Raw genomic sequence first — 72,089 nt, forward strand, 5'->3', positions numbered from 1 at the left:
TCGAACTTAATTCAAACTAGCGGAGCGCTTAATTCGAACTAGGTACACCTCATTCTACGAGGACTAACGCCTAGTTCGAATTAACTAGTTGGAATTAAGGGCTGTGTAGCCACTTAATTCGAACTAGTGGGAGGCTAGCCCTCCCCAGCTTGCCCTGGTGGCCACTCTGGGCACCACCAGGGAAACTCGTCTGCCCCCCTCCTGGCCCCGGAACCCTTAAAGGGCCACGGTCTGGCTACGGTGCCAGTGTCAGGTGCAAGCCTGCCAACACCCAGCCAGCAGACCCTGCACCTGGCACGGTACGAGCCAGCCACACTCTGCCACGCAGCCCTCCACCTCTTCCCGGGACCAGGCTGGCGGCTCCCAGGAGCCTGCCCGGGGCCGCAAGAGGTGGGCGCCCACCTGGTCTAGTGCGGACATCATGGACCTCATCCAAGTTTGGGGGGAGGTCTCCAACGTCCACAACCTCCGCACTAGGCACAGGAAAGTGGCCATCTAGGGCAGGATAGCTGCCAGCCTGGACACCAAACGCCACATAAAAACCCAGGAGCAGGTTTGCATGAAAATCAAGGCGGTCCAGTGAGACCCACGACCCTGAGCCCTGAGCTTAGAACATAAGAACGGCCATACTGGGTCAGACCAAAGGTCCATCTAGCCCAGTAGCCTGTCTGCCGACAGCGCCCAACACTAGGTACCCTGGAGGGGATGGACCGAAGACAATGACCAAGCCATTTGTCTCGTGCCATCCATCTCCAGCCTTCCACAAACAGAGGCCAGGGACACCATTTCTACCCCCTGGCTAATACCACTCCATGGACCCAACCTCCATGACTTTATCTAACTTCTCTTTAAACTCTGTTCTAGTTCTAGCCTTCACAGCCTCCTGTGGCAAGGAGTTTCACAGGTTGACTATTTGCTTTGTGAAGAACTTTCTTTTATTAGTTTGAAGCCTGCTACCCATTAATTTCATTTGGTGTCCTCTAGTCCTTCTATTATGGGAACTAATGAAGAACTTTTCTTTATGCACTCTCTCCGCACTACTCATGATTTTATAGACCTCTATCATATCCTCCCTCAGTCTCCTCTTTTCTAAGCAGAAAAGTCCCAGTCTTTTTAGCCTCTCTTCATATGGGACCTGTTCCAAACCCCTCATCATTTTAGTTGCCTTTTTCTGAACCCTTTCCAAGGCCAAAACATCTCTTTTGAGGTGAGGAGATCACATCTGTACACAGTACTGAAGATATGGCGTACCATAGTTTTATACTTCCCCTCCTCCTTCTTCCCCTGGCTTCCCCCTTCCAGCTCCCTCCTCCCAGGTTTCCCCCTCCCCGAGTTTTGTTAAATAAAGAGAGTTTCTATTTTTGAACACACGTGTCCTTTATTTTGTACATCAGGAAGGGGGGCTAGGGAGGGGTAAGTGGAAGGAGGTGAGGGAGGAATGGGGTACGAGCCCCAGATGGGGAGGACTGGAGTGGCTCTGAAGGCTCCTCGGGGTGGAAGCTCTCCTGCAGCCCCCTGATTGACCCCCCCCCCCCGGATGGCAGCCTGTGGCAAGTGATGTCCGAGTGCTGTGATGTGCCAAGTGTGGACACTCAGGGCACTCCAAGTCAGGACTGCTTTGCTGTCCCTCATTGAGGTAGACAAGCAAGCGGGAAATCCTGAGAACGGTCTGTCCGGGATGGGGGTCGGGTCCCTTTAAGCACAGCACTCGGCTAGCCTGAGACAGCAGCTCCACGCTCTAAGTCCTAACCTGGTGCCCTGCCGGCACTGCTTCCGGCCAGCCTTAATCTCGATTCAGGGTCCACTCAATGTGGACATGCTAGTTCGAATTAGCAAAACGCTAACTAGTTTTTAAGTCTAGATGCACTAGTTCGAATTAGCTTAGTTCGAATGAACTAATTCAAATTAAGTTAGTTAGAATTAGTGCTGTAGTGTAGACATACCCTGTGACATTAGAACCACGTGTGGCGCTGACTGATCTAAATCGGTGTCTGGAGGCAGTGATGGTTTGGATGAAGTCAAATAATCTGAAGTTGAACCCAGATTAGACTGAGGTCCTGTGGATCAGGAGGCCATCTGTTCGGGAATGTGGCATGGCAACTGTTCTAGATGGGGTTACTCTCCCCCCTGAAAGAACAGGTGTGCAACTTGGGAGTTTTTCTGGACCCTTTTTTAACATTTGAAAATCAGATTTCTTCGGTGGCCAGGAGTGCCTTTGGGCAACTTCGTTTGATCCGCCAGCTGCGACCCTTACTCAACAAACATGACTTGGCCACAGTGATCCATGCTCTTGTTACATCCTGACTGGATTATTGTAATGCATTTTATGTGGGGCTCTAAAGAGTCTTCGGAAACTTCAGCTGGGCCATTATGCAGCTGCTTGAGTTTTAACTAACACAAGTTATACGGAGCACATTATGCCCGTACTCTGGCAGCTGCACTGGCTTCCGGTTTGTTTCTGGGCACAATTTAAGGTTTTAGTTATGACCTATAAAGCCTTAAATGAGTTGAGTCCGAGGTATCTGAAGGACTGTCTTCTCCCATATGAACCTGCCCGAGGATTGAGGTCAGCTGAGGAGGCTTTGCTTCGTGTTCCCCCACTTGTAGAGATAAGATTAACATCTACGTGGAACAAGGCATTCTCAGCTTTTGCTCCCAGGCTGTCGAATTCTCTTTCTCGGGATATTCACATGGCACCAATGTTAGCGTTGTTTCGGCATCAGGCTAAAGCCACCCTTTTTATTCGTGCTTTTATTAATGTTTGAGTTTGTATGTGTGTGTTCCTCCTCTCTATCTTTTTTAGCTAGTTATGTCCCTCTGGGGTCTCATATTTTAAATTTATATATATATTTGTATTGTGGGTTTTTTTGTAAGCTGCCTTGAATATTTTAAATAGAAATGCGGGGTAAAAATGTTTAAATAAATAATAAATAAATTGAATACTGAAAGATCAACCTCTGAAGCATTGATCTTCTACCTGGTCTATTAACGCCTGTTCAACACAGACTCTTTTAAAGCTTTCAACTCCTATAGAGGGCAGGGGAATCCAGCTCCCTGCAGCTACAGCTACCTTAACAAAGCTTTGCAACTCCTAACCCACCTCTCTGGTTGCACCTCCTTCATGAGATCTGCACCTTCCCCCCCCCCCCCTTTTCCTGGGCTACAAGTTTCCTTTTAACTATTTCTCTACCTGGAGCTTGCCTGGCAGCTGCTGAGGAGTGGGGCTCCCATAGCCCAGGGTTGCTATAGTCCATGCCCTAGTTCAATGTGGGATCTCTAGATCCTGTCACAATGAACCATATAACAATAGCCACCGCAAACGAAATCATAATACAAGGGTATTTTAAAATAAATGGCAAATGTGAGGGGGGGCGAACATACCATATTATATTTGAGCCAGAAATTGTTTCCAAGAGAAAGAAATTATGCGACCATAGAAAAAGAAGACATAGCCATTAAGTGGGCTATCGATGTGCTGTGCTATTTTCTTCTAGGAAACCATTTCATGCTGGTAATGGATCATGCCCTCCTGAAATGGATACACACCATGAAAGACAATAAACCCCAAATCCTGCGATGGTACCTGAGTCTACAACTTCTACCATTTTGAAGTGGTGCACCATGCGGGAGCGGAGCACCAAAACGTGGACTGTCTCTCATGGATCCTGGAACGAGTAAAGGACATGGGGTCCAGTATGAGGGATAACTTAAGGAGGGAAGAGTGTGACAGGGTGAGGAAACCTGGCACAAACACCCCAAGGGGAGCACAAGCCTCCGCTGTGGTAGAAGACAAACCCACGCAGCAGGGCGTTACTGGGACAGACGACGCGCCATGCGCCAGTGTGTCCGGCGCCATTGATGATGTCATCCACTGGTGCTGTGGGACATCACTGATGTACAATGGCCAAGGGCAAGAATGACGTCATTGGCCAGGGCCACGGGAACATTAAAACGGTGGTCCAGCCTCAGGGGAAGGGGAGGGAACCGAGTGCGGCGGAAGGCGGACGCTGGGCTAAGAGAGCCGGTCACCCGCCTCTCATGCCAGGGAGAGGGACAAAGTCGCACTCCGGGAAGGGGGAGTCTGAGACCATACCAAATGCTGGAGGTAGGAAGTGGCCCAGGAGTGGGCGCCCGTGAGTGGGCGCGTTTAGGGGTAACAACCCCGTCTGCTAAGGCAAGGAGCAAACTTCTCTGCCTCAGGGCCCTGGGCCAGGGCGTGGGAGAGTGGGTGGGCCAGCGCCTCTCTACCTCACCGTTTGTGACAGGGCATTGAATCTTCACCTAAGTGGAATTAGTAACCTGGTTAATTTGTGCAGTAACTCTACTGTGTACTTATAAAACGGGTAAGGGTGATGGGTAAACATAATACATAGGTTGGAACAATGGGCGCCCCTGACTGGTTGCTTTACACTCAGTATGAGTGGGTTTTCCTTTAGTAGGTGGCTATTAGGCATAAGCTCCTCCAGCAGCACTGCTAAACCTGGTCACCCCTCAGAATTTAACAGTGATCACAAGAACTCACCCCCCCCCCCACGCGCACACACACATTAATGAAGAAGGGTCTGGCATATTTTAATGAGCACAAGTATTCTGTATCTTATTTGTGGATTTTTTATGGATCCCAAGATCTGCACATGGGGAAAGTGGAGTTAGGTGAGCAGGACTTGGAGGACATACAGGGCATGTCTACACTAGGAAATTATTTCAAAATAGCATATCCACATTACAGGTAAGTCTCGAAATTAGTCCAAGGCAGGCACCCTTAATGTGGACATGCTACTTCGACTTAGAGCCTCAGGAAGCACTGGGGAGTAATTACTTTGAATGACTTGGGGGTGTAGCTATTTCGAAATAACAGCAGTGAAGCATCCACACTACAGATATTTTGAAATAACTATTTCAAAATAAGCGTATTGCTCATGGAAAGCAGGAGTTATTATTTTGAAATAATCTGCCCCTTATTTTGAAATAACGGGCTTGGTAGTGTGGATGCTCTGCTTGTTATTTCAAAATAAGGGGATTTATTTCAAAATAACTCCCTAGTATGGACCAAGGGACATTGTCCTCTCTCCTGTCTCTGGTATGCAGAAATAAATGTAATGAAAAGCGTTTATAGCATCATAAGAAAATCACATTTACTACCACTACCTAGAAATTAGATCATTTGATGACCTTACTGTAATGCAGGGGTCGGCAACCTATGGCTCATGAGCCAAATATGGCTCACTAGGGAGCCAGATATGCCTCTTTTGGAACTTGAGCCCAGCTCCCCTTTGCTTCCCCCACAGCAAAGAGTCTGTGCTGGTGCTACAGCCTTGTGGTCCCCTGCAAGATTAGAATGCCATTGCCGGCTTCCTGAGGGGGAGAGAAGGGAGAAAGCCAGAAACAGAGTGCAGAAACAGCTTCATGCTGCTGCTCCTCTCCCCTCCCCCAGCCGGGGGAGCAGAAGTGCATTGATGCACTTCCTGGAGGCTTTCCCCGCTGTTCCAATAGCAGAGGGGAAACCCTCCAGTGCCTGGGAGGGTGTGTGGTGTACAACAAGTAAATGCTCCCTCCCAGACCCTCATGCCTAGACACTGCCCTTCCTGCTCCCCCAAGACTCCCTCTCCCGCCAAGACGCCACACCCCTAGCCTGCTCCTGAACTCTCCCCGCTGCTAGACACCTTACTCCCAGCCTGCTCCTGTCCCCTTCCCTCTGGCCAGTTACTTACCCCTAAGCTCCTACTTCCTCCCCCATGGCCAGACATCCACCCGCACCCTGCTTCTGCACCCTACCCCTGACCAGACACTTATCCCTAGCCTGCTCCTGCCCCCTCTCCCCGGCCAGAGACCCTGCCCAGCTTGTTCCTGTGCCCTCCCCCTGGCCAGACACTCTACTCAGTCATCTTCAGCATCCTATCCACCACCCAGACCTTGCACTCTTATCCTCTTCCAGATCCTGCACCCCCATCCCTTTCCCACTCACTGGCAGCCCTGTCCTGCACACTTACTCTAATTTTTTGCTCCACTCCAAAGCCTGGGGGGTCCACAAATTCCACTAACCCTGAAACCCCAGAAGAGTAAATCTGGCCTGAGTATCCCAGAAATGTAAACCTCAGTCCCTCCTGCCTCTCCCCCCACCAAGGGCAGTGAGGTGTTTCAGTTGTAGGTCACATCAGTGAGGGTTGGGGGGTTTTGGATGGTGTTTTTTTTCTGTGGGTCAGTGGCCTGTGACCCAAAAAAGTTTCCCCACTCCTGCCATAAATAAAGACAATGTTGAAACCTTTTGTGTTGGACATAAAATTTTACTTTCTTTAAAAATGAAGCATGGACAGCAAGCCCTTAATTGAGGCCCAGCCTCATAACAGTCCTGCACCCCACACCAACTCTGAGCCTATCATACCCCAACATTCTCAAACTCCTGCACCCTCACATCCCAGCCCCCTGCCATAACACTCCTGCACCTCCCACATCCCCCACCCGTGTTCTGAGCCCATCATACTCCCAAATCCCTTGCCCTGAGCCCCTTATACAGCCCAACCCAGTCTCCTGCACTCACACATCACCAATCCCCCTCCATAAGACTGACAGAAGACACCCTGAATGTGTGCATGAAGCTGGATTTACCCAGTAATGATGAGAACTTCAAAGAAATGTGCAAAAAAAAATGCAGCAGCAGAAGTCCCATTAAATAAAGTCTGTGACTACAATGTTTCATTTATGCTATTATTAATCATTATATGAATTATCAATAATATTAATTTGTATATTTTCAGTCATGCAAATGGGCATTCTTATACGACTCTTTGTTGACCACTTGTTCTGAATTTTGATGTAGTTTGGCTCTTTGGTTTGAAAAGGTTGCTGACCCCTGCTCTAATGGACTGACCTGTCAGATCTGTCACTAATACACAGAAGAATTTAGGCATACACTTGCTATGAGTGTGGATAGTAGATAAGCATGAAAATTTCATGTTCACCTGTGAGAAAACAGAGCCCAAATATTGATTTTACAAACATTGTTTTCAAGAAATGGTCTTAATACAAACTAACCTGTTCCATGAGGAAAATGTATCTAGTAGACCTAAACCAGATCCCCACACTGATTATATTCATTTGTATTATGGAGAAGTAGCACATGTTTTGGCTTTGGGACAGTGCTAGAACATAAGAAAAGGGAAAATGTGGGGTTAGGAAAAATCCCCACAGCCAAACAACCAAAATTATAGAACAAATCCATTTAGGAAATGCACTACAACTGAAAATGCACTAACATGCTTTATCAGATTCAGTTCAACTCACAGTGAGAAGCAGAAAATTCCATAGGCCAAATAAGCCATTTTCAGGTGTCTGACAAGAGTTGTAGAGAATTATAGTTGTTCCCTGCAAGTTGATAGACTGTCTACTTAAATTTCAACAAAAGCAAAAGCTACAAAGGAAGGAAATTCATACCGCATCTCAGCCTCAGCTAAAGTGCATCTTATTATATATTTATGAAACAGGAATTAATGTGCTACTGGAGCTTAGCAATGTACAGACAGAATGCTGAAGTTCTGAGACTAAAGAGTAGTTTTCTTGGTGTTGCAAGTTTATTTAGCTATGATATTCTAAAACATTTTTATTAATAAGGTGCAAAGCATGGACTCGGACAATCATCAATTGTGGTAGGTGGACAAAACTTTTTTGAATTCTGATCTGGGTGAAAGATGGAGAAACGTGATGCAGAGATTTACCTCAATATTAGTGGGCTCAGAATCAGACCCTCTATCACAGGAACAGGCAACCAGAACCTTGAGAACTGCATTCAATTCACCAGATCATTTTATTTGGCCCACCACAGGCCAGCTTGGGGTACGTCTAGTCTGCAAACTTCTTTTGAAAGGAGCTTTTTCAGAAGAGATCTTCCGAAAAAACTTCTTCTGAAAGAGAGCATCCGTATAGCAAAAGCACATCGGAAAAGTTATCTGCTTTTTCGACAGATAGCGTCCACACTGAATGGATGCTATCTCACATTTAAGCTGTGATTACTATGGATGGAATGGCTATCAGGGCACTTGTGTTTTTTCCTCTTTCTTTTCTTTTCTTTTCTTTTCTTTTCTTTTCTTTTCTTTTCTTTTCTTTTCTTTTCTTTTCTTTTCTTTTCTTTTCTTTTCAAAAAATTCCCTCTTCCCTGTCCAAACATGCCTTTTTCCAAAAGAGTTCTTTCGGAAAAGTCATTCTTCCTCGTAGAATAAGGTTTAGCAATGTCAAAAAAAACCCTGTATTCTTCGATTTTCTTTCGAAAAAATGCAATAGTAGTGTGGCCGTGACGGGTTTTTCTGGAAAAATGACTGATGCACCCTTTGGGAAGGTGACCCAGTGGCTCCACAGCCAAGAAGGCAGCAGGGTGTTATGAGAGACCCTACCACCTGTGTGATACTATAAGACTCAATGGGCCAGAGAAGGGAGCTGAGCTGAGTACTATGGGATAGGCACTGCCATTGCAGGGTGAGTGTGGGGTAGGTTCACTCACTAATGCCCATTCTTGGCCTCCTATCTCTTGAGTGAAGTATCTGTCCCCACCTCACATCACGCACCTAACCCATGAAAAGGTTTAATGTGGGTTCTCTGTCCCTCTACTACACTCAAGTCTGATTTGCGCTGGTCCCTAAATTAGAAATAATATTTGTATTACAGTTACATTTAGAGACCGCCAGTGGAATCAGGGTTCAATTATCCTAAGTCCTGTACAAACACAATACAAGAGCTACCCAAAGAACTTTGAATCTAATTAGACAAGACAGAAAAAGAAAGTGTTATTATCCTCATTTTGTAGATGGCAGAACTGAGGCACCGAGATTAAATTACTCTCCTGAGGTCACACTGCAAATTTATGGAAGCGCTGATCTGTACCCAGATCTTCCATGTCTCCATCAACTGCTTTACCCAGAAGACCATCCACCTTCTCTAATGTTATATCATTCGAAAAATTATGAACATGATTTTTCAACATTCAGGGGGCAATTTGTAGTTTTGCCAGTCTCTTTCCTGAAGTTGTATTTTCATCTGGATTCAAGAAAAAACATGCATGTTGAGCATTTATATCATGGAAACATTAGATGCCTAAAGATAGGTGGGTTTGTTGTGTTTCTTGGAGCAAGGATTGTTTTGCTTGTTTTGCCTTGGAAAGTACATATAAAATAATTATTTTTCATATAGTTTTAGAATTCAAATAACTGCATTTGAATCAGAAAAAATGACTTTAAGCTAAGCTTTTGAGAAAAAGGGTACTCATGCTAAATATCAGGAATGTCAAAAGAAGAAAAAATTAAGCAATTGCAACAGGTACAGATCTAAGGCAGAGAACTACATCAGGCTGCAGAATCTTAGATCAAATACTGCTGCTTTTCCTTTCACCCTTTGGGGTCGTTTCTCTGATAAATAATTCACAGACTGCAGTGCAAAGTAGTTTGCATACTGACAAGATTAAAAAGAATGCTTTGTCTGGGTTAAATTTACAATCTGAAACCTTCCTTTAAAATGTCAGGAAGGTAATTAATTTAAGATGGTTTGCCAAGCAGAATTGCAGACCCTGTCAGAATAATTTCATTTCTTAAGGGTGAAGGGGATGTTGCATTTATCTTTGTGGAATCTCTGGTTTATTTTCTTCTTTTTCCCCCCCATTTCCATTTATTACTTGTTTCACACAGTCTTACTGAACTAAAAATTAACACAGCAATTTTCTTTGTGAAAGTTGTGAAGGTAAAGCAAACAGAGGCTGCAAATTACACTGAATCCCAGGGAATGGCGTACAAGTCAGACCTTTTGACTTGAACAGAAGACAAGTATTTTCCATGGAGAGAGCTCTCCCCTGCCTGAACGTTCAGACAAGCATTTTGAGTAGCAGCGGGAAATGCATAAATTCAACAGCATGAAGATTCTCTTCTGGCATAGCAAAACATCCTGTCCCACATATGCACAGTAGCATGCTTTCTTATGAATGAATGCCTAAATGCATGACAATCAGCAGGATTTTTACATCTGCTCTTCAAGCCAGGTTTACTGGTGTAAAATTTTATTATAAATTCTGTCACCTCAGTTGATCCCTGCAGGCAGTGTGAGGAGATTAAACAATGCATCACCATCATTTGGATGCTTACTTCCAAGTTTGGATAGGAAGCCGGGAGTGGAAAAGGAAAGAAAAAATTGCCAAAAAAAGAAAAAAGTATAATTAACTTTCCTTGGTGCATGAACTTTCTCCTGAAAGTAGATTTTTGACTTTGTATACCAGTGGCTAATTTGAGTGTCATTCCAAGTGATGCTAATCAAGAAGAAATAATGTGATCTCTAATTTTCTTTGAGAGAGAGAGGTCACCCAAAGCTTGGCATCATTTAAATTGAGAGAAAAAAGTAAATCAAAAAATGTATTAAATTCTAAATATAAATCCCAAGATGTATGTCTCAATTTTTATGCAAATCCAAATTAAAGAAATGCTAAATGGTATGGGTTACTTAGCAGTTCTCCAGCCTCAGTGTTTCTGAACCCAGCAAATACTTAATTATACTTAATACTTAATTATTTATGCAGCTACAATTCAAACAGTTATTTTCCACTTTTCAATTTTTTTCATGACTGTTATATTCCAAATTCATGGAGCACTTTTTTGCATTATAAATGCATGGGATACAGAAATCAGTTCAGAAGAAATAGGTATTACCTTGATCCTATAATCAAAACTCTAATTTAACAAAAAGGTATGAAATTCTTCCCACATACTCCCCAGAATTTCCATTAGAGCAAGAAGTTTATCTGGAACGCAGAAGTTCTATAAGGTCTCAAACTTCCCTTGTCTCTCCCTGAAAGTTTACTGCTAGCTTGGTGGGGCTACACAGACTCAGAACCAATACACTAATCAATAAACAATTAAATGCATGAGGGTCAAATTTGTCTCACTTTATCACACATGACTAAGCCTTATTCACACAACCTCATCAGTGAGAATGCTCATGTGAGTAAGGATTTGCAGGAGAGGATCTTAAAATCTTCCATGCAAGTTTATTATTTCATGTGATGTTAACTTTTTCTATCTTGCACCCCAGTTAATCCTGCAATGTTCCATCTAGCTGTTAGTTTCCAGAGACTCACTAGGCTTCCAGGCTGTAACCAAAATCAGTTTTATTTGAGTAGTTGCTTGGAAAGTGCAGCCATTTTCTCTGGTCAGACACTGTCCATATGGGAAATGAAAGGATGGAGTTGAACTCAAAGCAGGAACACGATGTTGCCTAGATGTTTTATTTGATTTCAGCAGAGTGAAAACAAAAATATTAAGATCAGTTTATTATGTCCACACTTATGTGATTCTCTAGAATCTGGCTATAAATAGAACCTGAAAAGTATGTCTTGAAAATGGAGAGGAGAAGCCTTATTGGCCAGATATTAGCTGGTGCAAATCACCATCGCTTCATTTAAGTTAACAGAACTATGCCTAATTATCTAAATTTTCAGTACATATTTAGACCTGAGTACTGTCGTGTATTGGGTTGTTGTAGATATACATCCTGTTGTTGTTATAGTAACAGAGTTAGGCCATTGGGGTCATCCCAGCTGGTTTGGACTGGGTTCTAGTTAGTTCTGTGTTATGGAATAAATGGAAGCTTTGCAGCTGCTTCAAGCTCTCTATGTTTCAAGCAATTTCTTTCTAAACTCTGTATCTGCAAACAACATAACAAGTGCAAAGCACCACCCTACTTCTCTTCACTGTCTACTTCTTTTAACCTGTCTGTTGAGATAGCAAATATCTTCTCCATGTTTCTTTTCTTCTTGAACATGTCAATTTTTGTGACGGTAAAAGATTATTTATATAGCTTGCAACACTTTTTAAAGGTATACTTCACTTTCTGTGTTCTTAAGGAATAAAATGTTATTGATTGATATAAGTAGGGCCCTACCAAATTCACAGTCCATTTTGGTCGATTTCACAATCCTAGGATTTTTTAAATTGTACATTTTGTGGTTAAAATGTGCATTTCACAGTGTTGTAACTGGGTGGGGGATGCAGACTCAAAAGAGGGTTATGGGTCAAAGCTATTATAGGAATGTTGTGGTATTTCTATCCTTACTTGTGCACTGCTGCCTTCAGACCTGATGGCTGGAGTGCAGTTGCTGGCTGGGCACCCAGCTCTGAAGGCATCGCTGCCTCCAACAACAGTGCAGAAGTAAGGATGTAGCAATACCGTATCATGCCACCCTTACTTCTGCACTGCTGCTGGGCTCCCGGCCTGCAGCCACCATACTCCACCCACTCAGCTGTGTGAAATCTGGTCTCCTCTAGAACCGTCAGATTTCAATGGGAGAGAACAGATTTCATGGGGAACATCAGATTGCTCTGTCTGCGATGTGTTTCTTATGGCTATGAATTTGGTAGGGCCCTAACTATATAGGCTATGTCTAGACTGCAAGCCTCTTTCGAAAGAGGCTTTTCTGAAAGATACTTTCGAAAAAGCTTCTTTCGAAAAAGAGCATCTAGACTACAATCAGTACTTTTGAAAAAGCAAGCTGCTTTTTCGAAAGAGAGCACCCAGGCAGTCTGGATGCTCTCTTTTGAAAAAGCACAGTTTGCATTACAGAGTGATTTCGAAAAAAGGCGTTATTCCTCGTGAAATGAGGAGTACAGCCGTTGAAAGAAAAGCCGCGTTCTTTTGATTTAATTTCAAAAGAACGCGGCTGTAGACTAGACGCAGATAAATTTTTTTTAAAAAAAGGCTACTTTTTTTAAAAAACCCTGCAGTCTAGACACAGCCTATGAGAGAAGTATTTAAAGTATTTGAGTAGCCCTATGTCAATGATGTATCTTAACTTCCTATAAGCACTTTGAGCACTTTTGGACCAAATTCACCAAAACATTTAGCTACATGCTTTAATTCAAGTATGTGAGTAGTTCTGTTGACTTCAGTAGATCTATTCACATATTGAAAGCTAATCATAAATGTAAGTGCCTTGCTAAATCAGGGTTTAAATTTCTTAAAAGAATTACCATTTTCCATAGAAGTTCTTGTGGTTCTTATACCACAGTGTGAACCATTGATCCAATGTCAGATTATCATTACTGAGAATTCCAAAAAGGATGGACAAATATATATATATATACACAATATAATGGAAGGAAAATACTCATTAGAGATAATATGAGTATCTAAAGCATGGGTTCCCAAACTGGCGTGAGGGGGGGTGCGAGGTGACACAGCTCCGCTATTTTGTGGGGGGAGGGGTGTGAGGATTTTTCAAAAATCAAAAAGGGGTCGTGATGCTGAAAAGTTTAGGAACCCCTGATCTAAGGCCATGTCTTAATTCCGGGGAAGATCGACACTGCTTTGATCAATCTTCTAGAGTTCGAGTTAGCAAGTCTAGTTAAGACCTACTAAATTAAACTCAGAGGTCTCCCCTGTCGGTGGCTGGTAAAAGTTCCCCTCAGTCTCCCGCTGTGGGGATGGTGGGGAAGTTCGAATCAAGGTACTTCGACTTCAGCTACATAATTAATGTAGCTGTAGTTGCATATCTTGATTCAACCTTCCCTTTAGTTTAGACCTGGCCTAATATTCCCTCATCCACCATCAGCCATACTCAAAGATATCCATATTTAGGCTAAAATGATTTAGATCATCTTTTAATCTTTATCACAATACAATAAACATCCTATTTTAAGAAACTGCATGAATAATCCTGGGGGGTGGGGGGGAAGACATGCAAGCAGTAAAATTTAACACAAATAAACACAAGAACTTACATTGTATTAAAATTTGTAATAGAAAAATGAAAGCAATCTCTCTCAATTTACAGATCAGAAAAGAAATCATTTTATTTGTGGGATGATCATGGTGACAGGATAGACCAGGGTTAGCAAAATACAGCTTGGGGACTCGATCCAGCCTGCCAGGCCACTGGATCCAGCTTGCAGACCACCCTGCCAGGACTCTCAGGCACACAGCTGCCATGATTTAAAGTGCAGTCCCTATGTTTCTCTGTTCTGCAGGGAGCAGGGAAGCTTTGTGTGATCTCCCAGCCCACAGCCTAATCCTCAGCTCCTATTGGCCAGAAACAACCGGCCAATAAGAACTGACCTCAGCCAATTTCTCAGCTTCTATTGGCTGAAAACAGCCAGCCAATTGGAGCTGAGAGATTGGCCTGGGAGACAGGGGCAGTTCAAGCCTCTTCCCCTCCCTTCCCCTCCCCCCCCCCCCCCCCCCCCCCCGGAGTTGAGAACCATGTGGGGAGAGCAGCCTGTATTTTCAAGCTGTCTGGGGCTGCAGCAGGAAGGGAGTCTCGCCTGCCTTGGGATGCTGCAGGGCTGCTGGCCAGGAGACACTTAGGTAAACTCCTCCCAGCCTGCCTCTGGCACTGTAGCCCTTCCTGCATCCCAACTCCCTCCCACAGGTCACCATCCAAACCCTCTGCACCCTCCTCCCCAGCTCACAGCTCCCTCCTAGAGCCTGTACTCCACCCTACATCCCTCCCCCAGGCCAGAATCGTCTCCTGCCCCCAGATACCTTCTCAGACCCCACACCATCTCCTACAACCCAGTCCCTTACCCTGTGCACCCTTCTGCACCCAACCTCCATCTTACACCCGGCACCTCCTCCACAGAAATGTGTGGCCCTTGACCACTTTCCAAAATCTTATTGCCCCACCAAAAACTATTGCCCACCCTGGGTTAAACTCATCTATTAACAACTGATGGTAACTAGTCCAGAAGATAAATATACTTAGTGGAAATGCAAATTGCATATATTGGCCTATTAGTATGTCTTATGAATAACATGAACATACAAGTGTTACCCTGTAATTACTGTTTACAGAACAGTTAGCATTCCTGTGTGAAAGCAACTAAATTATTTGCTATGTCAAAACATCAAAAATAAAATAAAAACAGCATGTCACATGAGTGAAAAGGTAGATAGCGTGTGAATGTTAATAGGCTGTCAGTTATTCTGGGTAAAATATGAACAGGTGCTTTTATGACATCAATAAAAGTACAGCTCCTGAGAGGATCAGAGCCTAAGAAACTATAACAGACAATATGTGCATTAATACTATATTTTCTGCAAATTTGACTTTTTTTTACCTTAATGTGACTTTTCAGGCTACTTCAATCTGTTATTTACAATATTGTTTTCAGTACTTTTGCTATGCTGCATAGCTTTCTTACTGTATAATTAGTTTATTTACAATACACCCTTGACAAAAATACCTCATAAGACACACATTTTTCACAATAGCATAAAACTCTGTATACAAAGGAAACCTCTCCAACTGGTGTTCATGGTGCTGAACAGTTCATAGTAAAGGTACTACTGTAGATATAAATCATTTTAAAGTATCTTTGGTTTTTGTGAAAGACAAGAAGTTGACAGGCTTAAAAACTGAACCCTGCATGGGAGGAATGTGAACTGCTGGTTTTAGGAAACTGCCCCTCCAGCTCTATCCCTTCTGCACACAAAAGCCCCACCAGAGTCTAGAGCCTTCCACAGTGGCTGCCAGCCGACAGCCCAGGCTAGAACCTCCAGTCCCTCAGACCCAGGAGGGTGGACAGCATAGCCCCAGCTAAATAACATCACTGACTGTGTGTGCGCGCGCGTGTGTGTTAGGCAATTAAGACCTATCTGTGCTCATTTGGGGCTTGATGCAACTTTGACTTCAATGGGAGATGGATTAGATCCAATGGCCCAAACTTGCAGCTCTTACTCAGGCAAAATTCCCATTACATTTAGTAGAGAATTTTTCAGGATTGGGATTAGGTCTTCTGTCCATGAGAATATTACATTTTTAGTGCTATTATAGTGGTTTAAGTGATGCAGACAATTGCCGCCTATGAAGCGTACTGAAATTGCTAAATGATGTCAAAGAAGCTATTGAACAACTGCCAGGTAGTAATAATGGCTCTGTGTCACTTCCAACCCATGCCAGAATATGGACTAGTAACTTGGAGGAAAAACGCTTCCCATAAACGCTGAGGTAAATATAGAAATCCAAATTGATTTTAGTTCTGTTCCTTGGTCATTCAGATTTGGAGGAAATCTGCATTCCCCCAAAGTGTCTATTTGGTATCTTAATGCTAATAACATCAGAGCTAAAGTAAAAGACACAGAGAAACTAACTGCTAATCAGCTTTTAGGTCTTTTTTCATTTGCTGGGGTGCTTGTGTGGAAATATTCATAATTCATAAAAGGGACCATCAGAAAGTATTTTCCAGAATTGTCACAAAATTCTGTCATCTCCTGCAGTGATGAAAAAGAACGGTATTGAGAATATGATTAGGTACATTGGAATCTAAGGAAAGCATCAGCGACTGCTCCATCTCTCTTCATGTCCTTGCAATGTAGCAGCTAGAGAAAAGGTAAATTCTGACAGCTCATTTCACAGAGAGTTTTTTTTCCCAAGCAGGATATATTTTCACTACTAGGGATATCAAATTCTTGACCTTTGCTTCGTTTCTCCCTTTTCCCTTTGATTTAAAAGATTAGAAACACTGTAAAAAATACAATCTTCTCAAATGCCTTGACAAATACATTGGGGAAAAATCACATATAGAAGACTAAAAGTATTCTGCTTAGCACATAAATAGACAATGCACTGAGATGGATATTATTTGGAAACCTCTAGCCCCTCACAATTTCATCTCTTTAGGGGAGGAGAGGACCTTGTGGCCACGTCTATACTACAAAGAAAGTCGGAAAAAGATAAGCAAATTGTAAACTGCAATTTGCATATCTTTTTATGCTTTTCTTCCGAAAGAGGCTTTTCTGACATTTGGCCCATCTACATGGGGCCAAATATCAGGGGAAAAACCCTCTTTCGGAATATCTCTTCTTCCTCATAGAACGAGGTTTACAGGGATGCTGAAAAAATGTGACTGCTTTTCCGAAATGTTTTTGGAAAAGCAGACACATTCCTTGGATGCGGCAGAGCTTTTCTGGGATACCTCAGAGGTATCCCGGAAAAGCTTTGCAGTGTATACGTAGCCATAGGGTAAAGAGAAATGAAATGAGTAAAAGTAGATGATGTAGTCATGTGCAAAATTGCACTCAGATTAACATCTTTTCTCATAGTTAATTTGTTATTATTACCACAACTGCATTAGTATCTACTGTTCTAATAGGCTAACAAAGAAAGTTCTAACTTTATTTAGACAACAGCTGGTGACAACTGTCTACCCCTAAACCAGAATATTACTGAATAAATAAAACAGCTTTCTGATTGTACCTGTGAATTTTAACATTTTAGCTGGACATTTTTGAGGGTCACAAGATAATTAAGTTTCATGATATCACTATATATGGGTGCATCATGTAATTTTGCTTTGGCAATGGCACGAGTACAGGTTCTTTTTAAATGAGATGATGACAGACTATTCACAATTCATTTTGCACTTGATTTCTAGAGACAACAGATTCTGGAAGGCTGGCATGAATGATCACACTTGTAGATTCGCCTGTTACCCACATTTTTCTTTCTTTTATTGGCCATCATGTCAAATATATTTGCATGCAGTGGTTAAAGGAAGCCAAAAAAAGGAATTGTGCTTCCACAAATCAGGCAGAGGCAAGGGAGTGATGCTGGCTCCTGAACTCCCTCACTGTTTGTATGCATAGTATGTTCAGTTTTGTTAGAATTTCTATCTTCTCTTTTTCTCTTCATTTTCCGTCTCTATTTGGTTTCTCTCTCACTCATGCCCCCCCCCCCCCCCCCCCGCATGGTTAATGATCATCCTATTTTCACTGGATTTCTTTTTCTCTCTGCTCCTTTCTTTGTTTTTTTGTTGTTGGTTTATTTTTTTTGTTTTGTTTTAGGGGTGGGTTTTTTGGACCGTCTCCCCTGTGTTGAATGTGAACCCAACAGCATTTGAGTCTCAATCTAGCTTTTCAATCTGCAATATTTGAATGAACTCGGACAAAGCTAAGTGGGTTCTCCAAGCGCTTTGGTCCTCATTCTACAAGTCCTTCTCCTCACTCCCAGGGATTTTAAAGAGCATGTAAAATCAAGCCTTTCACTTATATCACATTTTCCCAGTACTCAGCCTGTTACATCTCAACCCCCATTTTTGTGGCTGATGAGTGATACAAGAAAAAAAAAAGCCTGGTCTTTGTTTAGATGTGCCTGACCAGTCTGGCTTCCATCGCCACAAAAGTCCTCCTTGAAGTGAACCAGCACAATTCGGCTGTGAAAGAGTTGGCTGGTTTTGGTGCTACCTGCCCTGGAAATGTGAATCCCCTGCACAGTCTGTCCCAACTGTGTCAGTGCATGGGGCAGGTGGGAAGGGAGCAGGGTCTGAGACAAGGAAGGGGCAGAATTAGCTGATTCACCATTTCTTGGCCTATCCAGTCATTCCTCTGCAGCAGGAACACAAGGGCGCTAGAGAAAAGTCCTCAGCATTGATGTGAAATAACTCCCACTGAGAAGCTCCTTAGCCACTTCATGGATTCCTTCCTTCCCCTTGAGAGAAATACCCAATGCACAGCTCATTACTCATACAGTGTGCTTGGGTTTAGCCTTTCAGGAGGAAATCCCTATATGCCTTTTGTAGGACCTGATGAATTCATGGACAGAATTCAGTAGCATCTCCCTTTCACTATCTGATCAAAAGAACTGCCTAACCTAAATAAATAAGCATGAAAACTCAGTGTATAAAAATAAGTTTTTGAAACAGCTTTTACATCAAAACCAAATGCTTGTGTCTTTCAGCATGCGTGTGAGAAGACATGCTCTGCTTTGCACCCTTAAATTGTTAGAACTGTTTCTTGTAATCTGCAAGGTGCTTCTGTAAATTGTATCTCTGTGGTATCTCAGTGACCTCTCCTTTATTAAAAAACGTATTTCTTAGTATTTGTAAACATTTGATTCAAAATGATCATTAGCTCATTTCTGAACGATACATCCCCTATTAATAGAAAAGGAAGAGCCAGCAGCAGGACTAGAGAAAAAGCAGGAAAAGCTTTTTTCTTTCACAAATAAGGAGATCCTTTAAAGATATTTACTGTGGTTCACAATACATGGACAAAAATCTGCATTGCAAGAGTCTAAAGAAACATCAGCAGTGGTACTGCCTTGCAGTAAAATCAAGGTCAAAAGACAGTCAACAGCAAATGTAATAAAACTGAGCAGGTTTTACCCTGTTGAAGAAAAATCCATGTGAAGGAAAAAATGCTGGAAACTCCTCAAGGTTCACCTCATGAAGGCTTCTCCACATTTTCCCCTCAAGTCGTAATGATTTCTTGTTTCTCTCACAGAGAGTGTGACAGAGCCCAGACAGAGGGCCAGGATTATCAAGGAAATTAAGAGGTGGGTTTAGTGGAAAGAACAGGTTCAGCCACCAATCTGATTTGTGACCCTGGGCAAGTCAATTCATATCAGTGTGCCTCTGTATCCCTGTCATTAGCTCTTCAGGACAGGGCCTATATATTTTTACAGAGCTTAGTACATTGAGGCCACAATCTTGTCTGGGCTTAGAGGCCCTATCTCTACACAAATGAACATAATAACCACAAGCTTCATCCACAAGGATCCCCCAGAAACCAAAGAGGCATCAAGCTCATCCATATAGCACACTGGGCCACCTTCCAAAGAGAAGTCTGACACCTGAGAGAGGTGTGTAACTTTAGGCTCTTCAAATGAGCCAGAGAGCCTGGGGAGAGCAGAGAATTCCTACCTATATTTCTCACTGGAAAGCCACTGGGTACTGAGTGTAGCTGATGCTCACTTCCTCGGACCTCTTGATTCCCAACTATGATGTATGCCTGGGAAGGAACATCTGCAACGTTGGGAGGGGAGGCATGACAGACAGCTGCTTTTTTCCCTTGCATATCTCCTGCTCTGTCTTCACACTATGCTTCTCTGTGACAATATGAAGGGAGTATTGGGCCTACTAACAATAAGGATAATGATGATGATGATGAACTGAATGCATTAAAAATGCTTGCTCAATCTTAGATATTGCATTACAAGAAAAGTGTGCAGTTCATAGTATAATATAGCTAACATTCTGAATTAACATTCATTTATTGTACTGTGGCTTAAGGAGCCAAAAGACAGTACTGTATCATCGTCCTATTTATTCACAGAGAATTTCCTGCCACCCAGAGATGCAATTATCACGGGTGAGAACCTGAATTTTCTCTGAGATCGCCTGTCTTCATAATTCAAAAGCACTGGCTGCAGCAGCTCAGAGTACACCAGCTTTAATGAGCTAGCATGCCAGCAGTTCTGAAAGAGACCTATTACTCAGAGAAAGAGACGTATAACTAACATACTGTTTGTGGTTTGCTAAACCCCAAAGAGAGTTGCTGTTATAAGGGCACCGACAATTATATAAAAAGCAGCATGTGAGTTACAGTTTCACTTGTTACCCAGCTTTTTCTGTCCGTTATTAGTTATCATATTGGCTGCATGTTAAATATTGCTGCCCTTCATTCTCAAGCAGTAACATAACATTAAATAAATATTGGAAATATCCACATGGCACAGCCATTTCCCAGAATGTTTTTGCTGCTCAGCAAATAATTTCACCTGCTGAGGGAACTCAGGACAGCAGCTATGCAATCTCATCTGGTTACTAAATCAGTGTAAACATAGCTGTATTTAGTCTGGATCAGTGGATGGTTTCATGTTCATAAAAGCAGGAATGTGCAGCTTATGGTCTTTAATAGGAATGTAATATTAAGACTAACAGAGTGGCACAAATCTCAGAATTCCGTCCATTGGCTCTGCATTTTTCTCATTTTAGATGAGATAGTACTCAAGAGGGAGTGAAAAGGCTCCTTTCCTGACAAATGTTGTAGTGCAGCTCTAATGTATTGTCTTTTTATATGAACATTTTGCAGATGTCAATAGTATGTATTGTTAGCTGATCTTCACACACATATCACTAACCCCCCTTTTGATTTCAAATTATGCAATGCAAAAGGTAAAGACTTCAAGATGCTTTACTCTTGCTAACCCCAGTGTGAGTCTGGCAGTCATTTTGGATTTCTGCTCTATTTTTTAATTATTTCTCTACACTCACACACAGATTCACACAAAGCAAGATGACAGCAATCCTGCTGCAGTAGCACCCGCACGCTCCTCTGAAATATGCAGTAGGTGGCACTGTAGCACTTCCAAACAATAAATACGATATGTGTGTGCTCTATTGGGCTTTGGTTGATGAAGGCAAAGAATAAAAGCAACAGCCGCCATGTAGGCTTGCCCTCCAGCCACCAATTTAACTAAGTTGGTAGCTTACTACTTTATTTCATAGTTGTGCTCCAAATGGATCTTTCCTGGACCTCGCAAAAGCACAATCTGTTTCAAAAATGAGATTCTATTCACTGTCTGCTATTTCTCAGCACAGTTATGATTTTTGGCTTTACACGTTTCACAGTATAAACACTGAGCTAAGTGGAAAGAACTTTAAAGGGAAATTCATTGTAAAAAAACCTGGGTCCTTATGGCACAATTGGAACACAATCATCTCTGGCACAATTAAAACACCATCCCAACTCAAAGTGTACTCAGGACCTGACGATGTTTTAACCATACCCCCAAACATCACCAAAGTCTTGAGTAGACAAGGATTTTACTACAGTTTGGGGGTATGGTTAAAACATGGCAAAGGTGTTCTCTATGTTCCACACACTTCAGGCATGTCTACATTAGGAAAATATTTCAAAATTAGTAAAATTGAAAAAATAATTCCCAAAATAATATAATTGAAATAATGTGTCCCCACTATGGCCAAGCATTGAAATTAGTCAAAATTATTTTGAAATGCACGTCCACACTGATTGGAGCCTGCCTCAGACTTAGAGCCCCCAGAAGCACCAGGAGGGTAGACACTTCCTGTGGCTGCTTGGTCAGGCAAGCTGTGACGTGCTTTCAGGGGCTCCTTTTTACGGCCGCATCTCACATGCTACTCCTCCACTGCCTCCCCCCTAGCAGGCCACAAATGGGATGCAGTGTGCTCTGGTTGCCCCAGAGTAGCTGCAAAGCAGGGCCAAGCTCACAGGCCTTGTGCTGCACCTAATGGTGCAGTTCATCCAAACTGCTTGCGTGCTGCTCAGGCAGGACAAGAACCAGCCAGGACTGCAGACCCTGCTTACCCATGTCCCGGTGCCTCTGCTGCTGCATGTGCCCCTCAGTCTCCTGGACACCATGGAACATCGCTTCTGTCTGAGAGAGACCTGTTCAAACTGTTCTGTAGCAATGGGATGACCATCAGTGGCTGCAGAACTTCCACATGCGGAAGGCCACCTTCCTTGAGCTCTGCAAGTGGCAACCCCAGCCCTCAGGTGACAGGACACCCAACTAAGACCCGCCATACCCATGCAGAAGCCCATCACCATCACCCTGTGGAAGCTCACCACACTGGACAGCTACTGTTCTGTTGGGAACCAGTTCAGCATGGGGAAATCCACCATCAGGGCCATCCTCCTACAGGTAGCCATGTCATAAACCAGGTCCAGCTACAGAGAATCGTCACTCTGGGCAATGTGGACAGCATCATGGAGGGCCATAGACGGCACTCACATCCCCATCCTTGCCCCAGACCACCATGCCTTGGACTACATAAACAGGAAGGGGTATCTCTCCATGGTGCTGCATGCCCTCATGGACTGGGACTTCAGCTGATTGTAGACAAAAGTGATCTGATGGAAAGAAAAAGCAGACTTCTTGGACTCAATAATATCCATTCAGGTAGTAGGGAAGAATAATTACCTCCACTGAATTATAGAATTACATGGTGAAATTCTGTGACCTGTGTTATGCAGTATGTCAGATAGGTTGATCATAGAGTTCCCTTTTGACCTAAATGTCTACAAATCTTATACATTTCTATATAAATGGGAGTTGGCATCCTTTCTTCTATGAGAGACTGTGGGAATTGCAGCCTATGATGTAGATGGTTTACAATGTCTCCTATGCCTGAATAGTTCAATCTGAAATTTGCATGATCTTTGGCAGCTATTGTAAGTGTATGTATCTTGGTTTGGAACTGCTTGCGTCCAATGCAATCGCTAGTTCTTTTCATGGACTTTAATAATGGCACCATTTGTTAAGATCATTAGTCATGATCAATTCCATATTCTGTCATATCTCTTTGCATTTGTCTTATAGCAAAGTTTAGGAATCTCGTTAATCCTGATCCCTCTGATAGCTCCCTGTATAGTGTGCTGTTGGGTATGCATCCATCTTCCTACCTACTCACAAGGTCCAGCCAGTGCTCATCTTTGCTTGAGCAGAGCAGCTAACCTTGTTAAATTTGCACTTTGGAAAACTTCTGCATTGATTATATTACCATTGAGTGTTGAGCATGCAGGTGGAAATTATATAATCTCTTCTGCCGATGAGCATAAGTTGTCCATGTTTCCCTACCAGACATGAGAGTGTTGAGGACACAAGCTTGGTACACGAGCATTTTGGTCTCAATGGTAAGCTTTCAGTTGATCCATGCTCTTGTAGTTAGTTCACTAAAGGTGGTGGTAGCCTGTCCAATGAGAACATTTGGTTCTTCATCCAGTGAGAGGTTGATGGTGACCACCATCATTTAGATAAATAGAATGTGCCCATTTTATTCATTTCAATGGTATTTGAAAACCTGGTTGAGCAAATCAAGAAGTCTACTCCCGATGCTTCCACCAAATAATGTTGGTTTTGTCACAGAATGAAAATTGGCTATAGGTTCAAAATAAGAGTTCCATGAATATATGTCTGAGTGATGTTTTTGCTTGTACAGGTTGAACATCTTTGGACAGGGACTTTCTGGTACCTGGCAGGGAGCCCCAGCAGGGAGCAGCTGGCCCTGGAGCCCCAAAGGCTGGGAGCAAAAGAATCCCAGTAGTCCCAGAGCAGACCTGGGGCTATGGAGTCCCAGTGGCCCCAAGGCTATCTGCAAATCTCCAGTACTTCAAGGCAGCTGAGCCCCAGTAGGCCCAGGGCAGTGAAGCCTGGCAGCCCTGGGGCTGGCCACGGAGTCCCAGCAGTCCCAGAGCAGGCTACAGATCCCTGACAGCCCTGGTACAGCTGAGCTGCAACATCTCCACAGTTTCGGAGTCTGACATCCCCCGTGTTCCAGAGCCCTGATGGCTGAGGGGCTGGCTGCTGAACCCCACTGGCCTTGAGGCTGTCTACGGAGCCCTGCAACCCTGGGACTGGCTATGGAACCTGGAGCCTGATGGCCCAAGGGGCCAACCTCCTCTGGTCTGACAAACTCCCTTCTTTGGGAGCTGTCAGATTCCTAAGATGCTGGACTAGGGAAGCCCAACCTGAACAAATCTCTGGAAAAAGAGAATGCATGAGGGTACAAAAATGGTCAGTCAACATTTGTTTTCTAGTTTATGTAATGTTTGTGAATAGGTAATTTTCCCCCTCAGATTTTATCCTCATTCCCTCAGCTCTATACAAAAAAACCAACAACCACCACCAAACCTACAAAACTATCACTATAAACTGCCTTTGAAAGCCAGCAAACCCTAAATAAAAGCAAGAAATTGCAAAAACTTCAAAAAATAAATCAGTCCAAAACTGACAAGGGGGAAGAGGGGAAACAACTAAGTAAAAGATGCCATGCTTCAGATGCAAAAGCCTGGAACAGAACAAGCAGGAATCCCAGGAAACAGTAGTTATCTATCCACAGATGACTGGTCTCTGTAGGTACATCTATACAGCAGCATTATTTCAGAATAACTGACATTATACTGAAATAACATAGTGCACATCTACACTACAAGCCTTTATTTTGAAATAATAACAAGCTGGAGGACTTCTTACTCCAAGGAGTAAAGGAAGTCAGAGGAAGAGTGCTCTGACTCAGACTTCCTGCTATGTAGACAGCTTCAAAAGCCGAAATAAGCTATTTCGATGTAAGCTATGCAATTGATGTAGTTAAGTTGTGTAGCTTAATTTGACTTTAGCCCTGCTATGTAGACGTGCCCTGTGAGTTGGAGTGTGACTATTGATGTGGTAGAAAAAATCAATAAAGCATGGTGAGAGACTTCTGTTTGGAGAAATGCATGGGGTTTCAAGTTCTATGTTGTCAAAACCAATGGATTGATCTTTATGAAAAAGGAAAGGCATAAAGGAATGTAACCTATATGTTTATGAAGAACACATAGGTATAGATAAAAGGCTTAAATTCCTAGGAGTTTGATCCTAAATTACTTTGTAAAGATCATATAGACAATGCTAAAGACAAACTTACAGGAGAGATTAATTTGCTAAAAAGTCCTGCTGAGACTAGTTAAGGGGGTGGATAAGAAAACACTGCTTAATCAGACCAGGTATTGTCAAGCTATGACTGTCAAGCTTTTGATCAGCATCAAAATCAGAAAAACAAAACAAAACAAAAGATTTGATACAAACTCAGACACTATGAATTGTGTGTGTTACATTTATTATAACACCTATATAGATTGTATAGATAGTCTTTAGTGAAATGTCAGTTACGAATGAACCTACTGGGTCTAATTTTCTGGGCCAAAGTTGATGGGAATTATAATAGCGGAATCATCAAATAAATATATGAATATTGTTGGGAATTTGATAGGCAAACTATAATGCATGCTATTAAAACTATATGTGGCATTCAGATTAAAGTGTGGATGAAGAAGTTGCAAAACAAGGATTAATTTGGAACTGGGGTATACACCCAGAAGCAGGGGTCATTTATTGTATTCAATCTGACGTACAATGGTTAAAAAAGGGGTGCTTCACTGAATTTTTATTTCCAATAGCAGAGTTAGCACAGATGGGGTTAGATGTAGCATTAGCTTGTATCCCAGTGCATATCAGGATAACAGGAAATGAAATGGCAGACAACACAGCTAAAAATGCTGTAAGAAATGGAAAGATTGACATAGAAATACCCTTGAGTAAACAGGAATTCAAAAGCCTAGAACAGAACAATTTAAAAGAGGAATGGCAAAAAAGCCCTGGACTATCAAACAAAGGAAAAGAAGATTTTTTTTCAGTTGTGCCCTAGACTTGAGGACAATGACATACTTCAGGGCCTGGATAGGGAAAATTAAATGATTTTGTTCAAAGTCTGAACTAGCCATTGTGGCTTACAAATCTTTTTTAAAATAAAGAGATGCAAAGATAGACTGTGTGCACTGTGTAAAGTATAAGAAACAATTGATGGCATCTGATAAAGAAAGGGAAAAGCTTTCTGAGGAACGCAAACATCTTAGGGTATGTCTACACTGCAACACTATTTTGAAATAACTAGCGCTATTTTGAACTAACTTTGCTTGCATCTACACAGCAGACAATTATTTCAGAACAGTGTCAAAATACTGTCAAGCTGGAGGACTTCTTACTCTGGCTTCTATAACCCTCATTGTAGGAGGAATAAGGGAAGTCAAGAGGAAGAGTGCTCTATTTCAAAATAGCTCATTTTGCATAGTTTATTTCGAGTTAAGCCCTGCAGTGTAGACATACCATCAGGGAAACAAAAGTTACATTTTATTCATAGGCGCCAACTCCGTTGATGCTCCAGGGCAGGAGAATCCATTGAAAAAAATTAGCAGATGCTTAGCACTCACTGACAACCTGTTGCCCCTTTATTCCCCTACAAGGGTTCCCTCCCCACATGGGTGGGAAATCAACTCTTTCCCCTCCCTCCCAGAACCTGCCACACACCACAGATCAGCCGTTCCACAGTGTACGGGAGGTGCTGGGAGAGCAAGGAGGGGCACAAGCAGGGTGCGCTCAAGGAGGGAGCAGAAATGGGTGGGAAGAGGTGGGGCAGGGGCAGAGTGGGGGGATGGGAAGAAGTGGCGTATAGAGGGAGAAGGGATTAGGGTGGAGTGGGGCCAGGAAGAGGCAGGGGTAGGCGCTGGAGGAAAGGGTAAAGGTGTGGGGTTGGGGGTGAGGCCTGGAGCTGAGGGAGGTTGAGAACCCCCAGGGAAAGTTGGGAGCTGGTGCTTGATGCTATTTAGTAAAAATATTAGCAAAATGGGCTAGTATTAGCAAGATAGTTTACATTACCTGAAGGACACAGGCCAGAGTGAGGGTATGTCTACACTACCCCGCTAGTTCGAACTAGCGGGGTAATGTATGCATACCGCACTTGCTAATGAAGCCCGGGATTTGAATTTCCCGGGCTTCATTAGCATAAGCGGGGAGCCGCCATTTTTAAATCCCCGCTGCTTCGAACCCCGTGCAGCGCGGCTACACGGGGCTCGAACTAGGTAGTTCGGACTAGGGTGCCTATTCCGAACTACCGGTACACCTCGTTTCACGAGGAGTAACGGTAGTTCGGAATAGGCACCCTAGTCCGAACTACCTAGTTCGAGCCCCGTGTAGCCGCGCTGCACGGGGTTCGAAGCAGCGGGGATTTAAAAATGGCGGCTCCCCGCTTATGCTAATGAAGCCCGGGAAATTCAAATCCCGGGCTTCATTAGCAAGTACGGTATGCATACATTACCCCGCTAGTTCGAACTAGCTGGGTAGTGTAGACATACCCTGAGAGAATATAAGCAATTAGTACTGAAGAACTAAAGCTAGTGGCAGCTATGAACTATACAGATACCCTTGCTTTGCCAGTAAAGAAGAAAAAGAAACTGCAATTATGTCTGGAAACACTAAAGGATGGTAGTGAAGGAAAGGAAGCAAGAAAGAGGAAAGAGCTCTCCAGGCTGGGAGGCTAAGGAGACACCGGGACTACGTCTACACTGGCATGATTTTCCGAAAATGCTTTTAACGGAAAACTTTTCCATTAAAAGCAGTTTCGTAAAAGCATGTCTAGATTGGCAGGATGCTTTTCCGCAAAAGCACTTTTTGCGGAAAAGCATCCGTGGCCAATCTAGACGCGGTTTTCCGCAAAAAAGCCCCGATCGCCATTTTTGCGATCGGGGCTTTTTTGCAGAAAACACTACTGTGCTGTTTACACTGACCCTTTTGTGCAAAAGTCTTTCGGAAAAAGACTTTTGCCCAAATGGGAGCAGCATAGTATTTCCGGAAAATCACTGACGATCTTATATGAGATCGTCAGTGCTTTTCCGGAAATTCAAGCAGCCAGTGTAGACAGCTGGCAAGTTTTTTTTGCCAGTCTAGACACAGCCTGAGTGTAAAGGCTAGCTGGAGTAAAGAACGGGTGTGTTTGTGATTAACTGAGAGAGACATTTAATTGGATTTAGGACCTCGAGGGCTGTATGCACTAGAGGGGTCAAAAAACTGGACCCCCACAGAGGACTGTTTGAACTATTTTTTAACTGAATGAGTCCTGAAAAGGGCCCCAAAATTGAGAAAAAACAGAGCGGGACAGTGTAAAGACACCCTTCACCAGGAAACAGTGCTTAGACAGCAGCAATTCCATTACATGTACATCCCCCAGAAGAAGAGCCACCTCCAGGTTATCCCATTCATTTGCTCATGGCTCCATCACCTTATTATTTTACCAGGCTAGAAATTTGCTAGGGACCTCACTGAGTAAATAAAAAAAATTATCCTGCCCCAAAGAGCACGAATTCAATTGTAATCTGAGGCAATCAACATTTGATCTAAATGAGGTACAAGGCCATTGTTGCTTCCTCATATTGGGCATATTTCATTAGATGTGATCACATTCCCTTAAAATGCACCTGTCCCTGCCATAGATTTCCTGAACAGCTGGCTGCATAATCCGATCAAATAACTGTGAGTTCCTGCACTGAAGACTCTTTTGCTTTAAAAGTGAATGAATTCTGTAAAGACACAGGCGTGCATAGATATACCAGGCATTCTTGTCTCTCTAGGACTCAGAGATCCTCCTTGTCCGCAAGTTCTTCAGGGTAAAAAGTGGGTCTTTGTAAAAGTTTTACATAAATACACACCACGCATGTATTTATAGAGAATACATTATGGTGCTAGTTTTACCAGCAAGCGTTTGCAATAGCTGAATTATTGATAAGATGAAAAACTCTGATAGGGGTGTTCAGCCATCCTACCTGACAGTAGAACTGACCTTGCTGTCCACACAATTTGTGTGTTCCATTTGCACCTTCAGGTTAGGGGGAGAGAGCATTTAACAAAGGCTTTAGAAAGTTTTAAAAAAATTTATTAGGATCTTTTGTATTCCTCTGCCTGTGAAAACAGATGTCTTAATTGCCATTGGTCCAAATATAAAGGATATGATAAATCCTTTAAAATGATCTAAAATAGTTTTCTACCCATAAAGATGCCATGCAGTTTAACATCAAATATCTGGAGACTTTTCACTGCTAGAAGCATGTCCTATATTTCCTGTTAAGCTTATGCACACTCCTTTTACCGGTGGAATAAAGCTCCTATCTTTATTGACCCTTGCAAACCAGTGTAGTTTGAGGAATGAAAATTGCAGAGTGAAATGAGAAATATCATCTACTAAATTGCTTGGATTTTGTTTGCTTGCTTGTTTGTTTTGTTTTAACCATCTAAAGTTGCTGAAAGACCTGGAATGCTAAAAGTGTATTTGAGCTAGATTAATGAGAAGAGTTTAATTGAGGCAGTCAGAGGTGCATGATAAAAAGAACATATTCTAATAACAATTAGCACTTTCACTAATCCATTATGTGTTTAATCTGTTTATCTCAAAGTACTTCGCAAAGAAAGGTAACTATTTCTAATTATTCAATGGTGAAACTGAGGAACAGAGGTGAAAAAACTTGTTAGAGATCTCACAGCATGTAAGTGACAAAAAAAAAAGATGAAATAGAAACCCAGTTTTCTGACTCCCAACTGAATGTCTCATTCATAGTACCATAGTGCTGTATGGGATGCCATCTCTAACAAATATATTTGTGTGAATACACACACATTACATATTATATATAAAACATACAAGACATTATTAAGATAGCATAAGTCAACACCCATAAATTAGGACATGATAGAATTAAGGTTGCCTGCATGATCTTAATTTGGCCCCTTTATGTATTACGGGATAGTGTTTTAGTACATAAACATAGTCCCACCCCCTCCAACCTGGCTCTCTCAGAGTCCTGTCTCCTGCCCACTCCAGATCCCAATTCTATTCTTTTCATCTGATGCAGATCTCCACTCCTTAGATTTCTCATCCTAGCCCCAGTCTCCTGGACCAGGTAGTTCCAGTCCACCTTTGCCCACCGATTTTTCTTCTGATCTCTCTCCCCTTCCCTCTTGGCTTCCAGTTGCTTAGCTCCCACAGATTTCCAGACCTAGTCTCCCTCCCTGAGTTCCTCATGCTGTCTCAAGGACCCCTATCCAAGCTCCTTTTCCCAGTCTCTTTACCCAGCTAGTTCCAGTTCTGTCTCTGTAGTCAGCTCCTTCTCAGATGTGTCAGCTCTTCCCTCCACTTTCCCTTCCACCTTCATTCCTGCCTCCTCAAGTGCCCAGTAACAATTCACCTGCTCCTCTCCATCACAGCTCCTCTTCTGAGCTTAATCTCACTTCTTTAGCTCCCAGTCACATCCTCACGTCTCCCCCAACTCTCAGTCATAGTTTCCCTCGCCTCACCTTCCCACCAGCCTCCAGTGCCAGTCAACCCCTGCCCCTGGATCCTTAATCCAAACTATTCTCTCTGCTCCTGCAGGTACATTTCTCATCTCCTCTGCATTTAAATCAGACAGCTCCCCCCCGCCGCCCTTGTTGACTGGAACTAACACAAAGGTCATTGAAAGCACAGCAAACACAGCCTCCCAGCTTTCTGTTCTGGTGCCAGGACCTGGCAATTGTAGTGAAAATCTGTGCAGGTCTAGGCTGAGCGTAGTGGAGATAGAATCTTTTCACATTTTAGCTGTTGAACTCTAAAAAGTCTCTACTGAGCATTTGCAAATGGTGATTCTTTTTCAAATACTTAAAATAAGTCATATTTGGCCAAAAAATAAGGCAGATTTTCAAGGGGACAGAAAATGGCAAATTCATGACATAAAGTTTACACCTCTATGCGCACGCACGCACACACACAAACATACACTTCAACTCTTCCTCCCTCCCCTCCCCCCGAAGCTGGATGGTGCTAGAGATTTTTCAAAGAACAGGTATCCAAAATTTTTAACATGATCAAAAGAATATATTTTGTCTTACCCTCATTCTCAGAAAAGGATGAATCATTTTGGCTAAAATTTCCTTGAAATATTTACTTTGTGGCAAATATGCAGTATGGAAAATTTCAGTCTGAATAGTGAAAGTTGAAGAAGGCATAAGCAACTGAAAACAGGGTCTTTTAGGGGAGCTGTCGGGTAAGGTGCTACCAGTCCTGCCTATCTACTATAGATTTGAGAGAATTTGTTTGTGAGCAAGCGAGTCTGTCTGTCCATCTATCAGTTTGTTCAAGAACTTATTCTAAACAGTAAGAGTTAGGACTATCAAAGTTGGTAGGCAGCTTCCTCTTATCATAACTTAAAGTAAGGTCAAGGTTTGGTTGTGTGGCAATAATGGCTAATATAATATAGAGCTCTGGGTATCTCTATTCTGGTAGAGATTCCCCTCCCTCACACAAGAATCCACCACTGAGAATCTTTGACTGATTTAAGGCCACTTTAAAGAACACAAAGTAGCCTTAGCAGAATGGAGAATCTGTGTGTGTGTATCTGTCTGTCTGTCTACGCATTCAAAATAAAGCTGAAACATTTACCTTTGTGTTCAGGCTAAAGTAAAACAACATAAACCAGAAATAAATAAGCTCCTTACTGATGTCCTTTGGCTCCTGCAATTTTTGTGTGTACTAAATCATCAGGCAGGCACAGCATTACATTGATGATATACTGCTAAAGAAAAAAACGACGTCAATATGAATCTACACCAGCAAAGCAATATTTTTTCAGTCTTCTTAATGTAGGCTGTGAGTCAAAGTGACAACTGACAAACGTTCAATAAGAGGTCAAAAAACAACCATGCAGCCGGATTTGTTTAGGGCTTATGTTATCTATTTTTGATAAGTGAAACAATTGGCCTAAGTCATGTCACCTGAGGCTCTTCACGTCTGAGTGAAGAGCTGTCATAGAATTAAATAAGATTATAATGATTTTTTCTTTGTGCCCTTCCACAAGAACTTGCTGCATAGTTTCAAAGACAAAATACTGAAAGAAGACAGTTTGCCTGAAATAAAGGTTAACACTTTCTTCAGTTTACTTTTTTCTGAACACATTAGTCTATGTGTGATTATACTTGTGTGTTGGCATTTTCACTTAGTCCCTCATATATTTTACTGGGTATTATCTAGATGAGTAGAACACAGCTTCTTAACCACAATTGAGAATGACATGGTAAATATTAAATTTTTATAGCAGTGAGTAGATTGAAACTCTGAATTGCTTAATACTTACATCAAATAACTTGCATGTGCATGTAGACTAACTGCTTTAAAGAATATTTTTGCACTAAGGAATGTTTTAAAATATGACATTTGGATAAGGATTTACCTAATTTTTCAGTGCACTTGAATATTAAGAACATGTCTTTAGCTTCTGGGGTTCACATTTGTCTTGGGTCTATTGGCAAAACATCAGTTCCTCTCTGCTGCTTCACAGATGTTTCATTTGCAATGAATAAAGCTGAATGCAAAAATTTTAAAAACCAAGAGTCCTCTTTGCATTAGCAATAGACTGGGTGATAAAGCAAGCAACAAAAGGCATTGTGGAGAGCATACAATGGGTTGGCAGAGAAGAGTTACACAACCTTGACTTTGCCAATGACATTGCTTAATTGAGTATGACAGAGAACGAATGATTGCCCTTACATAAGAGGTAAAACAAGAAGCAGCAAAAATTGGATTGAAAATAAATTCAAGATTATGAAGGTAGGCAACTAAACAACAGATGCAAGGACATACATGGATGGAAAAGAAATCAAACAGAATTCTGCTATCTGGGGAGTGTGAAAACATTTGAAGGTGGCTGCAATAAAGATATTCATACACGATTAGGCAAAGCAAGCACCACTTTTGGAAGAATGAGCAACATCTGCTCAAACAGGCCTGGATACCAAATTAAAGGTCAGATTATACTGTGTGAGTGTACAAAGCACCCTGCTGCTGTACAGAGAAGAGACTTGGCCAATGATAGTGGCTAACAAAAAGAAATTGGAAGCTGTCCATTACATATGGCTGAGGAAGATACTACACATTTTACGGAAAGACAAAAAGAAAACAAATGTGAGAATAAGAGAGGGACAGAGCAATACAGGTTAGAAAATGTCATCAAAGGAAGAAGGTTCAGACTGACGGGATATGTGCATTGTATGGAAGATGGGAGAGATGCTAAGCAAACATTGAATTGGCTATCTGAGGGAGGAAAGAGAAAACCAAGAAGGCCAAGGAAGAAGACACTGATAAAGAATGCATTGGCAAAGAAATCATAAACAGTAAAGAAACTGGACTGCTATGTGTGTCAACAGTATAACAGGAGCTAAGCAAAGGATCCTAAAGACAGGTTAATTTGAACAAGTGGGCTGTGCATGGCTCAGTACATGTAGCTGAATTGCTTCCAGCCTAATTCCCCCATTCTCTGATGTCCTATCAATAACAGTCTCTCCAGGGAACATTGGCTCTCTGACTCCAGTTCCACAGACCATGATTCATCTTCCTTATTTTGCAAACATTTAAACATAAACATTAAAAACAAATAACTGATGCGTTGGCTCCCACCACACATCCATTCAGCCAGAGATTACTAGCATGTAATATAGTAGGCGTTTTGTCTTTACCATACACTTATCTGGTTACATCATCTTTGAGGATAGTCTGGGCATTTCAACAGGAGACCACAGCAGGAGTGACCTACCTCTGCCTCCCTGTCTCCAAGTCCAGCACACTGTCTCTTTGTGGAGTCTCTTCCCTTCGTGTGGGGTTGGCCTCTGGATTGTTCTCAGTTGCTTAGCTCTGTGATGCCCTCCTGCCAGAGCTCTTGAGCTGAAACAGCCAGTGATCCAGACAGAGGGAACCGAAGTCCCAGGAGGCTGCCACCACATGGCCCCAGAAGAGCCACAGGGAGAGGCTCTTGCCGAGGGATCGGGAGACCCAGCCGCTATGTGGGATGACACCTCAGCAGGGCCAGTAGGAAGTGACCCAGGGAGGGTGAAGGAGTGGCTTCTCCTACCGGGGTGCTAGCCCCAACCCTATTGACTCTGGCCCTTCAGCCACACTGCCCTGAGCTAAGGGCTGTGTAAAGATTCTAGTCTTTAGGCCACAATGCACTGAGACAAGAGCTGCCCATAGACTCTGGCTACTAAGCCGCACTGCCCTGAGACAAGAGTTACATATAGACTCTGATGAACACATCATACTCCCCTGCAGCCAGGGCTGTTTATGGACTCTATGGGTACGTCTAAACTACATGCCTCTGTCGACGGAGGCATGTAGATTAGACAGATCGGCAGAGGGAAATGAAGCCGCGATTAAAATAATCGCGGCTTCATTTAAATTTAAATGGCTGCCCCGCTCTGCCGATCAGCTGTTTGTCGGCAGATCGGGGCAGTCTGGATGCGCCACATCGACAAAGAAGCCTTTCTTGATTGGCACAGGTATGCCTCGTGAAACCAGGTTTACCTGTGCCGATCAAGAAAGGCTTCTTTGTCGACGCGGCACGTCCAGACTGCCCCGTTCTGCCGACAAACAGCTGATCGGCAGAGCGGGGCAGCCATTTAAATTTAAATGAAGCCGCGATTATTTTAATCGCGGTTTCATTTCCCTCTGCCGATCTGTCTAATCTACATGCCTCCGTCGACGGAGGCATGTAGTCTAGACACACCCTATGTTAACCTGACATGAGGGGATATTTATGGACTATAGAGCTGGCGGATGACCTGGCGTTCTCATCCCAGAATATCTTCACACCAGTGACAGGGTGTGCACATGCCGCCATAGTCCAGTAAGCTGATCTGTCATACTGTCATGCCTGTTTTATCTAGTGCCTATTTTGTTTTCTCTTTGCAACATCTTCTTCCTTCTAGCTGCAAGAGGTCTCCATTCGTTGGTAGCAGGGGTTTGTCCCATCTATGGCTGTGCTTTCCAGCGTTGGCATTACTGTGAGGGAGTATTCATGTATGCCAAAGGTGCTCAGAAGGGGTCTTAAACCAAATAAACAAACAGACTTGTGTAACAGTCTCTTGGTGGGTTTCAATTATTATTCCACCTTACCATTACTCTGTGGATATTCTGCGGAAGACATGTGATCAAACTCCCATTTGTGTGAAAATTCCTTGCATTTTTCTGGGGTACACGGGATTCCTTGTCAGTGAACACAGTTTTTTTGCAAAGTGAGCCCTCAGTTTGCCAATTACTGGCTTGTTTCTTGTACAAGGCAGGGCATGAACTTATAAAATTGTGAGGCGTAAACTGTAATCAAGTGTTGCTTTTCCATGAAGGGAAATAACTTCACACCCACCTTTTCTTATTGTCAGATTGGCAGCTTAAGTGGAACAGAATTTCTTGCTGCTGACTTTTATCACATAACTGGCAGGTGTCAAACTCTTCCATCAAAGAGTGGTGTCAGGTATTCATTCCTAGCCAGTAAATACCTTCTTGAATAGAAGACAGCTGTTGATGCCTCAGTGTGAGGCATGTATTTTTTGTATGACGTCCTAATGTAATGAGGTGGGGACAGCAGCTCTCTGCCTTTCAGTGTGATCCCATCCTGCACACTTAGCTCATCTTTAATTTAAAAATTTGTTTCTGCTCTACCCAGAGCTTAGCTTTTGTCTGCTGGGCTCTCTGCTAATATCATTCACTTGACTGCCTGTAGATCAATGTCCTTTTTCCATCACCTCCTAGATTTCCATCAGCTTTGCAATTGAAAGTAGGAGACCATGCAGCATGTTAATGGATTCTGTGTCCTGATCCCCTTCTTCCAACTTCCTGATGCTGCTTATTTAAATCCTGCTGAAAGTGTGTCAGCTAACTTCAATACTCTTGACGAGATCGGATCTCTTCCGGGTGGTGCCAGAAGCACAACAACATGTGCTGCAATCTCTGGAGTGCTTAGAAGAGGCTTTGCTGTGATTGCCCCTACAGGTTTGTGGGCTGATTGCATTTTTATTATGTGTCCATAAGTGTATTGATGGAATTGCTCTATTCCAAATACCACAACCAGAAGCCCTTTTTCTATTTGGGCAAACCCCTGTTCAGTCTCTGACAATATTCTACCAGCATAAGTGACATGTTGCTCCTGCAAGAGATCTACACCCCATCTTTCTCCAATACATCACACAGGAATATCAGTGGCTCACATGGATGCGAGTACTTCAGGTCAGAGACAGCCGCTGTCATTTGTTTCTACTTGTCAAATGCTTGCTCTTGGTGACCTACACAGTCTCATGCAACTGTGTTCCCTGTGAACTGATGTATATGTTCTGCTACGGCAGCCATGGGTGGACAGAACTCAGAGAATTTATCATTCCTATGAAGTGCTCTATCCCTTTCTTATGCCCAGGAGCTGGCATGTCTCTGACTGCCTTGATCTTGCTGGGTTCTGCTTTCAGTCATCCTGCTATGAGAAATGCCCAGTGTGCATCGCCTCATGCTATTTGAGTCACATTTGTTCTGAGTCGAGTTGCATGTTCTTGCCCCTGCATTGCTGCAGAAAAGCTGATCGTTTTCTGTCATGGTCTTGTTCAACTTCTGAATCACTGCTTCCTGAGCATATCGTCTGGAATTATTTTCATTCCAGCCAGTCCTTACAACACTTGGGTGAGTCTTCTCTGGAACACCTCTGGTGCTCATCTTGTGCCCATCCCTGTACCCAGCCACCTGTAGTGACCAAATGGTGTTGTAATTGTTGTCAATATTTTGGGACCCTTTCCCTAGGTTTATGTGCCAAAGTCCACCCTTCACATTACAGACTGCAAAGATTCTGGCTTGGAAAGTTCTGGCAAGATGTCATCAGTTATGGGCAGCAGATAGTGGCATCTTTTTCAATGCCCAATTCAGTGGCTTTGAGTCTATGCACATGCATAATTTGACTGATGGTTTGTTTACCAGCATGCTGCTGATCCAGGTTTCACTGGCCTGTAGAGGTGCCATGATACCATTAATCTGCTTCTAAGATCTCTGTGTGTTGGATTATGTAGTACTGCTGCAATTTTTCCATCCACAGTAGGGACCCGTTCCCTTTGAAAACATCCCCATATGCTTTTAAAATGGTCTCCGCTGTCCATTGAACTCTCCCTATAGCTTCTTGTGCTGCTGCTATAGATTTGTGGTGTTGCAACCTGATTAGAACCATGGCTTAAATGCCCCAAGGGGCATTTTGCCAACTATCACCATAAACTACAGGTGGTGTTGTCTTACATTTTGGATTGGACATTTTCTTACAGGTTGCATTATGGTGTCACTGTGCCTGTTCTATAAAGAAGTGTTCAAGTTCATTTCACCCTGAGGAATCACACTGCTGCAGGAGGCCCTGATACGGGGAGGGGGTGGAGGGTTGTGTCCTTCATTCCTGTCCCATCCTTACAACCTCAATTTAAATCCAGTAGGACTCAAGTAGAGAGTCATAATGTCCTCATCACCATCTGAGGGGTCATCACCTTCTTGTACATGTGTGAGAGAATCTTTTTGAGCCATCCTCCTGCTCTTCCACAAACTTCTGAAATGCTTTGACTTGTCCCATTCCCTATAATGTTGTCTTAGTGCAGGCCACTTCTTTACTTGCTCATGTTGTCTCCCACAGTCAATGTTTCTAAGGGTAAAGAATCCTGGTCACTTGATCTCCTTTGCTGTGGTCTCCCTGAATAGTCTCCTGCAAATATTGTGCTTCAGACAACCACAGCATGGCCTATGTCTCAGCACATGAGATCACTTTCCTGGAACAGCTGCTGTCAGGACCGTCCCAAGGAGGGTGCAGGGCCTGGGACATCCCCCTCACCAGAGGCCAAGGCATGAGATCCAGGTCAACCCCTTCCCACAGGCCCCATCCCACCTAACTCCTTCCAAAAGCCCCACCCACCTCTTGCTCCACCATGGCAGCCTGGTGCAGGGGCAGCAGGAACCACCTCACCCTACCCCCCATATTGCAGCAGCAGGAGTCTGAGAGGCCCGGCTGCCTGCTCCACTACTGCACCGCCCACCCAGCCTGCTGCACCTCACTTTTTCTTGGAGGCAGGAAGCAGAGTGTCATGGAGCCGGGGCACTCTGCTTCCTGCTGATGCTGGGGGCTCCTGTCAATAAGATTGTTTAGGTGGCTATCTCAGAGCCCCCAAAAGTGTGAGGCCTGGGGCGATCACTTTGAACCATCCTATGTAAGGGGTGGCTTTGGCCACTGTCTCAGGTTGTGATCCCAAGTGCCACAAATGATCTTGTTCTGAATTACGAAGTCTGTCAAGTCCCCAAAATTGTATGTAGCAGACTGTATGTAGCAGACTTCCTCGCAGGGATCTATCCCTTCCCTCTCAGGTTGATCGTTAACGAGGAACTCCACAGCTGTGTTCTGCTTTGGGGAGCAATAGGGCCCCAGCACTCGTAGGACTGCTATGAGATTGAGGAAGTGATGATCTGCAAAGTGGTCCAGATCCCCACCCCAATAGTATAAAATAACAGTTTCTTACCATTATCATCCTGAATGACAATGGTCTGTGAATAGCTCAAACTCCTTCCACTCAGCTCAGTTTGTGTCCACAAAATCCTTCAGACTGAGTTCCGTAACTCACACTTTCAGCTGCTGTACTCGAGAAAAGTCACAGCTCAGATGGTGCCTCCATGTTTCATTTGCAAAGAATGATGTTGCATGCTGGACAGGTTGTTAGTTATAGTTTGCTTCCCCATTAGATATGTCCCTTGCAGCTCATTTTTTTCTCTTGAGAAACCTTGCAGTGAATTTGGGGTTTGCAGTAAATTCCAGGGCCTAAAAAATAAAGGATATTAATAATATTAATACATCACGGCTATGTCTAGAGTGGCATGATTTTCCGGAAATGCTTTTAACGGAAAAGTTTTCCGTTAAAAGCATTTTCAGAAAAGTGGGTCTAGATTAGCAGGATGCTTTTCCGGAAAAGCACTTTTTCCGGAAAAGCATCCGTGACCAATCTAGACGCGCTTTTCCGCAAAAAAGCCCCGATCGTCATTTTCGCGATCGGGGCTTTTTTGCGGAAAACAGTACTGTGCTGTCTATACTGGCCCTTTTCCAGAACAGTTTTCCGGAAAAAGACTTTTGCCCGAATGGGAACAGCATAGTTTTTCTGGAAAAGCACTGATGATTTTACATTAGATCGTCAGTGCTTTTCCGGAAATTCTAGCAGCCAGTGTAGACAGCTGGCAAGTTTTTCCGGAAAAGCGGCTGATTTTTCCGGAATAACTTGCCAGTGTAGACACAGCCCATATGTATTTTAAATTATAAGAATGTAAGTGGTGGTGAAAGAACTATAATAGGAGTGACATTAAGACTGAGGTTACGTCTACATTACAGAGTTTTTTTCAGAAAAAAGAATGTTTTTCAGAAAAAACTTCATTTACATCCACACTGCAATTGCGTTCTTTCGAAAAAAATCGAAAGAACAGAGGGGTTTTTCCGACATTGGTAAACCTTTTTGTATGAGGAAGAAGCCTTTTTCCGAAAGAGCTCTTTCAGTAAAAGGCATGTGTGGATGGGGAAGAGGGAGTTCTTTCAAAAGCAGAGGAAAGAGGAAAAAGTACAGATGCTCTGGTGGCCACTCCGTCGATAGTAATCACAGCTGAATAGTGAGATAGTGTCCATTCAGTACGGATGATATATTTTGAAAAAACAGATCACTTTTTCCATGAGCTTTGGCAATGTGGGCACTCTCTTTTGGAAGAAGTTTTTTCAGAAGATCTCTTCCAGAAAAGCTTCTTTCTAAAGAAGCCTGCAGTCTAGATGTAGCCAGAATGAGCAGAGAAGAATACATTCTGTTCTCAAGAATTGTAGGAACATATGGTATTAGTACTATATCTATGAACAAAGAATTTAAAGGTTTTAATATTTTGAAATAATTGAGCATGGAATGAAAAATGAATTCTACAGACACATTGACTCCGTCCAGTCTCCCATGAAAAATTATGTAATAAGTTGTCTGGTTTGATGAACTGAGTACTCTGCGGTCTTTGTTCCTTGTATGAAAAAGGACAAATAGTTTGTATCTGGAAGACGAGATCTCTGATTTGTAACTGGAGGGTGAAAAAGGAACAGAACAGGATTTCCATATGGGCGGATGAATGGGATAGACTGAGTTACTTGTGTGAGAAAAGAACAGTGTATGGAGGAGAGGTACTTCTGGGCCATACAGGAAGAATAGGGAATGATATGTGAATTTTCTTGACCATACGGTAGTTGGCAAGGATCTAGATTCTTGTGTGTAAAAACATTTTAATGTGTGCTTTATACCACAGAGATGGGTGTTATGTGAGAAAATAGATAGAAGGGCCAATTAGAAAATGGGGGCTGGGGTATTTCAAGAACTTTTGTCTCCATTTCTCATGGATATTTCCCAAACAACTCTAGTAGAGAGATAGAAGTTAGTCTTTCTAGAAAATAACAGTGAACAACCTTTTTGGACATATGTGGTAGTTGAGTGAGTGGTAATTTGAGAGTGCTTCAAAGCATATGGTATATATTTGTGTTTTGAGGAAGGTTTAAGGGCACCTCCAGTGCATTGGCTGAGACAGGGTGAGGGATAGCTGGAAGGTGTTAAGGCAGTATTTGGAGCATGAAAGATGATATTCAACAATTGTGCTTTTAATAAGAGAACTGTCTGGCTGTGTCTACATTGGCATCCCTTTCCGGAAAAGGGATGCTAATGAGACACTTCGGAATTGCAAATCCACGGGGGATTTAAATATCCCCCGCGGCATTTGCATTTACATGGCTGCCGCTTTTTTCCGGCTTGGGGATAAGCCGTAGAAAAGCGCCAGTCTAGACGCGATTCTCCGGAAAATAAGCTAGACTGGCGCTTTTCTCCAGCAAAAACCCGGAGCCGGAAAAAAGCAGCAGCCATGTAAATGCAAATGCCACGGGGGATATTTAAATCCCCTGCGGATTTGCAATTCCGAAGTGTCTCATTAGCATCCCTTTTCCGGAAAGGGATGCCAATGTAGACACAGCCAATATGTATTTGGCTATTTAGTTCACGTTCATACTTTTAGAAGTGTATTGTTTATTTTTTAAACTGGAAACTTAATCGGTATATGGTAGCAACATTATCTCAAAGTAACAAAGTTTTCTACTTTGTTAATTTGGAGTAAGACATAATTCATACATTTCTGGAGCCTGAAAGTAGGGTACACATAATTTAATAAACAAATGCCACCTTCTTCACAGTAGGGTAATAGCTTTGATTTTTTTTAAAAAAAATAGCTCTTAATAAAAGAAAGCCCCTTCGATTGTTTTGCACAGGTGGTAATAACATAACATAATTTAGTATCCAGAGATATGAGCCTGGACAGGGAATTGCAGAATAGAATGATGGAGAGTTTGTAGTAATCCAAATTGAACAGCACCTAATTTAAAACCTAACAGATGGGAAATAATTAAATCATTGATTATCACTTCACAATTAGTTAACTTACAGGTATACCTCAGACAATACAAAAGTTTTATCCATCCTTCTGCTATGGATTTAAAGTTTTTATCTCCTCTGGATCTGCTACTTCAGGGCTCAGCGTAATAAGTGGTATAATAGTCAAAACACTAATGATCTTCTTGTTTATTCAAAAATATTTATTGAGAAGAACCTCAAAGTGCTATATCCTTATTATACTTACTTTACACAAATCATTCCTCAGCAAACAGACTTAATATTCAGTTGATATTTAACAGTACCTAGTTTATATAATCTATCTTAATCCAAAGTATCATAAAAAATGAAAGAACATGGTTTTCTTATGAGAAAATAGGTTGTTCTTTGAACCAGTGATGTAGGGCTTCATTTTGCACTCAGTGAAGTCTTTCTGTCTACCTTAAAGTTTGTACCATTGCCCATCCAAGTATATCTGGAGACAGTGCACTGGCAATAGTAAAGTTCCTACTGGATTTTACGGACTCGCTTTTCTTTTCTTTTCTTTTCTTTTCTTTTCTTTTCTTTTCTTTTCTTTTCTTTTCTTTTCTTTTCTTTTCTTTTCTTTTCTTTTCTTTTCTTTTCTTTTCTTTTCTTTAAATTAGGTGAATTTGGCATTTTGCTGTTGACTTAATTTAAGCTACAGTTAGGAGTAGATTTCTTTGGTTGTTTTTGTTTTTTGAATTTTTACAATAGAAGGGGATGACTCATGTTGTCGGTATTGCTTTGGTTATGGCAAAAAAAAAATTATAAAAAAGAAAAGGATTTTCAGCATTCCAAAAGGTTGTCACATTCCTGATATGTCTGGTCTCCTGTGTTCATTCCACAGCTGGATCTGCATGAGCGTTGTGTTATTTTTGGCCTTTTGATCTGCATTATCTCAAAGAATTGTGACTTGGGAGTTCACAGAAGGAACAATAGGAATTTCACCATGATTTCCAGAAAAAGCTGTGTTGTGCTAAAAAACTTTAAGCAGAGAATTGCAAGAGAGATATGAAACATTTGACATCTGCTCAGGATCTGCCCTGATATTGCAGTGTTAACATTTTCATGTGAAAGAAAAAGGTATAAGAAGAATTTTCTAAGGTATGTGAAGCAAATGCAAGAAGTTTCTTATATTTTAGTAACCCAGTTGGTAAAAATGGCAAATACGCTGTGTCTATTAATTAAATTATAATTTATATTGAGGTATTGCCCATGGGCCCCAGACAGCATTGAGACCCAAGAGTGTTAGGTGCTGTACAAGAACATTAGAGTGATGTGATTGCAGTGCCACATTTCCCCCGCCAACTATTTCATGATAAAAGTCAACATTTTCAAAAGCAGTCTCTGATTTCAAGTGCCAAGTAGATAGACTCCAAATTGTCTCAGGCTGGGCATCCCAAAATTAGAGCATCTAAAATCAGTGTTGCTTTTTAAAAATGTGTGTAAATGAAAATTGAGTGAAATGCAAAATTCCTTGTCATCACATAGGTTTGCAGACTATAATCTCGGGGTTGCAAATAGGCTTATTTGAAACCCACTCTCCAATTGAGCAGTTTGCAAACAGCTTTTTATGCAATTCAGGCTGTTCCAGCCAGCACTAGCCATTAGTACAAGTGATACTCCAAAGCCTAAGGATGTGTATAGTACCTCATGTCTCCTATCTGTCTTGCTCAAGAGAGCCATTTTGTAGTGTTCCAAACAACCTGAAGTAGATGGGCCTCAAGTGAAGAAATGTCTTTCGGCTCTCTCCTTGGCGGTCTAACAAATAACTGGAAAATTCCCATGCAGTTCTTAGTGTGGCCTATTTATTAATCAACATAAAGGGTTCCACTAGGAGATAACTCCAGACAGAATTACTGCATTTCACTACTGTCTGGAGAACCCCTGATGACCATAAAAATCCAAATCTAAAACAGAGAGAAGCAAATTAAAAATGAACAAGAAAAAAAAGGACTGAAAAGTATCAGTCTTAAAACAAAAGTGTATAAGACTACAGCCAGACAGGAAGGAATATTTTGCTGTCCCAAAAATATTTAACAAGGACAGTGAAAAGCTATTTATGCTGCGGGACAATGTTGGTACAAGAATAAATATATGCAAACTGGAGACAAGCAAATCTAGATTGGACATTGGAAGGATTCTAGCCATCAGAGGGGTGAAATTTTTTGCAACAGCCTCGAAATAGGAGTGTGTGTGAGAGCTGTTTCTTTCCTCTAAAGCAAGGGTGCAGTACCTGAGGCCCAAGGGGCTGGATGTGGACCCCCGGCTTGCCTGGATTCAGCCCCCAAGACTTGGAGTGCCACCCCAGCACTGGAGAGCCTCACGAGTGCTCCAGCTCCCGCCACTGTGGGGCTGGAACACACACACACACACACATACACACAAATCTACTACCCTGGGGCTCCCTAGATTCCGGTGTGGGAGGGGAATGTGGGGAGTGTCTTTCTCCTTCTCAGGTGCTACTTTAATGAGGGTACGTCTACACTACAGAGTTTTGTCAGAAAAATGGCCATTTTTCCGACAAAACTTGAGGAACTTCCACACTGCAATTGCGTTCTTTCGATAGTAAATCAAAAGAACAGAGGGCTTTTTCTAACGTTGGTAATCCCCATTCTATGAGGAAGAAACCTTTTTCCCCCGTTGTCAGGGTCCCCCTTATACAACACTGTCCCCACTCCTCTGCAGGACTGCAGCCCGAGAGTGCCTTACCTCCATGAGGAGGGCCACAACAGTAGACTTCCCCATGCCAAACTGGTTGCCCACCGACTGGTAGCTGTTGGGGGTGGCGAGCTTCCAGAGACCTTTTATGCGAGAAAGCATCCAATCAGTCTGGACGCTTTATTTCACAAAAGCGCATCACCTTTTCGATGTGCTTTTGTGTGTGGACGCTCTGTTTCGCAAGAAGTTTTTTCCAGAAGATCTCTTCTGAAAAAAGTTTCTTGCACAAGAAGCCTGCAGTCTAGATGTAGCCTGTGTGTTTGGTTTTTCTTTTTTGCTTCTCACTTGTGTGCTGTCAATTTTTCTTTGGGTCTGCCCCCCAACCCAAAAAAGGTTCCTCACCCCTGCTCTAAAGCATCAGAGCTGGCCACATGGGTGGTCTGGGGCTCTGAAGTGGTATCAAAGATATTCTCTCTCTCTTTCTCATGTACTGGGCCAACTGGTTGTTGCTCATGTGCTCTGGCTCTGAACATGTATGGGCTCAGAAAGGTAATTTTTTCCCCAGCTGAGATTAGCAGTGACCTTTGGGGTTTTTTTCACCTTTCTCTGCAGCATGTGCATGTGGGCCACTTCCCAGGATTATCTGGGCATGTTTCCTTTAATCATTTCCTTGCCACTGCAGAGGCTTTAAGTACTGGGACGCTTCAGCACCTTCCTTTCTTTGCCCATAACACACAAAAATCTAGTTTCCTGCAGGCTGTAATACTTTGGTCTCATTTTGGTTGTTGGGTTTAGGGTGCAAGTGCCAGGTGGCGTGGGTGACCTGTGGCATGGGTGACCTGTGATACACAAGAGGTCAGACTAGATGATCTAGTGGTCCCTTCTGGCCTTAACATGGATGACTTTATAACATCCTGCACAAATAATAGGAAATATACATTCAAGCTGCTATTTTCCTAGGAGGATTTCAGAAAAAATATTCAGCCCTTTAGTAGAGTAACACCTGTTTCCTTTGCAACAAAGCTGCATGTGAGAGACAGCAGCGCCACATGTGTGCAGGTTCTCATTAAAGCTCTGGCAAGCTTGAGAAACGTCATAGGTTCCTCCTGGATCATGTCTATTGATTTCTTCTTGTGGAGCAACAGGGGCCCACCTAGTGCGAGCAGCTCAGACTAGCTCAGATAGGCCTTTATTTTCCCTGCTAGTTGAAATGACTTGTCATCATTAGACAGAATTAACCCTAAGGAATAAAACCTCACGTATATCTCGAAGTGGCCCCTCCCCTCGTGGAGATGTCTTTTCTTCAAATGAATTTGTTTTTTACACTGTATTGGAATTTTAACAACAATGCTGCTGCCTCACCCATGGAGTGATAAGCGCTTTTCAAATGCAAACCATTGTTACTTTACCCAGTCATTGGTCTGGCTCCCCAAATCATAAAGCTGCTTCTCGGAACCCCAAAAGGAAGCATGCTGTTTTATTTTCATTGCCATTTTTAGCATGCTTTCCCCTTTAATAGTTGGCTGGGAACATTTTCTGGAAGTGTTATATGAGCCTTCTCCCTAAGAATTTAATGCAGAAGTGGTCAGCTGATAATATTGTTCTGGGACAGTGGTTACATTTATATCTAACATAAAGGAAAACTGAAAGATAGCCTTTGGTTTTCTGTTATTCAGTGCTCAAGTGACGACCTGGCATTGTGTGAAGCGAAGCAGATTTACTACCTGTACTAAATGGCAAATCTCCAGATCTCGGCCACTTGATTTTGGAATACAAAATTGACTCTTACTGTGTTTTAGTACTTTATAAAAGAGGGTCTATATTCTCCTGCAGGAGTAACTCCACTGAAGCCAGGGCAAATGTTTTGTGTCTGCCAATGAGGACTATGACTGTCTACCAGTTTTCATTCATTAAACTAGTTTCGTTAGTGAAACTGGTATAACTTTCTGCAAATGATACCTCATGAGAAAAGCATTCAGTTTTGATTTCTGTTGCAAGTATACTGACAATGGTACCTCTGTATGTAGTAGCTGCAGCTGCTGCCATCATAGCCTTCAAGATCATCCTCCCTCCTTTCTCCATCACACCTGTGGCCAGGTAAGGAAACAAAGAAGAGGGCTCAGAATGACATGTCCAGGAGATGCTGCAAAGTAGTGCTGCATTGGGAAAACAAGCTCAGGGCCTGGAGGAGCACCCTTGTAGACTGCCTGGACAAGGAGGGTACGTCTAAACTACATGCCTCCGTCGATGGAGTCATGTAGATTTGTGTATTCGAAAAAGGGAAATGAAGCCGCGATTAAAATAATCGTGGCTTCATTTAAATTTACATGGCTGCTGCGCTGAGCCGACAAACAGCTGATCAGCTGTTTGTCGGCTCCGGGCGCTAGTATGGACGCTCCCCTGTCGAAATGAAAGCCTTTTATCGACATCCCCTGTAAACCTCATCCTACGAGGCATAAGGGGGATGTCGATAAAAGGCTTTCAGGTTGGCGCGTCGCGTCCAGACTAGTGCGCGGAGCCGACAAACAGCTGATCAGCTGTTTGTCGGCTCAGCGCAGCAGCCATGTAAATTTAAACGAAGCCGCGATTATTTTAATCGTGGCTTCATTTCCCTTTGCCTATGTGTCTAATCTACATGCCTCCATCGACGGAGGCATGTAGTCTAGACACACCCTAGTAGAGAGGAGAAAGGTACAGGAAAAGGAGAGAGACAAACAGCAGGAGCTGCTTGCACTTCTATGACATCAAATAGAGATGCTTTAAAATCTGGTGGCTCAGCAGTTTCAATAATCCCATGCTTGCTTTCCTCTGTATCACACAGAGAACCTACATTAGGATCACCTTATAGCCCCCTGAAGATTCCATGTGGCAGTAGGGTTTGGGGCACATCCCTTACCATTCTGCCCGGGAGGTAACTAGGATGACGTTTAATGAGGACAAATGCAAAGTACTCCACTTAGGAAGGAACAATCCATTTCACACATACAGAATGGGAAGCAACCGTCTAGGAAGGAGTAACTGCTGAAAGAGATCTACGGCTCATAGGGGACCGACCACAAGCTAAATGTGAGTCAACAGTGTGACACTTTTGCAAAAAAAAGCAAACATGATTCTAGGATGTATTAACAGGTGTGTTGTGAGCAAGACACGAGAAGTCATTCTTCTGCTCTACTCTGTGCTGGTTAGGCCTCAGTTGGAGTATTGTGTCCAGTTCTGGGTACCACATTTAAAGAAAGATGTGGAGAAATTGGAGAAAGCCCAGAGAAGAGCAACAAAAAATATTAAAGTCTAGAAAACATGACCCATGAGGGAAGATTGAAGGAATTGGGTTTGTTTAGTTTAGAAAAGAGAAGAATGAGGAGGAACATGATAGTAGTTTGCAAGTATGTAAAAGGGTGTTACAAGGAGGAGGGAGAAAAACTGTTTTCCTTGGCCTCTGATGATAGGACAAGAAGCAATGGGCTTAAACTGCAGCAAGGGAGGTTTAGGTTGGATATTAGGAAAAACTTCCTAATAGCCAGGGTGGTTAAACAGTGGAATAAAATGCCTAGGGAGGTTGTAGAATCTACATCTCTGGAGATATTTAAGAGCAGGTTGGACAGACATCTATCGGGGATGGTCTAGATGGTGCTGATTCCTGAGGAAATAATTTTTGCTGATCTTCTCTGGACTTTCTCCAACATTCTTGACATCCCTTACAGTTCCAGTATTTTGTGATTCTATGATATTAAAGAAAACGACAGCTTCACATAAAATGACCTATGAAAACATAGTTGCTGTAGTGTACTGGAAATGGACATGACTATTCTTTCCCCTTCATAGGCTCTGTTCCCTTTATTTATTAAGTTCTAATTTTTCACATTTGCCTTGTTCATGTTAGAGAATAAACATTTTTGGAACATAATTCACCTTTGTTAGTTCAGCACATGTGCTAGCTGGTGATGAGCAGGTCTGACCATGATCAATTTCCTGTTGCTGCCCTGTGTCAGAGAACAGTCTGATGTGATTTTTACAGCACAATCACCACACACACCTCTCTGCTGCTTTCATTTTGGTGTCCTTGCACGGGTGGTCTGAGGCAAGTTTGACAAACAGCAGTGTGAACGTTTGACTTTACGGCTAGTTGCCCAAGAATCATGCCACATTCTAAGGCAGCCTCCACAGGGGCTCAATAAGACCTCCACACGTTTAAGAAAGGACAAGAGAGGGAATGGCATATTCTGTGATGAGCAGTGGAAGAAAACACTGATTATGAAAAAAAATCAACTTCTATTTGTTTTCCTTATTGCTGAAGTACAGATACTATACTCTATATTATGGAAAATCAGCAAACTATGTCCATTTCCAGAAAAAAATAAGATTAAACCAGTGTTTCTCAACCTTTTTTTTTTTTTTAATATAAAGTATCCCTTTAAAAGTACCCTACATAGATAGATAGATAGATAGATAGATAGATAGATAGATAGATAGATAGATAGATAGATAGATAGATAGATAGATAGATAGATAGATACCCACCCCCAGTACCTACAGTTTTCAGACACACAATTTTTTTTTCTACCCTTGCAACACATTTGTTTAAACAACTTAATCATAGCCAGGCAAGTGATGGAATTTTTGGGTGTAAAAAGTACAAAAATAATAAAAGTGCTGTAAAACTTAAAACAAAAATTCAGTTTTCTCCAAATTTCGGTTGTGTTGACTTACCTCCAAGACTTCTCTCAAGTACCCTAAGAGTACTCGTACCACTGTTTGAGAAATACTGGATTAGATGATGATTGTTTGATGCTAACCCTTATATTTTCTAGAATGCATGTTTGAAAAGCTCTGGTTTTCCTTAGACCCTGTATATAGTCATAGATAAATCAGGATCCCAGGATTCTATTTGAAATTGAAGACTATTTATGTGGCTTTTCCCTTACAAAATAGGAAAAAGATGACTAGAAAAAGCCATGAGTGAGACCATTTTGTTGCCAGGCTTATAACTCAGTCTGTCAGATATTTAAACTATTAATACAGTGCTTAAAAGTGAAGCTGTAGCCCTGCGTGATGTATTCTATTGGCTAAATAGGCACTGTGACATTTTGAAAAAAGCCAAAAGAGGTAATTATGACACTAAAAACTTTTAGATCGGAGGCTGGAAGGTAATAATAAAATTGAAGAGGGAATGAATCATTAACAGTCTCTACTGTTTAACACAAAGTCCGACAGTTTTATTGGAAAAATCCTAAGTTCAGGACTTTAAAAAAAAAAACAAGATCAGTTCAGAGAAATTTGGATAACGGATTGTGATAGTATTGATGAGATGCAACACAATTAGTGTAGACAAAAGAATGTTCCTTTGAGGTAGCTTTTTTGCAACTATTCCACATTTGTTTATACTTCAATTTCTATGTAGAAAAAGTCAAATAACTTATTTAACTTTTCATGACAGACTGCCGGAAATATATAAAATTTTGAAAGGAAGAGCACCGCTGGCACTTTTCTCAGATATCAATTTCAGAATAGCCCAACAGAGAAAGAGGAAACTTTCAAATCACACATGAAAATATGATATAATCCAAGGGAAACAGTGAGTTACAAGGATGGGCAAATTTTGATGTATCCACAATCTGTGTTAGTGTTACTTTATTCTAAATTGTGTATTTCTATATAATAATGTTTTGCATTTTTCCACATAAAAATTACTTTAAAAATTACTGAGCTGCTGGCATTTTCAAAACAATTAACATTTGGAAAAATGTATTTCATGAAAAGTTGCAAGTGTTCGTTATAACTATTTCTTTCATTATTTTTCAATCAGCTCAACAAATAAGCCTCTTTGGAAGTCAGGGAAAGAAGAAAGGAAAATAAATAATTTGGGGCTTATCTTAAGTGAATTGATTTGCTGAATCCTTTAAACTTTGTCCATTGCTAATTAGAAATGAAGGATTCTGGATCCAAATAAGCAATGGAGACAGACTAATGTGTTCTGCAAGAGCAGCCAAAGATCCCTGTTCTATGCAACATGCAAGAAGCAGCACAATTTTCCTGCAGATGGTCCTAGCAATAAAAAGCAAAGAAAGGTGGAAATATGAAAAACAAGTTATTTCTAAATAAAAAATATGTTTAATATGTTCTTATAATTCAAGTAATTTAATATCTTCCTTTCCATAGCTTCAATGAAGTAAAACACTTAAGCATATGACTACTTTTAACACCCCCCACACACACATACACGCCAGGTTCAGAATGTGTTTCCTAGCTTGCATACATATATTTGTATTAACTTGATACAATCTTGCTCAATAAGAACTAGCATCATGAGTATAAATGGAAGCATAACTTTTGTAGTTCTATGTGATGCAGTTGTAGCATGGCTTAGATGTGCTGAATACAAACCTGTCTGAAGGTATGTCTAGACTGCAGGCTTCTTTCAGAAGAAGCTTTTCCAGAAGAGATCTTCCGGAAAAGCTTATTTCGAAAGAAAGCATCCACACAGCAAAAGTACAATGAAAAAGAGATGTCCACATTGATTGGATGCTATCTCACATTTAAGTTGTGATTAGTATGGATGCAGTGGCAACCGAGGCACCTGTGTTATTTCCTGGTGGCCTCTTCTTTCAAACTAACTCCCTCTTCTGCATCCACACACGCCTTTTTCCGAAAAAGCTTGTTCGGAAAAGGGCTTCTTCCTCGTAGAAAGAGGTTTACCACCGTTGGAAAAACCCATCCGTTCTTTCGACTTTCTGTCGAAAAGCCTCAATGGCAGTGTAGACACAAGTATTGTTTTTCTGGAAAAATGGCAGTTTTTCCGGAAAAATACTGCCGTGTAGGACACACCCTGAATCACATGGATATATGCTTGATGCTGCTTAGTCATGGCACCACTGCCACAACCTGTGCTCCTGCAGCTGCATTAATTACTGTTTATACTAGTGCTCACTCTTGTCAAGCTAGTGTGACTATGGCTTTGTCTACACTTACCCAGAGGTTGATGCTTCAAAGACTGATTTTCCAGTGTTCTATTTAGTCAGTCTAGTAGGGAACTGCTGATGGTGCTCTCATCGACCCCGGTACTTCATGGGATTGTGAAGAGTAAGGGAAGTTGATGGAAGACCTTCTCCCATCAACCTCCCACAATGGGGATGTCGCAGTTATTCTTATAACTGGAGTGGTGTATCTTAAGTCAACTTTCTCCCACAGTGTAGACCTCACCTTAGTATATATAAGCTAGGAATCACATCCTTAGCTCGTATGGACAAAGCTTTGATATGATTAAAATAATGCACATGCTTAAATTCTTCGCTAATATGGATCTATAAGAAAAAAATCAGTTCTGTAGAACTAAACTTTTTCACATTTAATCTCTCCCCCCCCCCAAAGAATATGCTACTATACATGGTATGTACCATCCCGATATTCATAAAACACACCTCTCTAAGCATCAGTCTCATTTAAATTGTCTCAAATAAATTACACAAAACTAGATGCACAGACTCACTTTTGAAAAAGTTGACCTTTACTGTTTCAGTTAGAGGTGATCCAAAAATAGCCTTTGGGAGGAGCATCATGCAACCCCATACACAGTAACTCACTCAATCAATCAAAATCAATCAGTCCTCTCTTTTCCCTTAACATTCCATCTAGTCTAGCAGTATCCTGTACCTGAGAGTGAGCAATTCTGAATGCCTCAGAAGGAAATATCTCCATCACGAAGCCTGAGGAAATGCCTTCCTTAATCTCTCTGGTGTCTCTTCCTCACAGTTGTGTAAAGGCCATCACCATGGTTTAAATGTGACACATCTCAGATTTACCAAGGCTTGTAGTAAAGGACTGAGTTCCCCATTATAGATAAATGGCCGCTCACCAATACACCTTTCAAAAGTTCAAGGGAAAGTGACTTTATTTTATTGTATTTTTGCATTGCCTCAACATTTTCCATTTTTAAAAATTTTCATTCTAGTTTCATATGTGCTTTCCATGCCCCAGGATATAGGCTGATGCTGATATTACTATGTACCTAGAAATTTGCAAGGAACAAACAAACAAAAACCCCAAACCCACTTCCAAATAACAAGCTGCGCAGTTATATATTGTACACCCTTAAGGGAAGAACCCCATGTGAGTTTTTTTAATTTCTCCACAGTAAATTTAATAAAAAAAGAAATATCAATATATGACTTAGTTTAAAAACTAACAAATTTACTTTTTACAACTATCTTATTGTACCATGGTGCTGGCAGGTTGCCAGAAATGCAAACAATCTGTACTGTACAGAAAAACAGAGTCCTTAATCAATACTACACAATATTTCCAGGCCACTCAGCATGATAAAAAAATCAGGTATTTAGTTGTGTTGTCCTAACCCTTGCCCGCTGAAAGTATGATGAAAATATCCTCAAAAAAGCATGATAGATTGTTTAACAATCGTAGATTCTGTAAATTGAATGCAAAAATCAGTGTTAAAATAATAAAGGCCTGATGTAATAACCCGCCAAAGCAAGGAACTTCAAAACTAGGGAGAGAGTGATTGTCAGAAGATAATCTTAATAAGTCCATTGTCTATGTTGCAGCACAAATGGTCTTTTAACTAGCTGTGAGAATACAGGCAGTCCCCGACTTACGCGGATCCGACTTCTGTCAGATCCGCACTTAGGAACAGGGCTTTCTCGCCCCGGAGCTCGCAGGCAGCGGGACCGCCCAGAGCACAGCGGTCCCGCCACCTCGACCTCCAGGGCGAGAAAAGCTGCTCCGGGTGCCCCATGTCTGCTGGGGACCATCTCCAGCAGACCAGGGACACCTGGAGCAAAGCCGGGGAGGCGGAGGGGTCCCGCGCCTCTGAGGCTTTGCTCTGGCAAAGCCTCAGTGGCGCGGCACCCCGCCGCCGCTGCAGCTTTGCTCCCCGTGTCCCTGGTCTGCTGGGGGGGGGGGGTGCAGCTAGTGCGCCCCCCCCCCCAGCAGACCAGGCTTTTGTTGTGGACCCTGGGGTAGAGCAGCTGGAGTGCTGCCGGGTTGGTCCTGCAGGGACCTACCTGGTAGCCCAGCTGTTCTGTCTCAGGCTCGAGATTCAGCCGCTGTTGAAACTGATCAGTGGCTGATTCCGGGAAGCTGGGGGCAGAGCAATTCTGCCTCCAGCTTCCTGTAGTCAGCCCCTGGTCAGTTTCAGCAGCAGCGGCTGAATCTGGAGCCAGTTCCGACTTACATACAAATTCAGCTTAAGAACAAACCTATAGTCCCTATCTTGTACGTAACCCGGGGACTGCCTGTATGCCTATAAATACATTTCTCCTTCACTAAAGGATGTGGTTTCAAAATATGTACCTCAAAATGAGAATGTGATAAAATGCTACTTTCTTTGAAAATTGCTCCATTAACTCTTTTGCAAACAGACTTTCTGCACATTTGTGTGATACTGTTTAAATGTCATTCAAAATCGGCAGAACACATGGATGTTGCTAGTACATTCAACGGCAATGGAGAGTTTTTGTATTTGGCAGGGCTACAATTCCAAATTGACTTGGTGAGCTAAACTGGTGCCAGGCAAAATTGTCCTAAGAGATGGATTTGATTGGAAACTCTGGAGCTGATGCTGCAGAAGTTAGAATCCAGATTCAAATTTTGCAGTTCATGAACACAAGCCAAATTGTTAAAAGAGCTCATCACCTTACAGTTCTCATTATTAATGGGAGATGGTACTTAGCACTATTGAAAATCTGGCTATTCATGGGTTAGTATCATGTGGCTTTCTAGATGGTCATTATTATTGGGAGGAAATTGCTGTTAGTCTTGCAACTGCATTCTGTGCTAAGTCAGATGGATAGTTGGATAGTTTCCTGATGGTGTTAAAAGAGTTGATAAAGAAACAGGAGAAAGCTTACGAAAAAGGGTCAAGTTTATGAAAACTTGGATAAAATCATACCTGATAATGTGCATGGAGACTCTCTAGAGGTGAAATTAACACCATTTCAGACATACAGTGCTTACTTTCTAGCTTCAGCTTTATTGCAAGGCAAAGACCCACAGGGCTTTGAGTTGGGCACCCAAGCACCTAGACCAGCGGTGAGCAACCTAGGCTATTAAGTGGCTTCAGAGTGGCCTTCCTTCATCTTAGTGGGCCGCAAGATTGTCCTAACCAAGACAGTCTTCTGGGATAGCGTAGTTTTGCTAACTCTGCTTGCATACCTGAAATTTGCAGGGTGTGATGATTGAATCATAGAAGCACTTTGGATACAGAAGGAACATACAGCTCTCACTGTCAATGTTGTGTGCTATCAGCACACATTTCCTGTGCCTTTGCTTTATGTAGAACTGGCAGGAAAAAATACATGGATGGAAACCAGCGGCATTTGGCAACCCTGCATGCGTACAAAGGTAAACAAAATGTCTCTTTGGCCATGCATAGAACCCTGATGGGCCACTGGCCTAGACTGAGTCAACTGTTTGCATTCTTGTTGTCAGGTTTTTATATGCCTAGCGCATATAACCAGCAGAAATATAGGGCTGCGTCTACACTGCAGCGCTATTTTGGGATACCAGAAATATCCCACAATAGCTATTCCATGTCTTTTGAGTTCACCTGTTATTTTGAAATATAACGGGCTCACTATTCTGACATCCTTGTAAATCTCATTCCATAAGGGTTAAGAGATGTTTCAGAATAGTGCTTTTATTTTGAAATTACCTCAAAATAGGCTACACAATTTGCATAGTGCAAATTGCAGAGTTTATTTTGAGGTAGGGGTGCAGTGTAGACGCATTCTAGATGTCTATAAAGTTAGACAGTAGCTGAGCCGAAGTTTTGAGGCTCCAAATTGTGGAGTTAGGAACCTAAAAGGGCAGTTAGGCACTTAAATTCCTTTATTCGTCTAGCCCACGGGCTCTTGTGGAATCAGCTGATCTTAACAATGTCACCTTATCCCTCACCTCACAGCTGACTAGATAGGAGGGGGAGCTAAGCTCAGCTCCCACAAAGGATCACTCAACAGTTGTGCTACAACAGTGCCTGAAGCCCTGTCACAAAGAACAATGGCGGAAAAAACACCTTGGGGTTGCTTAGAGGAGCTCTGAGTGTTGCTACCAGCATTAGTTCAGCAGGCTTGGGGCAGAAGCAAAGTGGGAAGGCAGCCAACCTGGTTCCTTCCACTGGTTATCCAAGAGTGAGACTACTTAGGGACAAAGGAGGATTTGGTGAGCTCAGAACAATGAATAAATAATGGACATTTTTATTTACCAAATTGAATTTTCTGGCAGGGTTGCTCATGAGAGTAATTCCTTCCTCAGTAAAAGATTGTACTTATCAGATGGTGTTTATTTATCTCTATGGTAAACTCCTGGCAAACAATGACAGAGGCTTTACTATTTAGCACGGCATTCAGGTGCCATTTTAGCACTTGTTCTGTCACTCCCTGTAAAGCCACTTACTGCAGGTTCCAACATCAGTACTTTATTGACACAACAAAACATTTGACACAGATTTCATTGACAGTATATGTGGGGTGTTCATTTATACACAAGGATGATTTTGAGTTATTAGCAGGTTTATGTCTTTAAGACTAGTTATATAGGATCTGTAAGTTTGGGGGAAAATATTTCCCTTGCCATTGGACTGCTCTGCTTTGGTGTGATCCATCACTCCCTTCTGAACTTGAAGCCAAACCATTGCAGGTTGGCTCAGTCTATGATCTAATACTTTTAGCCAAAACCACCCGAAAGAACAATGACAGAAAACATGCGCAGGCACAGTATTTCAGACTGTGAAAGAATAAGAACAAGAAATGACTTAGAAAGAATGCAGCACGTAGGGAATTAAATTACAAAAGCAATTAAATATATTTGATGAAGAAATAAAATGGCTTATGAGAGATCATTGTAGTGAGGAAACACACATTAATTATTTAGGCAAACCAAAAGAAAATGAAAGTGCTACATCTGTAGGACTTTAGTGCAATTTGTTTATAAACAGACATGTGTCTCCAATAGCCTGAGACATCAAACATTGGGCATTTACTCACAGTGGAGGGGATCAAAGCAAATCCCAATGAGATCAAAGTAGCCAAAGATGTGCCAGTTCCAGTGGTGGTGAAAGGGGTACAGTGCCTCATAGGAATGATAGTTCCGTTCACACCTGACTACAGCAGCAGAACCCATATGTCAGTTCACAAGACAGGATGTTGAGTGGGAATGGGCAAGTCCCCAGCACCAGGCATTTGACACACATTAAAAAAATGATACTGGATACCCCTGGTCTAAAATATTACCAGGCTGGAGAACCAGAGAGACTCCAATGTCACGCTCCAGAGAAAGGAGCTTTTGCAGGAGTACCCAGTCGCTTATGCCGGCAGAACCTTGTCAAAAACCAGATGCTCGCTAAATAGAAAAGGAGCTTCTGCCTTTGGACTGGTGTGATTCCATGAGCATACGCATGTCCATCCAATAATAGTGCAGTCAGACGACAACCCCCTAGAGACAAGCATGGTAAAACCCCTACTTAGTGCTCCAAACGGATTGCAGCAGGGTGGAGATTAGATCTTGTCCAAGATGATTGATTGCTGGTGTTAGCTGACATCCTGCGTAGATCAAAAACATTCAGCATCAGTAAGTTGGGGATCAAGACACTGAATCCATTAACATGCTTCACTGCCTCCCACCTTCAACAGCAAAGCTGCTAGAAATCCAGGGGGCTACAGAAAAGGACATTGAACTGCGGGCAGTCAAGAGAGTGATGTTAGGAGGGTGGCTAGCAGACAAAAGCCAAGACCTGGTAATAGGAGAACCTTATTTTCTAAGGGTACGTCTATATAGCAGCGTTATTGCAGAAAACTGATGTTCTTCCAAAATAACAAAATACGTATCTACACTTACAAGCCTGTATTCCAAAATAAATGGTGAGCTGAAGGACTTCTTACTCCAACTTGTGGTAACCCTCATTTCATTAGGAGTAAGGGACATCAAAGGAAGAGTGTTCTTCCTTCCACTTCCTGCTGTGTAGACAGTGTCAAAAGCCGAATTAAGCTATTTCAACTTAAGCTACACAATTGACATAGCTGGAGTTGCATAGCTTAATTCGACTTTAAGCCTGCTGTGTAGATGTACCCTAATTGAAGATGAGGTCAGTGTGCAGGATGGAGTCACATTGGAAACACAGAGCAGTGTTGTCTCCACCTTGTTAACAGCTATCTTAGGCTCAAGAGCTCGCTTTCAGGCTGAGAATTAATACACAAATCCATTCCTTGATAAAAGGGTGCGACTCCTGCTGATCATGTGATAGATAACCACCAGCAGAAAGAGTCTGTTAGCACAAGACCTGCCTACCCAATCACAGGAAAATTTGCAAGTGGACTTATTTACCTTCAGTTCAAAATGGAATGCCCTGCCAGAAACAAGAAGCAAGTCAGTGATTGCCAAACTAAAGGCCTACTTTGCAAGATATAGTAATAGAGATGTAACGGTGTTAGTCTGGTCTTGCTGAAACAAAAGGCAGGACTATGCAGCATTTTAAAGACTAACAAGATGGTTTATTAGGTGATGAGCTTTTGTGGGCCAGACCCACTTCCTCAGATCAAATTGTGGAAGAAAATTGGCATGACCATATATACCAAAGGGACATAATAAAAAAAAGAATGAACACACATAAAACAGACAAATCAGATTTTAGAACAGCGGGGGGATGAGGGAGGGAGGTATTTGCAGGCTAAGGCTATTGGACAACCATATCTCCTCCCCAGCATCATATATATAGTAGCCCATTGTCTGTGCATCTGTAAAGCTGACGTACACGGCCACATATGTCAGCGCCCCACCCCCCTTCCCCTCCCTCTGTGGCAGTTTGGCCCAGTGCTGTGCTGCTCAGCTGGGCCCCGGCGGGGAAGCAAGCGGCGGCAAGTGGCCCTTTGGGGTCCGCGCTCCCCACAAGAGGGGAGCCCGGACCCCAAAGGGCCGCTTGTCGCCCCAGGGCCAGCTGAGAGGGCCCTTTTCCCTCCCTGCGTGGCGCCCTGCCCCCTTCCCCTCCCTCCGTGGCACGCTGTGCTGCTCAGCTGAGCGGCGCTCACGCTGGGCCCTGGCGGGGGAGCAAGCGGCGGCAAGCATCCCGGGGCCTGGCGGGAGCGCCACTCAGCTGAGTGGTGCAGCGCATCATGGAGGAGGGGAAGGGGAGTGGGGCGCCACGCAGCGAGGGGAAGGGGGCGGGACTGGCCAGAAGGGGGGTGGGAAGCAGAGCTGGGAGGGGATCGGGGCCTGTGGGGCTTGAGGGGAGGATGGGGGGGGCAGAGGAAGGGGGAGGGAAGCAGCACTGGCGGGGGGTGTCTGGGGGCCATGGGGCTGGCCAGCAGGAAGAGGGGGTGGGAAGCAGAGCTGGGGGGAGAATCGGGGGCTGTGAGGATGGATGGGAGGAGGGGGGCAGGAAGCAGACCTGGTGAGGGGGGTGTGTGCAGTGCAGACCCCAAATGGCTTCTTGCCGCCACTTGATTCCCTGCCGGGGCCCAGCTGAGCAGTGCTCAGCTGGGCCCCAGAGGGAGTGCCGCTCAGCTGGGCCCGGGGTGGCAAGCGGCCACCGCTCAGCTGGGCCCGGCGGGAGCGCTGCTTAGCTGGGCCCAGCTGAGCGGCGCAGTGTGCCACGGAGGGAGGGGAAGGGGGGTGGAGCTGGCTGGAAGGGTGGCGGGAAGCAGAGCTGAGGGGGATTGGAGGCTGTGGGGCTGGAGGGGAGAACGGGGGGCCCGGAGGAAGGGGGGAGGGAAGCAGCACTGGCAGGTGGGAGGGAGGGTGGTTTCCGGGGGGCCGTGGGGCTGGCCGGCAGGAAGAGGGGGTGGGAAGCAGAGCTAGGGGGGCCATCGGGGGCCTTGGAGCTGGACGGGACAAGGGGGGTGGGAAGCAGACCTGGCGGGGGGGCGGTGCAGCCACTGGCCGCAGCTGGACTGCAAACGGCCGCTTGCCGCTGCTTGCTCCCTGGCCGCGGCCCAGCTGAGTGGCACTGGTGCTGTGCTGCTCAGCTGAGCCCCGGTGGGACAGGAAGAGGGGGCGGGGTGGTGATATACATGGCCAGGGGGCAGGGCCATGTACGTCACCGCCCCCCCTTCCTCCTCCCGCCGTGGTGCTGAGTGATGTGCCCTTCAACCAGGCCACCAGGGGAGCCAGCAGCGCAAGGGGCTGTTTTGACTTCCCTGGTGTGGGAGGGCAGGGAGGGTGGTGATGTACACGGCCCTGCCTCCCTCCCTTGCAGTAGCCCGGCTGAGCAGGCAGCACTCAGCCAAGCACCACAGTGGGAGGGAGAGGGAGGGGGAAGGAGGGCAGGGAGAGACGGAGGGGAGAGAGAGGCAGGAGGAGGAGGAGAAGAGAAAGGAAAAATGGGAGGCAGGAGGGGGAGGAGAGAAAGAAAGAGAGAGAGAGAGAGAGAGAGAGGCAGGAGGCGGAGGAGAGCTGAGAGAGAGGGGGGAGGCAGTAGGAGGAGAGAGAGAGAGAGACAGAGCGAGAGAGCTCAGGAGAGAAGACCTGAAAATCCCGTCTTATGACAAGCTAATTGGCTAGTGTTCACAGAGTAATGGTGAGGTGGAATGAGCTATGGAAACTGCTAAGAGATTGTTGCACAAGACTATTTCTTCTGGTTCAGAGTTTTAGTTGGCATTTTTGGCACATAGGAATACCCCATTACAGGAGAGTCAAAACAGTTCAGCACAGGCACTTATGGAACAAAGGACCAAAACCAAGATGGGAGACTTGTCACAACCAGAAGCATGGAGACATCACTGTAAGGAAAGGGCCAACTACCTGAGAAAGCATTAGCTGAGGACCCCCTAGCTCTGGAAACAGGCATTCTTGTGATGACCCAGCTATTAGATAACTATTAGAAGCAATAGGCTGACGGAGTTGTGAGGGGTACAGTAGCACATCATACAAGGTGAGTGCATAAGACAAACAAGCAATCCAAAGGAAGAGGGGGCATTCACAAAGAACTTTCCAAGGTACAGAGATCATCACAGAACAGAAACAGAGAACCATCCAGAGCCAATCACAAGAAAGGGAGGAGACTTGACAGAGAGATAGATAATTTGCTAGTCTCAGAAAAAGGGAGACAAAGAAAGGTCACTCCCAGCTGACTCACTGTGGTCTCTCCTCATGGTGGGGAGGGCCTCCACAGTGGAAAACTGACAGAGCCTTTCCTTTCTCCCTCCCCACAGCTGGAGATTTGCCCTGCAGTGGGCCTTTCTCTTTTGCCAGAGTTTTCCTTGCATTGGGGAAAGTTTCCAGCAGTGGGCAACTAAGGGAGCTTTTCCCTGCCATTTCCCCATTCCCCCACCAGAGCCTTTCCCCACTGTTGGAGCTTTTCCTGGCAGAAAGACTCCAGCCATGGGACACCACACTGTTAAAACAGAGAGAGCCCTGAGGGGCATGTACATGCCCCCATCCTTCAGGTCTAAGCCATGCCTCACTGGCTATCCTGCTATTTATGCCTGTGCTAGATGGGTAGTACATGTATGTATACTACATGCTACTGAAAGAAGCCATCAGCGTAGACATGCCTTTATAAACACATACAGCTCCAGCAATTAGTGTCTTAACATTTGCTTCATCAGTCCCTGAGAAATCTCATCAGCCCACAACACGGCATAGCTTCTGTTCAGCCTTGGCATGCAGGTCTGCTTTTTGGTGTGGTGACTTCTATTATTTTGCCTATAATTACATAAGGGGCCATTTCACTGCTCCTTCATTTAGCCTGGGTGATGTGACTTTCAATAATCACTCAGGCTGCGTCTATACTGGCATGATTTTGCGCAAATACTTTTAACGGAAAAGTTTTTCCGTTAAAAGTATTTGCGCGAGAGAGCGTCTATACTGGCATGTGCCTTTGCGCAAAAGATTTGCTTTTGCGCAAAAGCATCATTGCCAGTGTAGATGCTCTCTTGCACAAGAAAGCTCCGATGGCCATTTTAGCCATCGGGCTTTCTTGCGCAAGAAATTAACGTTGCTGTCTACACTGGTCCTCTTGCACAGGAATACTTGCACAAGAGGGCTTATCCCCGAGCAGGAGCATCAGAGTATTTGCGCAAGAACCACTGATTTTGTACATTACAAAGTCAGTGTTCTTGCGCAAATACTCACGGTCAGTGTAGACAGGCGGCAAGATTTTGCGCAAAAGTGTCCGCTTTTGCGCAAAATCATGCCAGTCTAGACGCAGCCTCAGTGCCTGGGGAATCTGACAGAAGTCTGCTTCACAGGTACAGCCTGCAATGAACCAGGCCTGGTTTGCAGATGCAGTTCAGTGTTAAATGAAGATTAATTTTGATAATTCTCAGCTTTCAAGTCAAACATTTCACACAGCTGTAAACTGAGTCCTCTGGGTGTTATAAAATAGCTGAAATATTTCCATTTGGAAAATTGCTAAGGAAGATTCATAGTAGCTACAAATATAGGGTCTGGCAATGAGAAACTTTCCACTGAGCTCTGGATCAGACCTTTATAACACCTTTCATCTGAGGATTTTACAGTCCTTTACATAGATGAGAATATTATAGTCCCCTTTTTAAAAATGGGAACATTGAGAAATAAAAATTAAGTGATTTGTACTGGTAAATTTCATGAGTCAATGCAGTTGAAACATAAGCTTTAAAAGGGATTTAATCTAACTCCCAGCTGCTGTGAACATTTTTATAAGTACTGCAAAAAAAATATTTTTGAATAGGCCTGTTGCATCTGGAAACTGAATGAAGGACGCATTTCTGCCTTTAACCCGATATATTGCTCTGATTCCAGGATCAATAATAATATTCATAGCAGTGCTATAAAATATATATTTTAAAGATGCAGGATAAGAACTTTCTGCTGGAAAAAACTATCTATAGATGTAGATTTGGGGCCAAATTCTGTTTTCATTTACAGTCATGCAACCAAAGTGATTAAGACAATTGGCTGAAGTTAACTGGGAAGAGGATTTGGTTTTCAGGACTGCCAGTTATCTCCTGTGGATTGGCAGAGTAAACACACAAAATCCATAACACAATGCAACACTAAAGTCAATACCCATCTCTATACCTAAGGATAAAGCTGATTCTTTCCAAGGTGAAAAAATATTACAATACCCTGACAGCATAATAGCTCTCTTTGCCCTGGTCTAAACTAGGGAGTTATTGTGAAATAACTCCCCTTATTTCAAAATAACAAGCAGAGCATCCACACTACCACGCCCATTATTTCAAAATAAGGGGTTGGTTACTTCAAAATAATAACTCCTGTTTTCCATGAGGAATACTGCTTATTTTGAAATAGTTATTTTGAAATAACAGTAGTGTGGATGTTCCAGTGCTGCTATTTTGAAATAACTACTCCTCAGGGTCATTCAAAGTAATTACTCCCCAGTGCTTCCTGGGGCTCTAAGAGGAGGTAGCGCATCAACATTTAGGGAGCCTGCCTCTGACTAATTTTGAAGCTTCTCAGTAGTGTGGGCATGCTAGGACTATAACAGGGTTTAAAAGAGAACTAGATAAATCCACGGAGGTTAAGTCCATAAATGGCTATTAGCCAGTATGGGTAAGGAATAGTGTCCCTAGCCTCTGTTTGTCAGAGGGTGGAGATGGATGGCAGAAAAGAGATGGCTTGATCATTACCTGTTCGATTCACTCCGTCTGGGATATCTGGCATTGGCCACTGCCAGCAGACAGGACACTAGGCTGGATGGCCCTTTGGTCTGACCCACTATGGCCATTCTTATATTCTTATTTTGAAATAGTTATTTTGGGAGTTATTATTTCAAAATAAGTTCTTTTTGAAATCATTTCCTAGTATAGACATGTCCTTTATGGGCTACCTTCCACTCCCACAGTAGTAAGTGGAGAAAAGTCAGGTTCAGTATAAAACATTTAGCTAATGTATTTCTCCAGGTATCTCAGCAACAGTAAGCAATAAAGATTTTCAGTAAAATAAATGTCCAACTTCTTCTCCTACCCTGTGTCACCATCAAATTATCTCTGTGATGAAGTTGTCAATAGAGAGACAGAAGAGGAACAATAAGCCTGTAAATCCAATTCAATCTACATTACATGCAGGATATGGATAGACCTCCTGTTCCCAAGAAACTGATGGGCTATATTCCTCAATTATAGTCCTCCATTGTGCTGGAGTCCTCTGGAATTTTTATTTTTAAATACTGTAGCAGCTGTGCCTTTGGTGGGAGCGTATTTAGAAAGAACGCTCATAACATAACAGAGCCAAAAACAAAAGGAATTTTCCAAACACTTTCCAGGAGCTGTGCTTTTTGCTGTGTCATTTTATGCTGAATCATTGTACATGTTGCTATGCAAAAATGATGCAAAGCATCAGCTTTTTTAAAGGAAATTATTGTTTGTATGTTGGTATGCCGACAGCCTACACATTTAGCCAATATAAAAAAATTATATGTGGTGATTAAAGAAGGTGATTCTCAGGAAAGTCAATTACACACTACTATTAGAATGAACAGTTGGCAATCTGAAGGCATGATATTAAAAAGTTCTTACCCTAATCTGGTCTGGAAAATGGACCATATTATAAAGTCAAACAAATATGCCAAAACCTATTCAGATGAATTTAATTATAATACATGATGCCTAAAGTCTCAAATTCAAGGGGAAACTAAAAAGTTTAGTCATGTTTTAGGACTATAACACTTCAGAGTAGAATATTTCACTCTGTTCACAATATCTACTGTAGCTCATTAGTTTGGCCTCTAAGTGGGAGAAATCATTGCCATGTCCAGGAGTAACTAAAATAAAATAAAATAAAATAAAATAAAATAAAATAAAATAAAATAAAAAATAAAAAGCAGCACTCACTGACTTGACCAATAATAAAGAATGCAGTATTTCATCAAATCACACCTTTTATAGGCCATTCAGTGGAAGCATGCCAGAGTAAAAAACAGAGCGCTGATTCTCCCACCCTTACTCGTGGTGAGAACTGCCTTACTTTGTGAGTAATCTGATTTAAATTAAACAGTCTCCGTGAAATTTAGTTTAAAAATCTGTCTTACTGGAAGCAGCATAAGGCTAAATCCTGTGCTCATTGAAATTTGTGGCAAAGCTCCCATTCACTTTAATGGTACATGCTCAGGCCCATATGAACGAGCTCTAAGCCAAGCTAGACAAGCTGTCCAGCCAGAGCTTGGGCACACATGATTGCTCCACTCCAGCTACTGCACTCAAAATAGCAGTGTGGGTGTTGTGGTATGGACTAGCCACCTGAACTTGGACCTAGGGGGCTGGACAAGCTTGTACTCAGGTGGCTAGTAGTAACTGTAGCCCACTAGCATGAATAGAGCTATCCCATCTACAGTGTACACATATTCAAAGAGCTAAATTCCAGAGTCCTTCCTCGGGACCTAATGCACAGACTAGCCACAACGTTATACTAGTGGATGTTTTTATAATAGGATATTAGTAAATTAACTATCCAAATATGATGAGTCTGAAATTACATCAGCACTTATGGTGATTTATAGGGAAAAGGCTGAAGTGAAAGCTGGCCGAGTTTACACTTGTCACTATGGTGTGTAGCTGCTCTGGCAGCAGGAATACTGCAGAGAAAGGCGCCTCAGTAGAGAGCTGCAGAAGTTTCTCCCCACTGTCAGAACCTATCACTGTGATGAGGAAAGGCAGTGGGTTGCTTTGCTGCTAACAAATATATGTGTAGATGTGGGAAGCACTGTAGAGAACCATGTCGGGGGTATATACTCTGAGGCTGTGTCTACATCGGCAAGATTTTGTGCAAAAGCAATTGCTTTTGCACAAAAACTTGCTGCCTGTCTACACTGGCCATGAGTTCTTGTGCAAGAACACTGGCATTCTAATGTAAGAAATCAGTGCTTCTTGCGCAAGAACTATGACACTCCCACTCAGGAATAAGCCATCTTGTGCAAGTGTTCTTGCGCAAGAGGCCAGTGTAGACAGACAACATGAATTTCTTGCGCAAGAAAGCCCAATGGTTAAAATGGCCCTCGGAGCTTTCTTGCACAAGAGAGCGTCTACACTGGCATGGATGCTTTTGGGCAAAAGCACATCTCTTGCGCAAAAGCACATGCCAGTGTAGACGCTCTCTTGAGCAAATACTCTAACGCAAAAAATCTTGTCTTAAAGAGTATTTGCGCAAAATCTTGCCAATGTAGACATAGCCTGAAGGTTAAGGCAGGGCGCACTACTTGACTAAGCCCCATCTCATCATCTACTCAACGTCTTTGGCTATGTCTAGACTGCAGGCTTCTTTCGAAAGATGCTCTTTTGAAAGCATCTTTCGAAAGAGCATCTTTCGAAAGATCGCGTCTAGACTGCAGGCGGATCTTTCGAAAGAAAAATCCGCTTTTTCGAAAGAGAGCACCCAGCGAGTCTGGATGCTCTCTTTCGAAGACGGCCTCTTTACATTGAAGAACGCCTTCCTTCGAAAGAGGAACTTTCGAAGGAAGGCGTTCTTCCTCGTGAAACGAGGTTTACCGCCATCGAAAGAAAAGCCGCGTTCTTTCAAAATAATTTCAAAAGAACGCGGCTTGAGTCTGGACGCAGGGGAAGTTTTTTCGGGAAAAGGCTACTTTTCCCAAAAAAAACCCTGACTCTGGACACGGCCTTACTGTCTACTGCTATTATACTTGTGCCACCTAGGTATGCAGTGTCTGAACTCTGTATGTTGCCCTAAGTATAGCATGGGCTGAGGATATGTCAGTACTTAAATGGTGCAGTGGCCATGGTTAGAAGACAGGATATTGATCTAGGTAGACTTTTGGTCCAATCCATTAGATCATTCTTATGCTGCACAGCTTGAGGAGGTGGATTCCCTGTGCTAAAAGGAGAGTCCTTCCTATAAAGAAAACCATTGAATGTCACCTTTGGATACAGAACCCCACACAAGTCACTAGCAATATACCTATGAAGGTTGGAATTGTATTTTCAAGGGCATCTACCAATACTAAGAGAAATCCCCTAGTTTCTTTGTTCCTTTGAAAGAAAATAAATTTAATTTTTTGTTTGGATATTATTTTGTGTTTTCCTTTTACACCATGTCATAAATATGAAAAATAACTAAGATGGAACACCTTCACTCTCCTGCCACATTCCAAAAAATGCTCTTGCTTATACAAGAATTCCTGGTGGGAAATCTTTTATTTTGTTTTACATTTGATAATAAAATACCTTAAAGGTTTGTTTTTAAAAAGTTACATCAAAAGCAATCATTTTCCTTGACAACAGTAACACTAGAAAATCCATAGTGTAAAATAAAAAATATATATCTCCCAACTCCTGTCAACAGAAGAAACCCCAAAGGCCCTGCGATGAACAAGTTATGAAAACCTTTTGCACTTGCGTTTCTATATTATTAAATGCAGAATGGAATCTGAAGTAATTTGCTTGGTGGCATTTTCTTATAACTACTGTCAGTCATTGATAAGAGAAAAAAAATCAGTTGATGTCGACACTTGCAGTTCACCTACAGATATTCTATTCTGAACTACCTGGAAAAGGCTCTTTCATTATTTCTTCTGTTGGTTTTTTTTCTTAGTGTACTTTGCTTGTTTTGGAATTAAATATCTGCTTGGTGGAGGCACAAATGTGAGGCCAAATGGTTGTCCTTTGGGTGTGTCTAGCTGCAGTCTGTTATTGAATCTTTTAATAATTAATTATTAAAGGCAATAATGAAATTATTTCTGCACTTCCCTTCTTTTGTCAGTTTAAGGCATGCTGTAAAATTAAGATACCTACTAAGCCCTTAAGTCACCTACTTTTACTTGTTAGTGAAACAATCCTGGCACACTTGGTGACTGATTAACATCATTATGCTCCCTTAGGAGAGCACCCTATAAGCCCCTTTATTTCTCATTTATACATAATTATAATATTGCATACAGAGCATGTCATGTGAGATAACTGAAAAAAGGTTATGATCTGCTGAAAGACATTATTCTACCTATGTTTATAATATAGAATAGAGATATACCACTTCATAGAACTGGAAGGGACCTTGAAAGGTCATTGAGTCCAGTCCCCTGCCCTCACAGCAAGGCCAAGTACCATCCCTGACAGATTTGCCCTAAATCTGTAAACAGCCCCCTCAAGGATTGAGCTCTCAACCCTAAGTTTAGCAGGCCAATGCTCAAACCACTGAGCTATCCCTGTCCCCTGAAGTAAAAACTGTCCCTGAGGCTCTAGTGGGAGGCTATATTTCTGGCAGGCTATCCACAGCCTCTTCATAACCAGTATTCCTTTGTTCAGATTCTTGTGGTGTTCAGACTCTCATAGCAGAGGCATATGGTAGGGACCTACCCAGAGCGGCTGAGCCCATCAGCTTTGGGGTGGAGTCTGAGATGCTTCATGCACGATCAGCACTAGGATGGTGTTCAGTGAATGCTCTTCTCCTCCAGCCCCTGAAATCTTCTGATGCAGCTGTAATCCTGATGGTGCAGAGGAAGTCATGGAAAACGGTGTATTCTGGCCACACATTCCTCAGCACCTAGGTGAGCTCCAGAGGCCAGGCAGCAGCTCTTGGAATAAGCTTCATGATCGCTGTTGCTGATCAGTACAGTTCACAGAAGAACTGATGGTGCTCAAGGCAAGTTACTAGTACCACTTGGAAATGGAGGGTCAGGGACCGTTATACCTTTGGATAGGGTCTCAGACAGCAAAGGGATCAATGCATTGTGGGAATGACCTGTCATTGATTCCCCGACCTAGTACATGCCTTTTCTCCCCATTCACATTGCACTATAGAGCTCTGCTGTCGAAGAGCTCCATATGGAGCTCCTATAGCACCATATGTGCTAATTTTCATGTACGAGACTGTCCTTCAGGATTGTTCTTCTGAAGTGGATGGTATCACTTTTGTGCCCATATCGAGTCAAGTTTAAAAGCTGATTGGACCCTACAAAATATGAATGGAAACATTCAAATTGCTAACAAGTTTAACTGAAAATATCAGTGACCAAGGCACAGTTCCTACGTAAATAAAAGCTTGTGATTATGTATTCAGTCCCTGACATGAGTGCAGGGGATTGGACTAGATGACCCCTTGAGGTCCCTTCTGGGTCTGTGATTCTATGTATTCCCAAACTATTGAAATGCATGAGCACAAGGAAGCCTAGTGAAGGTTTCAAATCATTACCTCTCCTGGCTTTGAATACCAACATTCACTCGGCTTGCATGATGCAACTGTAACACCCCAGCAATTACTTCTGTGCTTCTGTGAATCGTGAGATGTCCAGTATGCCTCTGCAGTGCACAGGTTGCAGCCTTATTTGGAATGGCACAGTCTGAGATTCCCATATTGCCCCACAAACATCGGCTGGTGCAGAAGAGCGTGGGAGGGAACAGGACGAGGGCCCTGCCTCCTCATATCCATTTTAGGGCATTGTCCCTGGCAGGGGAAACATGGCAAGGGCAATCATGATCTCCAGAGACAGACATATAAATATGGACACACAATATTGCACATTAGGTCAGTGTGCTGATGTGCGGAACTGTTTGACTAGTAACTCGGATATAGAACTGTCCTCTAGCTTGCTGGCGATACAGTAACATGTTACCAAATGCAATTTTTTCCTCAGAAAAAAAGTGATACAGTTCAGATTTTGACACCTTAGGAGGCCTTCCAGGAATTATATCTGATCAGGCGAGCTGACATGTTATGACATGTTGACACAAGTGTCCAACAAAGCACATTTCTTGCAGAATTTAGAAGCTAGTCACATACTTGGTATTTTTTTCCTCAGACTGTCTGTGAAGAGCTGATAAATATGCGTCTCTCTGCACACCTCCTCTTGAGAATTTCCTTGACATACATCCTTCTATAGGCTGAGCTTCTAATCCAGATCACTGACTTGGAGCTTCTATAAAATTATCACAATTTTGTGCAATTCTGCTGGCTGTAGTGGTGTTTAAGAATTACTTAGTCTAGATTCTAGATACATACTAGCATTTCTCCGGCATTCAGGACATCAGAACATAAAGCTTTTTAACTTTGACTTTTCTTGCAACACCAGTAGTCCTGCACTTTGTATGTAACACACTTTTTCTACAGTAAATTCAGGTTATTATAACATTTTTCAACACTGTTAAAAACTATTCTGCCACCTATGATTTCATCATCTGGAATGTGAAGGGTCATCCAAATGAGAAATCAAAATGATGTATTCTTAAAACAAATACCTGGCTTTTTTCTTTTCTTTTGTTTTCTGGTAAATCTTCAGCTAAGGTTTCCAGCCATCACAAAATGTTTATATCTTCAGATCAAGTGTAAGTGTAACCCACACATCTACTGGCTGTAGTTCACTGTCCCATGTAGAGGTATGTAGACCACTTACAGAGAGAAAGAATGAGTCTGCTCTACAGTCTTAGCTGAGAGCCAGATGGCTTTTAGCTCAAGTGGTAGAGGCTCATGCACTAAGCTCCCGAGGTCCCAATTTTGGTTTCACTTGTCAGCATTACATATTCACCTAGCATCTTTCATTGATGTCAGTAATATCATATACTCTTTTCTTTCTGGATAAGCTAGGAGAAATTAAAAAGAGATGTTGCCTTACTCTGAAGACCATTCCATCTCTGTGCTGCACAACTCTCCGTGGTATTTAACACAGCTGGTAAATGTGACTTGGGCTTTGTCTGCACTTGAAATGCTATAGCTGCACTGTTGCTGCATCACTGTGGTGCTAAAGTGTGGACACGATCTACTCCAACAACAGAGAGTTCTCCAGTCATTGTAGATTATCTATCACCTGCCTAAGAAGTGAGGTACTTGGCAGAATTCTTTTATTGACCTAGCACTGTCTACATAGGGATTAGGTCAGTTAACTACAATACTCAGGGGTGTGTGTTTTTTCAAACTTCTGAGTAATAGAGCTGGCTTGACAGAACTTGTTGGAATATACGCGGCCTATGATATTTCCCTAAGTAATAAAAGAAACCTTAAATATACCCAGCAGAAATAAAAAAAATTCAAATCATTATTAAATATCTTGAAATGCTATCCTAGGAAATATGTTTTTAGGAGCTAAAGACTCTTCGGAGCTTTTCTACAGAAAGACATGGAAATGAAAGGAAACCAATCCAAAGAGATTCTTTCATTCTGCAGCTTTGTTAAAATAACTATCTAATAAAAATAACATTTGACTAACTGCAAAGGCTTTAGAGGCTCCGTTGGTTCACACATGTACTCAGAAGTTTGGATGCAATGAACTTTATCTAAATCATCTGGAGATTGGGGGTGGAAAACACGAGAGAATTTTTTTTATCTCATGAGATTCCAGATCTTCCTGCTTTTTGCTCTTTCACAGGATTTTTGGCATTTCTACTGTTGGCCCAAATGGACATGGAAATACAGAGACACACAAAATTGAAAATAAATATAGTAAATAATAAAAGTGATTGAATATTCTGGAACCTCATGAAGGTTTGGATGCAATTCAAGTTTTGAAGGAAGATTTGATTCTGTTCTTCTCTCTGAGCTGGTTGGATTTTTTTTCATTCCTGTCCTAAGGATGTGTGTAGCCTCAAGAGAATGATATAGAAATATTCTATCACCTCTGCTTTATGATGTAATACATAAATTGATTGTGTTATCAAATTATACTGCTAGTACAGATGCAAACTCTTGTTTCATATTAGGTCGTTCTTGGTATTAGATCCTTCCAAGTATCTTGCTCTCATTGAATGTCTGTGTTTCAGATTAATTTTCCCCTGGATGTATTAGTTTGCCATTTTTCCAAGTTGCGTCTCATTTTATTACTTCATATTACAGCATATTGCTATGCTCACCTGGTCCCATTGCACTAGGGCAAAAAGATATCAGCAAATTGGACTGGAACCAGAAAAAAAATCCACATATATTAAAACAGTGAAGGGAGCGATTGTCAGGGAGGTGGTTGCATGCTCTGGGATCACAGTGCCATCTAATAAGGATGGTCCAAATGGCTAGAGTCCAAAGGCCATTTTATCTAGTAGCAATCTGTCAAAGGCCACTCTGCCAAGCACCTACAATTCAGGAGTAGCATCTTCTGGCATTGAGAATACCCAGGTTGCTTCAACTAGTGGCTAAAATTCAGGACCAGTGTCAGATAGTGGCAAGAGTCCCAAGGCCACCCATCTAGTAGCTATAGTTCATTTGTAACATCACCTAATGGTAAGAGTCTCAAGGCCTCTCCATCTACAGGCACTCAACCAAGCCCCTGACAATCACTCCCTGCACTGTTCAGCATAGTATTGCCTAGTGAAGAGAGTCCACAGGCCGCTCCTTCTAGTGGCTAAAATTTAGGGGCAAGTGTCACTTAGAAGTGAGTGTGGGGAAGGTGAGGGAATGCAGGTCCACCCTATTTCACTGGGTTCTGACCCAGGGCCCTTCCAAACAATGGACTCTGACTCAGAAGTTCATGTCCCAATAGCCCCAAGTGAGTCCTGTGGGTCATTTCCTACACTCACTACAGTCCCTCTGGTATTGTATCCATGGTTGTCTCTCTCAGGTTCTTCTGCTTCATCTCCAGAGGCTCCTGTGCTGGGCAGTAGTTAGTCATCCTCTTCAGTTCCTGTTATCAGCTGGCTTCCTGTGATGTGGCAAGAAGGCTCAGACCCAGCAAGTTGGAGTCCCAGTCGCTACCTGGCAGGAGGATGCTGCAACCAACTGCTTTCTCCGTTGAGCTGAGCTGCTCTCTTTTAAATGCTCCCTCCATGGGGAGCATTCCCAGCAGGGGCAAAAAGACAGGGTGGTCAAATATTGGAATAAATTGCCAAGGGAGGTGGTGGAATCTCCCTCTCTGGAGATATTTAAGAACAGATTAGATAGACATCTGTCAAGGGTGGTGTAGGTGGAGCTTGGTCCTGCCTTGAGGGCGGGGGGCTGGACTCGATGACCTCTTGAGGTCCCTTCCAGCCCTATTATTCTATGATTCTATGACATGGAATCCACAGTAGCTGGTTAACCCTTGCCTCTCCATTCCAGGGTTAGCACACCCCATCTCAGTGATTTATTAGGAAAAAATAGTGAATATGTCTAGCTCATGTAAACAAAAACTAAGAGTCTGACAATTGCCTATATACTTTGTCAAGAAGTAAACATC

The sequence above is a fragment of the Pelodiscus sinensis genome, chromosome 1, assembly GCF_049634645.1.
Source record: "Pelodiscus sinensis isolate JC-2024 chromosome 1, ASM4963464v1, whole genome shotgun sequence".
Taxonomy (NCBI): Eukaryota; Metazoa; Chordata; order Testudines; family Trionychidae; genus Pelodiscus; species Pelodiscus sinensis.